The sequence below is a fragment of the Manis javanica genome, chromosome 5, assembly GCF_040802235.1.
Source record: "Manis javanica isolate MJ-LG chromosome 5, MJ_LKY, whole genome shotgun sequence".
Lineage (NCBI taxonomy): Eukaryota > Metazoa > Chordata > Mammalia > Pholidota > Manidae > Manis > Manis javanica.
The window spans coordinates 170,044,298-170,114,270 of NC_133160.1; the positions used below are offsets into that span (position 1 = coordinate 170,044,298).

General features: G+C 56.7%; 1 protein-coding gene and 1 long non-coding RNA gene across 8 annotated transcripts; both read right to left on the minus strand.

Annotated features, from left to right (window-relative positions):
- Positions 1–3,445: 3,445 nt before the first annotated feature.
- On the minus strand, positions 3,446–7,241 carry LOC140849676 (uncharacterized). 3 transcript variants are annotated; one of them, XR_012131858.1, is made up of 3 exons: positions 6,827–7,241; positions 5,731–6,444; positions 3,446–4,795 (listed from the first exon to the last, which is right to left on the minus strand). It is a non-coding gene; the product is annotated as an uncharacterized lncRNA (long non-coding RNA). The 3 variants fall into 3 exon arrangements; XR_012131860.1 differs by having other exon boundaries at positions 3,447–4,795; positions 5,731–6,132; positions 6,827–7,230; XR_012131859.1 differs by having other exon boundaries at positions 3,451–4,795; positions 5,731–5,881; positions 6,827–7,191.
- A 14,416-nt stretch (positions 7,242–21,657) lies between these two features.
- Positions 21,658–49,047, minus strand: CTBP1 (C-terminal binding protein 1). Of its 5 annotated transcripts, XM_073237925.1 has the most exons (11): positions 48,832–49,045; positions 38,860–39,053; positions 37,416–37,593; positions 37,114–37,268; positions 29,327–29,471; positions 27,517–27,723; positions 25,570–25,784; positions 24,016–24,146; positions 23,386–23,513; positions 22,799–22,916; positions 21,658–22,559 (listed from the first exon to the last, which is right to left on the minus strand). In XM_073237925.1, exons 4-11 carry the CDS (start codon positions 37,249–37,251, stop codon positions 22,373–22,375), a joined length of 1,269 nt encoding a protein of 422 aa, XP_073094026.1. In that variant the 5' UTR covers positions 37,252–37,268; positions 37,416–37,593; positions 38,860–39,053; positions 48,832–49,045; the 3' UTR covers positions 21,658–22,372. The 5 variants fall into 5 exon arrangements, with proteins under 5 accessions (XP_073094026.1, XP_073094025.1, XP_073094023.1 ...); XM_073237924.1 differs by lacking the exon at positions 37,416–37,593 and having other exon boundaries at positions 48,832–49,044; XM_073237922.1 differs by lacking the exons at positions 38,860–39,053; positions 48,832–49,045 and adding an exon at positions 37,707–37,772 and having other exon boundaries at positions 21,658–22,556.
- Positions 49,048–69,973: the final 20,926 nt, after the last annotated feature.

A 69,973-nucleotide genomic window follows, 5' to 3' on the forward strand; every position in this document is an offset into this window, starting at 1 on the left:
GCTTCAGCTGATGAGTGGGTGCTCGGTTAGTCGGCTGAGCCAGTAACAAGGCCCCTTCCTGGGGAGTCACTTCTGGTCCGTCACCCTTGAGGGGCTTTCAGGGGAACAAGGCTCAGGCTGTGGCTGCAGGCCAGGCCTCTGCACCCACTACACTCCTGTCTGCCCCCCCACTCTGCATCTGCACCCCCATGCTCCCTGTCTGCAGCCCACCCCTACTTGCCCCAGTTGCAGAGAAGTCCTGTCTGAATGCAGTTCACCAGGTCTGTCTGCCCCCTCCCCCAACTCTCAAAGGCTACAGGGGCACCCCTTGTGCCCTGACCCCCAACCTCATGGACTGCTGCAGCTCGGATGAGCAAAGTGCACAATGGACAATCGATGGGCACAACTTTCCAGGCTGTTTGCAGATTCACAGGGGTCTTCATTCCAGATGTGTCGCTAACGGTGGACCCTGGGCAGTAGTGAAATCTCTTTCCAGCTGGGTGCTCTGTGTCGCCTTACCTGTTCCCCACACTGTGGCCCTGCCTCCGGGGCAGAGCCCAGGATGCCCCCTGAGGGGTGCTGGGCTTCCAGCTGGACAGGGAAGGCTTCACAGCATTCCACTTAGAGTCTGGGGGAGGGGCCTGAGGCTGGCACAACAAGGGCTCTTTCAGGCCCCTCCCGGGCGTGGCACAGGCCCACACTGGCCCAGGCTGGGAGCCCCAGGGGGGCATGCTGTCTCCTCCAGAGCACCCAGACCCAGGCGCCATTGTGTGGTTCCCTAGGGGGGCCTGCCCACCACACAGGCACATCTGTCTGCTCGCTGGTCCTCTCACCAGACGTTGACCCAGGGCCTCGTTCCCGCCAGACACCACAGACTGCACACACACATTTTCCAACGGCAGCCTCTGTCCCTGAGGGCTGAATCTTGCTAGCAATGGGCAAACAGTCCACGGGCATGCCCCTTGCCTGCTCTCCTGCCCACTGTCCCAGGACACGGCCAGCTTGTTCCGCCCCAGGGCCTTTGCATTGGCAGCTACACCACCTAATGAACCCTTCCCACACACTTCTCCCTGCCCTACAGGTAAAAACGCCTCCTAACCACGGGCCAGGGGAGCCCTGGTCACACTTAGCCGTGCCCTGTCACGCCATGGCTTTATTTTCAGATGGGGCTCCTGCAGGGAGAGTCTGACCAGTGTTTGCAGACAGGGTCTACCACAGAGTGTAAAGCAGCTCAGAGTTGTCAGGAGGCTAGAGAAAGTCTCTGGGCTATTCCCAGAAATGATTTCCAAAGCTGCACACAGGGCTGGGCTGAGGAGCCGCTGGCCCCACGAGCTCAGAACCCTGTAGCTGCCCCGTGCCTGCCGCTCCTTCCCCCACTTAACTTCCTTCTGGATCCAGGTTTCTCTGAGTACTGCTTGGTGGAGACTGGTTCAGGCAGGGAATCCTGCGTCCTGGGTTTGGCCCCGCCCCACACCCCCAGCACCACCCCCTCTCCTCTCTGCGCCTGGAGCTAATGCCCTGGGGGGGGTCTTGTCGGCAGCCTCGCCCTCTGTCTGTGTGACCCCACTGTGCCTAGGAGGCCAGCCGGCTGCTGAGCCGCAGATCTGGGAGGAGATGTACCCTCTGGCTGTGAGCACAGGCTTCGCCGCCTCTGCTCGTGAACAGAGGGCTGACTGTCCGGTAGGACTTGCCATGTTGTCTTCATCCGGATTAAGATGCCAGGCAGCAAAATGGCAAAGGATGGACCTCTGAAAATGCTTTCCTTCATAAAATACTGAGAGAACAGGCATAAATGGTCAGAACTAACTTTTTAAGTCCTCTGGGAATGAGCCAAAGGCTTACAGCAGTCTTTGGAGAGTATTTTTTTTTCTGTTGTAGTTAAGAAAATGGGCTGAATCTTGGTTAAGTACAGCAAGATATGAAGTGTTTTCTTTGTTGATTTTTACCATCTTATCCACTCTAGGTGCACAGTTGAGTGGTGGTAAATACACTCACACCATGCAACCGTCACCACCATACATGCAAATAATTTGTTTCATCTTGTGAATCTGCACCTGTTAAACACTCACTCCCACCTCCACCCCCAGCTCCCGGCAAACACCACCTACTTTTTGTCTATGAATTCGACTCACCTAGGGACCTCATATAAGTGGAGTCACACAGTGTTTATCTTTTTGTGACTGGCTTACTTCACTGAGCATAATGTTCTCAAGGTTCATCCATATGGTAGCATATTGAAGAATTTATGTCCTTTTTAAGGCTGAATAATATTGCATTATGTATGTATCTATATCTATATCACATGTTGCTTATCAATTTATCCATCAGTGGACACTTGGGTCACTTCCACATTTTAGCTCTTGTGAATAATGCTGCTGTGAACATAAGTGTACAGATGTCTCTTTCAGACCCTGGTTCCAATTCTTCTGGGTGTGCACCCCGCAGCGGAATAGTTGGATCATGGGGTGATTCTTTTAACTTGTTGAGGAACACTGCTTTCCACAGTGGCTGCAGCATTTTACACTCCCACCAACAGTGCACAAGGGTTCCAGTTTCTCCACATCCTCACCAAGCTATGAGGTGTTTGACTTGCCAGAGACCCATCCTCACTCTCTAGCTTTGTAGTAGCCTTGAAAATTAACAGCCCACATTCATAGTGAAATCCAATAGCCTGTCAGTTGCTGGATAGAACAAAACAGGGTTGGTCCTCTTTCAAAGCAGCATTTCCAGAAAATTGTCATTATTTGGCTGACTTAGTGGTTTCCTGGAGGACCCCATTTTCAAGGTTGTCTGTATTTGAATTGATTCAGAGCTTATCCAGTATGAAAGTTTTATCCCCAGGGGTGATTGTTGAAAACAATTATAGGCAATTAGTGAATTTTGCAGTTGCCTGAGGTGCTGGATAATAGGCAAACAAGAGACTAACCAAAAAACTTAGGAAAATCTGAGATGAGATGTCTGCAGGGAGCTCTGAAAAACTCTAATACTCTTGGGAATCTAGAAGGCCACCCAAATTCCTAGGGCTAGGCACATGTTTAGGAAAGACCTGAAAAGGCCCTACACTTGTACCTTTGACTAGCACAGAGGCTCTGTACGAGCAGGAAGTGTGGGGTAAGGCAGCACGGTCAACTGCCTGGCTGGGTATTGAAAACGTGCCCCAAAACCCACAGAGAGTCCCACAGCAAAGCCTGGGAGATGGACTGGCCCAGGCATTTAGGGAAATCTCTGTCCAGTCATCAGCCACTAAGCTAACGAACTGGAGACTAAGTTGCCACACATGCAAAGGATGTAGATTTTACAGAATTACTTCAGGAAAGTCACTAAACAAACTGTAACAGCCAGCCACAGCAGCAAATTCTCAGGGGCTAGAATTTGATTTCCAGATTTGCCATATTACATTATTATTATTACTATTTCTTATTATCAAATGTACATCACAGTGGTTCAACAGTCCCTCTCCTTCGCCCCCTACCACCTCCCTTCTCCCTTGGTAACCACTAGTCCCTGCTCCATGTCTATGAGTCTAATGCTATTTGGGCCCTTCAGTTGTGCTTTGTTCTTATACTCCAAAAATGAGTGAAATAATTTGGTACTTGTCTTTCTCCACCTGGCTTATTTCACTGAGCATAATACCCTCCAGCTCCATCTATGTTGTTGCAAATGGTAGGATTTGTTTTCTTCTCATGGCTGAATAATATTCCATTGTATATATGTACCACATCTCCTTTATCCATTCATCTACTGATGGACACTTAGGTTGCTTTCATATCTTGGCTATTGTAAATAGTGCTGCAATAAACATAGGGGTGCATGTGTCTTTTTGAATCAGGAATCTTTTTTTCTTCAGGTAAATTCTTAGAAGTGGAATCACTGGGTCAAATGGTATTTCTATTTTTTGTTTTTTGAGGAGCCTCCTTACTGCATTCCATAGTGGTGGCACCAATTTGCAGTCCCACCAACAGTGTAGAAGCATTCCTATTTCTCTGCATCCTCACCAGCATTTGTTGTTTCTTGTGTTTTGCATAGTGGTCACCTATTGTATTATTTAAAATGTTCAGTTTTCAACAAAAATTATGAAATATGCAAAGACACACAAAGTATGGCCCATTCACGGGGAGAAAAAGCAATCAATAGAAACTGTAATTGAGGAAACTTAGATGTTGGATTTACCAGAAAACAAAAACTTTAAATTAACTGTCTTAAATATGTTCAAAGGACTAAAGGATGCCATGTTTCAAGAATCAAGGTATGAGGATGACGTTTCACCAAATAGAGAATATCAGTAAAGAATAGAAATTATAGAAGAGAACCAAATATAAATTTTGGTGTTGAAAAGTACAATCACTGAATTGAAAGATTTGCCAGAGGCGCTCAGCAGCAGACTCGAGGAAGTAGAATTAAAGGACGTAGCAAAAAGGGGAAAAGGTCGGTTGAGATTACTCAGTCTGAGAAACAGAAAAAAGAATGAAAAGAATGAAACTGGTGGGACCATCAAACATACCAACATGTGCATAACTGAAATCACAGGAGAAGAGGGGGATAAAGGGCAGAAAAATTTTTTGAAGAAATAATGGCTGAAACTTCCCCAAACTGATGAAAAACATATACAAGAAGCTCAGCTAATTCCAAGTAGGGAAAATGCAGAGACCCACACCAAGACATATCCTAATCAATCCTCGAAAGACAAGACAGAGAGAGTCTTGGAAGCAGCAGAGAGAAGCCATCGTCGCCTACACGTGATCCTCGGTTGGGTTGACAGCTGACTTCCTACCAGACGCCATGGGGATCAGAAGCAGTGGATGACATACTCCAAGTGCTGAAAGAAAACAATCAACCAAGAATTTGTATCTGGAAAGCCTATCCTTCCAAAGTGAAAGAAATCAAGACATTCCCAGGTAAACAAAACCATGATCCATCACTAGGAAACCTGCCCGAGACCTGCTAAAAATGGGGTGAGGGGCTGCTTCTCTGGCACGAGCTGGAAGCGATAAAGCCGAAAGGTTGGGTGAGGGCCCAGCAGGGGTCCCACGGATGTGCGGCCTTGGGCAGGGGGCACAGGAGGTGCGGTGATGTGCAGAAGGCAGCAAAGTGTCAGGGCCTGGTGGACGCTGCCCACACTGCAGGCCCTGCCTCCACAGTGACCGGACGGCAAGGCCTGCCTCTTCACCGGGAGCACCAGGGGCTGAAGGGCCAGCAGGCTACACGCAGTAAAGAAGCCTGTCGCCATGGGATTAGGAGATGCAAGGATGCTTCTCGTCAGCTCTGAGGAACACAGAGAATGCAGTCTGCTTGAGGAAGAGTTCAGCAGACAGACACAGGGCCGCGCTCCCGTCCTCTAGGGGGCCTTGCGAAGATACCAGCCCCACCTCTCCTGGCCGGCAGGATTCTGGTGTGCAGTGCTGGCCCTACCATCTGTGACACCATGGGACCCAGAGGCCATGACATGAGCAGGTCCCTTCTCCGTGCCACCTCCACAGGAGCGTCTGGCTGCCTCTGCCATGCCTCAGCAGCTGGCAGTGGCAAGGAGGGGGAAGGCTCCCATGCCAGGGTCCCAGGTGAGGAAGGAAGGGGGCAGCGGAGCCCCTGGCCGTGCAGCAGCTGTGGGGTGTGGGCAGAAGGAACCCTCTGCAGGTCGTCGGCACCTGCTCTTCACCCCCTCACCACCCAGCCTGTCCTGATGGGTGTTGTGTCAGAGCTTCCATTTGTCTGGTGCTAATCTAAGAGAGTCTCAGATCATTGGCTTTTACTTACCACAACTGCCCTGTAAACAGGTTTTGCTCCATTTTGTGGTGAGGAGGCCGAGGTGGAGACGACACTCAGGGCGCTGGTGGGCCCACGGGCTGGCCTCCCCTCGGGGCGGTGCTCAGCGGCAGCCCATGGCGGACGCTCCCCACTGGCAGGCCTGGGCGCAGATGGTAGGCAGAGAACTCATTCGTCCTGCAAAGGGGCTCAGCACCTACCATGTGCCAAGCACTGTTCTCGGTGTCCAGGCACACCAGAGAAAGAGCAGAGATGCCGGCCTGGCGGGAGCCCCCGGGTCTCTGAGGGTGGGAGGCAGCTGGCGGCAGAGCAGAGGCCAGAGGAGGGCAAAGCGCCCGAGTCCTCATGGACACAGAGAAGGAAAATGTTCCTTGAATGAAGGAAGTTTTGAATCTGCAGGTCAAAAGGGCACACTGAGTCCAGGAATGGCATAAATGGTGGCAAAGCCAGACTGTCTGGGGGAAACACGAAGTTTGCAGCTACAGAGAACTCAGCGCACCGGGGGGCAGGAATCCAGGGAAAGGCTGCGCTGCTCTGGCACCTCCCCCAGGTGTTCCAACAGACACGCGGCCCTGTGAGCTGGTTTTGGGGTAGGACACCTTCCTGGGCCCCCGCGAGCGCCTCAGACCCCGGGGCTGCAGAGCCCGCTCCACACCAGGGGGCCCACACACAGCACCAGGACCTTCTGGGGTCTGCTCCGGTTATCTGCGGGCACAAGACCAACCGCCCTGAGCCCAGTGCCTTAAAACCATGACATCTGTGTTGCCCGCAAAGCTGGTGGGTAGCTGGTCCTGGCCACTCCTGGTGCCCCTGGGTGGTCGGGAGGCCAGCTGAGGCCCGCATCATGTGGAGGGCCCTTCGCTCACCATCAGGGGTTCAGCTAGCTGGGCCGGGAGCCCTGCTGTGGCCTCTGTATGGCCCCGGCTTCCACCCAGTGTCTGGGGAACACGAGCCAGGAGGGGGCTGAGTGGCGGTTCCTAACCCACCCTCGTGAGTTGCAAGGGCCAGCCCTGGTCCATGGTGGGGACACGGTTCTGGGAGGTGTGGGCTGGGGGACTTACGGACATTTGGGGAACATACAGGCTACCTGTGGGTCTTTGTAGCAGCTGGGAAGGGTCCAGTGTGGAGGGTCCTTGCTCTCCCAGCGCAAGGCAAGGCCTCTCCCCAGGAGCACTGCCACCTCCGGCGCCCACTGGGACCCTCTCCGGGGAACGGCTCTGAGATCCAGTGTGTGCTGTGTGTGGAGAGGATGCAGAGACCGAGCAGCCTCCCCGCACCCATTCCGGGCTTGGAGAAGGGCTGACGGAGGGTGTGGGGCTGCAGTCGGCCAGAGTCTAGATGAGCAGCTGGGCCAGGCCCTCCCGCGGCTCCCTGCATCTGACCTGCGTGGGCCGCGACCTGTCAAGTCCTCAGCAGCTCCCTCTGCGGAGTGTGTGGGGGGGCACTGGGCTGGGCAGATGATCCTCTGCTCCCCACGTGCTTTAGCACCGAGATCATCCTTCTCCTCGTGACCTCACCGGCAGCCAAGCGGCTGTGCTGCGAGAACTGCGTCCAAGCTCTGAGTCAGCCGGCCCTGCCTTGGCCGGCCCTGCTCGCCAGCCAGGCAGGCTGTGGATCCCAGGAAGGGGTTTGGAATTTGGTGATTTAGGCTTTAATTGCATGCTTCCTTCTTTCCAGTGGTGTTCCTTGTTCCCCCCATGCTGGTGAAGTCTTTGTGGCAGCTGCCCCTGGATGTTGGGGGGCCCGGGGTGAAGGGCTGCTTCCTTGGGAAGTGTCTCTCTGAGGACACCAGGGTAGTTAGAAGGAGAAGCTTTGAAAGAGCCAGCAAAGAGGCTCAGAAAGGGGGTGCTTGGAAAAGGGGGTCTCATCAAAGGGGGTCTCAGCACAGCAGCAGGCTCCATGATGGCCCATGTCCCACAGCAGAGGACGATCGGGCTGGCCCTGTTCCCTGACCCTTTGGTCCCAGGGTCAGGGGTAAGCATTCCCCAGCTCCCAGCTGCCATTGCTTCCCCCACAGGCCCTCATGGCTGAGGCCCTGATTCTGCAGGGCAGGTGTGCCACGACCCTGCCAGGGGGCGTGGGGGCAGGGGACAGCTGGGCTCCGCCAAGATGGGGGACACACCACACTGCCTGGGCTTTGAGCCCTTGGGGAGGTCTGTGGGAGGACACACACTCCTGCCCCCCCCAAGTCCTGCCCCACTTCAGCACCCCCACCCCTCCCAGGACACACGGAGCAGCTCCCTCTGGGGCCTTGGGGTTGTGCACAGGCCTGCCCTGCCCACTCAGCAAGGAGGCCCGACCTTGCCTCCAAAGGGGTCCCCGTGGGCAGGCCACCTTCAGAGGGGTGGGGTTCATCGAGGAGCCAGCCTGTGGGGAGGGGCCGTCCACCCAGCAGGGGGAGCAGGGGGAGCAGGGGGCAGCAGCTGCTTGGGGCTCAGCCTTGGCCCACACTGACCCCCAAGCCTGGAGGCCCGAGTTGCGGGTCAGGCTCCTGGACACCCTGGGCAGCACACACCTTGCCTCCCAGCCCTCCTGGCAGGGCTCTGCCCATCCCCAGTCTCCTGAGCCAACACCACCTAGAACCGGGGAAGTTCTTCCTCCCCCTTCAGGACCTAGTTCCCAGGTTGGAAGTTCTGAGCAGGCGCTGGCGGCCCCACAGCCTTGCCGCAGGAGGCCCCAGATCGAGCCTGGCCTACTTTCTGTCTGGGCACAGTGGGAATGTGGGTCAGCGCTTGCTCACCTGGCCAGGGGCCAGGGCCAGTGGAAGGAAAAACACCAAGCCTGAGGCTGCCTGGAAGGCCCCGGCCCACCCCACGTCCCCTCACCCACTGCCAGCCGGTCAGCAGGCAAGGAGGGGCCCTGGCACTCAGCAGCCTGTTGCCCAGTTCACCCTCACTCACCCCTTCCTCCAGGCCGGCAGGCACTCAGTTGGCCTGGCCTGGCACTGAGGAGACCACTGCGCCCTCCTGGCCCCCTTCTCTCCTAGAGGCAGTTGGACCACTCCTGCTGCCCCAGCGGGCGCCCCTACTGACTGCACACAGCAGGCTGGCCCCTCCCTGCTCCAGGGGGTCAGCACTGTCTCCTGGAGGCTGCCTGAGGGTGCCCCAACCCTCTGCTGGCTCCAGGGGTTCTGCTTTTAAGGGGCCAGTGCCGAGTTCAGGAGGGCCCACTTCTGTGGCTCCTTCCTGGAGGTGGCCTGGGGAGCGTGGCTGTAGCACGGGGCAGTGCATGGACACAGAGGCCCAGACCCCACAGCTGCTTTGTGCCTGTCCAGTTCCCTTCTGCGAATCCCCAGGGACATCTTAACAGCACTGGGAGTGAGCCTTGTTGTTGACAATTCAAAGGAAGGGCCAGGCCCCTTCCCCACACACCGCAGGGGTGGGGGATGAGCAGGGAGCCGCAGCACCACCTCCCAGACCAGCAAAACCATGGGTTGAGCCACCCACATGGGGCCTGGCAGAGGGGGACAGGCCGCCCTCTGGTGAACCAGGGCTGGGGAGGTCCTTTAGGCAGAACCGGGGGCTGGCCTGGGGCAGGCGAGGGCACAGGGCTTCTACAGACAGGCCACAGTGCCTCACACCACACTAACTCTGTGACCAAGACACTCAAAAGCTTTGCTTCTGAGATAACTTTAGATTTACAGAGAAGTTGCAAAATAGTCACGGCTCCTGTACCTTCCATTAGAACTGGAAATTAGAACTGGAACAATAAAATGCATTTTTAAAAATTTAATCTAATTTAAAAAAAATGAAGTATCATTGACATACAATCTTATGAAGATTTCACATGAGCAACATTGTGGTTATTATATTCACCCATATTATCAAGACCGCCCACAAACACACCCCATTTCAGTCACTGTCCATCACTGTGGTAAGATACCACAGAGTCACTACTTGTCTCCTCTGTGCTTCCATCCAGCATCCTTTAACATTAACTCTTCAGCCCCAAACAGCCATCACAGCGGGACTCACCGCTGGTGCGTGCTGCTATCAAGCTCAGACGTTGGCCAAGCACCAGCGGTCTCCCTCCGCTGCAGGACCCCTCCAGGGCTCTCGCTGGGTGGCGACCACCACTCCTTAGACCTGCTGGCCAGCACGGTGTGAAGGGTGCAGGCAGGTGGTGTACGGGCTCCACATCTGGGTCCTTGAGCCTGGGGTGAGGCTTGGGCAGCATCCCCAGGGAGGCCTCTCCAGAGCGATGTGGGCCCTGCACCACATCTCACCTCTGCCTTACACTGTGAGCACAGCCATGGGCAGACATACCTGAGCGTGCAGGGGCCTGCCTGTGGTGCTGACAGCACTGTGGCCTCTGCCCACTCCCTCACCTCATCCTTACAAACCCACGGAACCCTGAAAAATTCTTGTGGGCAAGTGGCATGGCCAGGGCTAGGAAGGTTACATGCTTGCAGGAAGAAAGATCATGTTACTTCAAGAGAGGAAACATTCGTGCATCCAGGAGCTCTCGGCAGTGCCAGAAGCAGGGACTGAGATGTCCTCCATGGGTCTCGGAGGAAGGACTTCACCTCACACCCGCCTAGCCCAGAACTAATCCCTGTGAGAACAGAAGAATTAGTGGGACTGCCTCCCCTGTACACTGTGTATGACCACTCAAAAGGCCAGCAGACGACCGTGGGTCAGTGGAGGTCCAGGCTGGTGTCAGGACGAGGCAGCATTAGTAAGTGAGCAGATGGTGGGAGCAACAGGGAGGTAGGCCCCCAACCCCTACGTGCCAAACAACTCAGGGGCGAAACTCATAAAGCCACTGGAAGGCAACACGGGGACTGACTGGTACAGGCATGGGCTCTGCCAGATGGCTCCATGCCCAGGTCTCTTGGCAACAGACATGGAGAGGTGTGGTGTAGAGGGTGGTCTTCACGCTCCTCTGGAAACGTGGCACTTTCCAATAGGCGAGGCTGAGACATCCTTGTCTGCAAAGGAAACTTCCTACAAAATTTTCAATGAAGAACAAGAAATGTCACAGCCATTCCCTCAGTCTTACCCACTTGGAGACAAAGAAACACCTTCCTAGGTAACCAACCCTTAGATGAAATGGGAAATTGGATCTGAGCGTGTGGGCTCTCTGGAGAGCAATGAAGGTGCACCACGCCTCAGCAGAGCCCAGCAGCTCGACCCGCATGGCACTCAGATGCTCAGAGGAAAGAGTGCAGCAAGGGGTCTGTGACCATGCAGGAAATTAGAACTGGAACAATAAAATGCATTTTTAAAAATTTAATCTAATTAAAAAAAAATAAAGTATCATTGACATACAATCTTATGAAGATTTCACATGAGCAACATTGTGGTTATTATATTCATCCATATTATCAAGACTGCCCACAAACACACCCCATTTCAGTCACTGTCCATCACTGTGGTAAGATACCACAGAGTCACTACTTGTCTCCTCTGTGCTGTACTGCCTTCCCTGTGCCCCCCTACATTGTGCGCACCAATCATAATGCCCCTCAATCCCCTTCTCCCTCCCTCCCCACCCGCCCTCGCCCACCCTCCCCTTTGGTAATCGCTAGTCCCTTCTTGGAGTCTGTGAGTCTATTGCTGTTTTGTTCCTTCAGTTTTGCTTCATTGTTATACTCCACAAATGAGGAAAATCCTTTGGTTTTTGTCCTTCTCCGCCTGGCTTATTTCACTGACCATAATACACTCCAGCTCCATCCATGTCGTTGCAAATGGTAGGATTTGTTTTCTTTTCACAGCTGAATAATATTCCATTGTGTAAATGTACCACATCTTCTACAATAAAATGCATTTTTAAAAGTAGAAAGAGGGAATTACAAAGCTAAACCAGAAATTAAGTAGAAAACAAGTAAAAAGGAGAAATGATTAAAAAGTTTTTCTAAGAGAAGATAAAACAGAAGACCCTGGCCCTGCCCAGAGGTCTGGTTAAGGACTGATGGGCTCTGTCAGGGTCTGTGTGCACTGAAATCTAGAATCGCACACCCAGTTAGGGGCGAGGAAGGAGACCGGGAGGAAGGTGGGAGGAGGAGAGAGCGGCCCCCAGCCCGGGGCCTGGGGCAGGCGGGGAGTCGTCCGGGGACACTCACCGCCCAAAATCCAAAACTGGGGGGAGCACGGAGAGACGAGTCTAAGACACCAGCAGGGTGGTTAACCAGAAAGAATAAAGGGAAGCACCAGGAACAATGTGCGGGGCTGAGGACGATCCATCCCTGAGCCAGAAGGAAGGTCACTGCTGGGTCCACTTTCTCAGGACAGAAACTGGCAACGCACCCCACGAGCCCAGGACCAGCAAATGCAAAAGCCTGATGCTGATGAAAACAGGAAGCTGGGCAGGCATCACTCACGAGTGAAGATGAGCAGAACCCCGGATCAGGAGAAGCAGCCGGCACTCCGCAGCACGTCTGCAGAGTTGTGTGTTACAGCTTCCGTCCAGGCCGGGCCTCCGGGGCGACCTGACAGTCGACTCAAATAATTCCTAGAGAAATGCATAGAATCAAATCAATAAACACTGAAAAGAAACATGACATAACTGAGCAATCACTACTGATAACACTAAATAAAATAGAAAACAAAGACCTTGCATGCAGCAGTGGCCCCAGTCATTCTGCGTCGAAAACACACACACAAAACTGCTCCAGACACTGGAAAGTGGCAGGATACATGCCGCCGCCCGCCTTTGAACGTTTTTGGGGAGGTTCTGACAAACGCAGTAGGAAAAGACAAGCAAGTAAGTGACATGAACGTCAGAAAAACAGACACAATTATTTGGGTCGACGACATGACTACAAACCTATAGACTACCTGATGCCCCACTTAAAACCGAGCCTGTAAGAAAACGTGGTCGGAGGCGGGTGCACAGAGATGGGGCAGCTCCCACCGTGCTGTAAGGAGCACCAAGCAGAGGCCGAGCGGCGCCAGCACAGGCCCCGCGGCCCGGGTGCCGGAAAGGGCCCGCAGCCCCCCTGCACTCCAGCTCCAGGCGGCCGCCTCTGGCAAGCGGAGGCCTGTGGCCCAGCTGCAGGCCCCAGACATGGGGTCCCAGAGCAGAGGGCGTGCATGGCAGGGACCGGGTGACACAGGCAGCCTCGCCGCCTGCAGTGCAGGGAAGGCTTGAGCGTGGGCCCTGAGCTGAGCCCTCCATGTGCCCGCTGCGGGGCCGCTGGCTGCCCCCTCTGGCTCGGGGCCAGGTGAGTGGTGCGTGGTTTGCCGGCATTGGCACATGCCTGGGGCCTGGAGCCCCGCCGTGCCCCGACAAGAGAGCCCCCCCCTCCAGCACCCGGGAAGGAGGCCAGTCGGGATCCTGGACCATGTGAGAAGCTCCGGAGAACACAGCGGGGGATCAAAGTCAGTGGGGAAATGGGGGCCCAGTGCGCCCTGCAGTGAGGAGCAGGAAGGGGCAGAGGCAGGGCCAGCCCAGCTGGGGGACCCTGAGCAGGTGAACGGCCGCAGTCCCCAGAGGAGCAGATGGGCCTCGGAGCAAGCAGCCCAGGCCACCGCGCCGGCCGGTGAGGAGCAGGTCTGGGTGGTGGGCTGGCTGAGCAGGCAGACCCCACCTGCTTGCGGCAGCCATCAGACCAGTTTGTGTGCCCATGAGCCAACTGCCCATGGAATGCGGCTTCTGCCGGCTGCTCCCAGCAGACAGCTGTTCCCCATCAGGTGCCTGTACAGACACCACCCCAGGGCACCTCCAAGCGAGGCCCCCCTTGGCAGCTGGACCCCAGTCCACGTCTGCCTGGTCCTGCTTCTCTCACCTCTCTGTGAGAACTGCAGTTTGTGCTCGTGGAGCTCCAGGCACTACAGCTGGCATGGGGTGGGGGCACTCAGTGGGCATTAGGATTTAGGGTCACAAGTGGGAGGCCAAGTCTCCCTTGGGCCGGCCAGGCCAGAGTACCACTCCCCCAGCCCCAAGGACCCCTGGGTGCCTGGCTAGCTTCTCCCCGCCAGCCTGTCCCAATGTGTTTACCAGCAACTCCTGTGGGGAGGTAGCCTCAGAGGGTGGGGTGCCCACAGGACACCAGAGTCATGTGGTGTTGATCAGGATTCTGGCCTGTCCTCCGCTGCCTGGCTGCCCCACCCACCCAGGGCTGCCTACTGCCCAGGCCCCTGTATCCCCACCCATCTGCTGGGACAGCTCCTGCCTCTGAGCTGGGTAGGCTCTGATGGGGTGTAGAGGCTCAGGGCTCAGTGGGCCAGCAGGGATTGGGGTCCCCAAGGCCACAGTCCCTGAGGGTGGGCAGTGGGAAGCGACCTGTTCTCTTACCCCCAACCTTGAGCTCTCCTGTGGACACCCAGTGGATGTGGAGGCCGGCAGTGGCTGGTGTCTCCCTCCAAACCCCCCACTGCCAGCCAGGGAGGTGCTGGGAGAAGGAGTTGGGAGCAGGGCCGGAGCTGAGCAGCCGGGCCTGGGGAAGGGCCAGGCCCAGCGTGTGGCTCTCATTCTGGCGTGGTGGCTCCTCCTGCTGGATTCCTCCTCCCCCATCCCCGGGGGGCCACCAGGGCGAAACTGCCCTGCCTGGATGCCCCCACATGCCCTTGTCTCACCACAAGAGCCAGTGGCAGCGGCCCCGCTCTGGCAAGTGTCGTGGTGTGGGGGCCGGGGGCTGGTCCAGGCAGTCTCTGGAGCTGGAAAGGGTCGCACATGGGGGCCAGCACTGCCGCCTGCTCATCCTGGGGGCTCCGGGCGGCCTGGCTCCTGGGCTGACAGCCAGGCCCTACGAGCTGCCACAGCCCCACCAGGGCAGGGAGGCCAACCCACCACCAACTGGGGACACCGCCCGCTTCCATTTGCCATCAGCAGTGACCAGTGGCGACCACAGACACTGTGCCCTGTGCCCCGACCATGGGGCCCACATCCTGGCGGGAACCAACCACGTGGGGTGGGGGCTGCAGGGGCCCTGCCCACCCAGGCTCTATGCCCCCTCCCACCCCATGGAGGGTGGTGGGCCCAGCCAGGATGCAGGGACCTGCAGCACACCAGCAGGGGGAGGTGGTTTCTCCCTCCACAGCCTTGCTTCAGCCCCCCAAGCCTCTGTCCAGGGGCTCAGCCTGTCCCCCACCCAGCACCCTTGCCTGCCCCTTGCCCACCCAGCCTGGGCCTCCTCCCTGTGCCTGGAAGCTCCAGGTCTGGCTCCCACCAGCCTGTGGCACCCAGGGGACAGAGCAGCTCACACAGGATGCCGGGAGGCCATCCCTGGTCCAGAGGCAGCACAGAGAGGAGCAGCCACGTCCTGGAGCAGGGCAGCAGGGGACACACAGCCAGGGAGAGGCCAGCCCCTGCCACACAGGGCTTCCAGGAGCGGCTGGGGCTGCTGTGGGGCACCCTGGGACACCAGGAGGCACAAAGCAGGTAGAGGGGCCTGGCTGGAGCCCAGAGTTGGCTGGGCTGTTGTGCCTTGGAGATGAGAACTTAGCCAGGAGCAAGCAGCACATTTGACCCTCAAGGACGGAAAGGAGCAGGGCCTGCTCCACCCAGCTTTGCTGTACACCTGGCCTGACCCATCCCCACCTCCAGGGTAGAATGCAGGAGCATCACACACTAGGCTGGACCAGTCTCAGACCCTGTTGTGGATTTGGGATTGTTTTCCTCTATGGCTTCTGGGCCAATTTAGGAGTATCGGTCATTAGCTGCCTTGGACTGAAGTCCCGGGGTCCCTTACAGAGCAAGGAGGGAGTGTACCCTCCCACCTCAGGGACTCTTGGGGGTGCTCTCCCCTCCTGTTCCCGTGGGCCTTGTGGCCCCTCCATCTGGGCCCTGCCCTTGCCTCCACATCTGGCAGACTCCAGGGCACTCCTGGGCCCTGGATCTGTGTGCGACAGGCTCCAGGAGGCAGTATGCTTGGGGATGAGGGGGCTGAAGCAGGGGAAGGGTCCTGCATGAAGGGGATGTTGTGCTTGGGTAATCAGATTCCTGTGTTCCCAGGACTGGGCATCAGGTGACAGAGAAAGACAATGTGTCTATAAACAAATAAGCAATCAAGGAAACTGGTCACAACTCATACATAAATGTCTAATTTCCTTAATACATAAAGAGCTCTTACAAATCAATAAGAAAAAGACCAGCCATAATTTCCCAAATAGAAAATAAAGAGTTTGAGCAGATGACCCCTTGGACATGGAGACATGGGCAGTGCATGTCTCACTCACATGGGGAGAGGGGCGAACAGCATGGGGGGTGGGAGGGGTGCTGTTCCTTGCCTGCTCTGTGGGCTCCAATCAGCTGCCTGTGTGGTTGGGGGTTGTGGACTCAGGACCAGCTACCCAAACTGCACATGTGCATATCTGGGGTTGGCCATTCCACTCCCGGGATCCACCCTAGGATGGGTCTGGTCCCCTGGGAAGAGGACCCAAGGACAATCCCCAGGTGACAGCAAAGGCTGGGAGGGCCTGAGGAGGGCCCAGGAAATGTAGAGGTTCAGCTCTGCAGGGGAGCCACTCACCACCGTGCCAATTATCACCAAGATCTCTGCTTAGTTGGAAAAGATACCAGAGTCCAGGCCCTGGAGGGCTGTTTATAAACACATGGAGAGGGTGCAGGAAACCCCTGGCTGGATGTGGTGGCCAGCCCACATAGCTGTTTTCTTTGTGCCTTCTGAATATTGTTCCAGGAGTGGTGTGATGCCTGTCAGGGACATGCCCCTCTGGCTGCTGCTGGAGGGTGGACTCTAGGGGCAGCAAGTGGCCACAGCCATCCAGGCGAGGGTTCAGGAGCCCGGCCAGAGTGGCAGCCACTGGCTGGTCACTGGGGCTGCTGGGCAGGGTGGCTGGGGCTTGGTGCCCGTGACCCAGGCTGGCCTGATAGCCATGTGTCCAGGGGGAGGCCTGTGGGGTATCCTGGGTTGTGGTGCTGGCCGTGGGGGCCCCAGGGCCTCCTCCAGGTGCCAGGCACCAGCTCAGCAGGCCAGATGGTTTTCTTTACTTGGGGAGTGCTGGATGCTGGGGTCAGAAAGCCCGGAAGAGCCTGCAGCTGGCCCTCGTCTCAGCTCTCCCTTATGTCGTGTTTTGTTGGAAAATCCATTCTGCAGATCCAGCTGGGCCCTGGTTGACGCAGATCTGATGCCCCCTTCCTGCCTCTTCTGCTCCTCTTGGGCCTGAAGGGGGGGAGGCAGGACTGGAGCGGTCAGCCTGGCTGGGGCTTGTGCTGCAGGGAGAGAGCCCACCTCCCTGCTCTGTCCCCTGCTCAGCCCCCCACCCGACCCCTGCCTGGAGGATAACCGTCTCCAGCTCCTTGCCCAGGGTCCAACGACATCCGTGCCCCAGCTCTGGGCACCCACTCACTGTCCCTACCACGGCCCTGAAGCCCCAGAACAGCACCCAGGCATGCCCGTCCATCCCCCAGATCACGGGCAGAGGGCCAGGGCAGTTCCTGACGGGCTCATCAGAGGACCAGAGTCGGGGCAGCCTTGATGGCGGTGAGGTAGCTGGGCACCGGCCTGGGGTGGGGGCCTGGGGCCGGGCCTGCAGTCTGACCTTCTCCCACCCGGCTCAGCTCTGTTCCTGGGCCCAGGGAGCAGCCTCTTGGCGCCTGAGCCAAGGGTTCATTTTTTTCTCCCAGAGCAAGGACCACAAGTGGGGCGCACCCACGTGCGCGCCTCAGCCCTGCCCGTGGGGCTGGCACAGGAATCGATCCGTTTACTGCTTCACGGCCGTGATCACGCTCTAAAGGGTCCGTCCTCCACCGATCAGCGTCTCTGGCTCACGCCTCGGGCTTACACACGTGTGCACAAGCACACACAGGCGCGCGTGCTCCCTTTGGGCCCCACCTGCTTCCTGAAGGGTTATTCTGCGTCCGCAGACTGGTTTATTCCACATAAGTTTGTGGATAAGATTGTTGACTTTGCTAACATGAAGGGCTGGGACCTGGACGGGGATGGCCACGAGCTTCCGTGTTGACCTGGAGGGTGCGTTTTACGCATCAGACCTGTATAATTTCCTGTATGACGGACCCCACGAACACAGACCCGCGCTGCTCGCTGCCTGGGCCTGCCACGGGGGCTGTGCGGGGCCGCTCACGGAGCATGCGCGGTGGGTGCGCGGTCTGTTCAACAGGAAGCAGGGGAGCGGGTGCACCCGAGCTCAGAAAACGGGGGGGGGGGGGGGGGGAGAGGGCGGAGAGCACCGAATGGGGCCACCAGCCCCGCACAACACCCGTCAGACTGTTGTCTGGTGACCATTGGCTGTGTCTCTTCCAGCCAGTGGGTCACAGATGTTTGGGAGCTGTGGGCAAAGCCCTCGGTGGGAACCAGCTCTGACCTGGAGGCTGTGGGTCAAGGCCCCTGTGCCCACAGCCTCAGCAGTCACCTCTCACCCTGTGCTCTCAACTGTGGCTGTAGCCTTATTTTACAGTTGCTGAAACATGGTGGGGAGGGGAGGGAATTGCCCTCTCAGACTGCAGTGGAGGGTGAAGACACGCCCTCTGCCTCATGCCCTGATTCTGGGCCCTGCCAAGGGGCTGCTCTGCGCACGCCAGACCAGGTCAGGGCAGAGCTGCCTCCCCGCCGCCTTCTCTGCAGCCCCCGTCTACTTCTGGCTGTGCCCGAGACCCGAGGAGCCACACTGACCGCCCCTCCCCGCACACCCACACCCCATTGTCTGCAAAAGGGTGGCTCTCTTCTTCAGATGCACCCACAATCCACCCCTTCCCGTAAGTCCAGCCACCTTAGCTCTCACGGGGCCCCTCAGTGGCCAAGGGTGCAGGCAGGCAGCTGCTCTGGCTGTGGAGACAAGGGGCTCCTGCCCCCAGGGGCTGAATAGGCACTGGGCAGGCCTGTGGAGGGGGTCCACAGGACTTGGAGGGGGGCACAGGGGGCATGGGGTCTGACTTGGGCTCTGAGCCCATGGGGGCTGCTCCAGAAGGCAGTGGTGTGTCTCAGGGGCTGGAGTCTTCCAGGGGGGCACTGGGGTTTGCTGGCTCCCAAGGACCTGCCCTCCAGACAGATGGGCTGCGTGGCATTTGGTAGGGAAGCAGGCTCCACCTGCTGGGTGGGGCTAGGTCTTGGGCACATTGAGGCAGGGGCCCTTATGGAGTCGGCCTCCCAGCCAGCATCAGGTCAGGGGAGGCAGGACTGGAGGCAAGGGGATGGGGGAGGTTCCGCTCTAAAGACGTGAGGGTGATGGGAGGCTCCAGGGTGAACCCTAGGGAGGGGTCTCCAGGCCCAGAACCCTCACTGGACAGCAGGTGCAGTCGGGCAGGTAGCCATCCCACCATCCCCCTCATGAGATGGCCCGGGGCACTGCTGGCTTGGCGTCCTGCCCATGGGTTGGCTGGGGCCCAGGAGTCTGTCCATGTGCCCACAGAGTAGCCAGTCCATTGCCCCAGGCGGCTGCCCTCAGGCCCTCTATGGAGACAGGAGAGTCTCAGGAGAAGCCTGCCAGTAGGTGGGGAGGGAGCCCGCGGGGGGGAGCCCTGGGGCACCCAGGCCTCTGTTTGTGCTTCGGGGTGGAAGTGCAGCGGATGCTGGGCCTTGACCCCCAGGCTCACCACCAGTGTGCATGAGAGGACATTTCAGAGCCCATTCCCAGGAAGCTACGCAGGAGGTGCCTCAGCAAAATGAAGGTGTAAATCTAAAAAGAGGGAGACCTGGGGCCAGGAGATAGGGCAGCCAGCTCAGGTCGGTCCCTGCAAGGAGCTGTACCTCTGGCCTGAGCACGCACTGGCTCACTCGGTCAGCAAACGCCAGCAGAGAGCATTCAGCAGGGGTGGTGGGGGGTGCCGCCTTCCTGAAACTCACATTCTGAAAAGGGGCTTAGACCACAGGAGGTCTCCGAGTCAAAATGTAAAGTGTGGTCTCAGCTCTGACGTGCAAAGAGCTTAGAAGTCATTCCTATCCTTACACCAAGAAAACAGCCAAAACACTGAAAAATCAACTTTCCTTGGATCCTCACAGAACCAGGTCTCAGGGTGAACCACCACACTGACCACTCAGCCTGGCTGGGCAGCCCCCTGGAACAGAAGCCACTGGAGCAAGGCCGGACGTGCAGACAGCAGGCGCCCAAGGGACCGGCGCTGCAGGGAAGCACACGCCGCCGCCTGCCGCCAGTGGCTGACCCCATCCTGAGCAGGACCGCGAGCATCCCCCTCACGTGTCCGCCCTGCAGCAGCCTGCCCCTGCGTGCGGAGATCCACTGTGGGGTGGAAATGCACCAAAAATGGACAATTCTGGCCACTTTTCCTTTTAAGGGTTTGTAATCAGAATTACCGCAATCTTAGAAAATGGAAGTTTGTGTGAACCTAGAGTATTTATTTCTTGAATATCTGTTGACTAACCATTGAAGCCGCTGAGATTGGTAAATTCTTCAAGGGCAGACCAGGGTCAATTCTTCAAGGTCACGGAGCTCTTCAGACCTTTCACACCTGTCACTTTGGGCACATGGCTTCTTCAGTCACTCTGGACGTCCAGCATAAAGGTGGTCACTATAGCCTGCCATCTTAATGCCCTCAGGGGCTGGACTGGCAGCCTCCCTCCCTCACTCCTGGCATTTCTTTGATTTATCCCAACAGTTTTGTCTGATTTACTTATTTTTGCAAAGAAACAACTGTGAATTTGCCGATTCTGTCTGCTCTGTCTTCTGTTTAATGCCAGTCATGTTATTACTTCCGTCCACCTATGACTTTGTCATTCTTTTTCCACTTGCTTAAGATACACATCAATTTATCTCACTTTAGTCCTATCTTTTCTGCTATTCATACTTCAGTGTCCCAGTTTTCTTCTAAGTTAATTACTTTAGCTATTTCCCGGTTTTTACATGTTGTATTTTCACTGTCATTCAGGATATAGGGGGAAACAGTTGAAGACAGAACAGCTGAGAACTTTCCAGGATTGAGGAAAAATGTGAATTCACCAACTATGAAGCATAGAGTTCTGGAAATGACAGATACAGACACGACGTGGACACATGCCAGTGACTGAGGATCTGGAAGCAGCCACAGGGCAGAGAGCCCCCGGGACAGGGCCAGGAAGATGATAGAATGGAGAGGTACTTGGAGAGCTACTTGGAGAGGTAACCACTCACCTGGAGTTGCGTGCCCTGCAAAATGCAGCTCAGGTGTGTGGGCAAACCCAGGCACTTTCCCCAGAAGTTCCCCATGAGCCGGTGTTAGCAGACTGCTTGCTCCTAGCGGAACTGTGTTGGAGCCCGTGAAGGGTGGGCTTCAGGAGGTGCAGATAGGGGAGCAGAGCCAGGGAACCTGGGACATGCCCCCAGGCACCCAGTCGTGGACTGGGAGACCCGGGCTGGGGACAGTGTGAGCCTTCAGGGCAGAAGCCCTGGCTCTGCCCTCATTCAGGCCCCTGTCCAGCAGGACAGGTGGGTGAGCAAGCACGGCCATGAGTCAGGAACACACACCGGAGGGCAGAGGCCAGGAGCAGCTCACTACGTCTGGCCTGGCGGCCCTGTGCAGGGCAGGGGTGCAGGGCTGAGGGCTCCGTGTGGAATCTTGGCAGCATCCTGGGGGCCACAAGGGCCGGGGGTAGGGGCTCTAAATAGGGGAGCAAGGTGATCCTATGTGGTTGGGGCTGCTGGCAGGGCTCCCACGGAAGCCAGCAGCTGTGGTCTGACTAGGACAAGTCAGTTTGGCCCCAAGCTGTGACAGGTGGCAAGGGATGTGTGCTGGGTTGCATATGTAAGTCAAGGACCCATCTCGCACCTGCTTCCAGTTCCTGTGCGCAGAAGCTTTGGTGCCGGCTCCGCCCTGGGTCACAGGCTGCCTGAGGGAGCAGCACCAGGAAGGGGGGCCAGTGCTCCGACCCGTGCCGGTGCTCACGCGTCCCTCCTTCAGCAGCCTGAGCCAGGACCCTCGGCCCCACTTAGACGTAGGGTCCCAGGGACTACTGCCCCCCGGCTCTCCGCAGGGCTCGCTCCAGCCCCCCAGGCCACCGAGCCAGGACTGAGATCCGCCAGTTTCCCCGTGAGAGGAAACCAAATTAGACGCTGGGCATGCAGGCTCTTTCTGGGAATTTTATTTCTTTAAAATAATTCATACAAATGGTTACAGTCACAAACATGATTTTAACCAAAATGCTGCTAGCTACCACATCAGCAGGACGGCACCCGCGGGCCAGGTCGCCGTGCCCCGCGCCCCAGGACAGACGCCGACGGCCAAGGTACACCACGGGCTGTTTGCGCTCCCCTCTTCCAGCCGCTTTGCGGTGCCGTCTTCACTGGAACAAGGGGATCATGCCAAACTTAGGAAAAACAGCCGTTGTTTTGTTTTTCTAAATTATTCTAAAAATAAGCAGGTAGAAAAAACAATGCACTGTGTGGCGTACAAAGAAAAACGGGGAGGGGTCGTTGTCCTGAGAAGTTTGCCAACTGCCTCGTTCTGGGGCGCGTTCCAACACAGACGACTGGCTGAACGCTCCCTCGGGTTCTCTCTTTGTTGACAGATAAGCAAACAAATCCTCTGTGATGTTCTAAAGACGGTACACAGACAAGAATGTTCATGACGGATTAACTACTAATTCTTTTGCTTAACGAGGACGCAAAGGACCCGGCGGCAGCCAGCCCTCAGGACGGGACAACTAGTGGACGCGGGGGAGGCTCGGTCGCCTCTTGCCCGCCTCGCGCCTGGACAGTCTGCAGCCCGTGGCCACCAGCTCTGCACACGCCTGCCCGAGGGCGCTGCCCGCCTGCGCCGCGGCCGCAGAGCTCTGCCCCAGCTACAACTGGTCGCTTGCATGGTCTCTATCTGCCTCGGGCTTGACGGTTTGGCCAGGAGAAGGGGCATGGGGTGGGTGGGACACGGGGGGCAGGCCATGGGACAGGGACATGGCGCTGGGGACAATGCCTTCCACTGCAGCCGGGATGCCGCTGGGGGCCACGCCCACCACGCCTGGAGGGTACCTGCTGGGAGAGGAAGGAGGCACATGAGGCTGCTGGGAGGGAGCCCTGCTCCTGCAGGCTGCCTGCTTCGGGGGACCCCACAGGGCCCCGCTGCCCCACCCACACCCCATCCCTGGGCCCCAGAGTGGCCTCCACCCAGAGGGGTGTCCACAGGAGCCCACATGAGTGGGTGTGTCCAGGCCCAGAGCCTGCCCAGCCCTAAGGGAGGCGCCCCAACTCACAGCCCTGGCACACCCACTCACCTGTAGGAGGCCCCATTGAGTTCGGGGTGCACAACGGCTGGGTCCATGCTGGCCCAGTGGGTGGCGGCTGTCAGGTGGTCCTTGTTGACACAGTTTTTCAGGCTGTCGGGGATCCGGCCTGGAAGATGTGAGCAGAGCAAGGGAAGTGCCCATTAAACAGTTGCCACCGAGGACCCCAGGAGCGCGCCACCCGGCAGGCCCATCCTCTACGCACACTGAACCCCACCTGTCTGGGCACAGTCACCCTCACGGCTCGGAGACCCCCAACCCCGAGCAGGTGCACCACGTCTGCTAGGCCTGGGGATCTCAGAGCAGCTGACAGGGCCCAGCCTGAGCCTGCAGGGCACCCTGACCTCCCAAAGGAGTGGTAGGAGACAAAACTTGTGCTGAAGCCCCCATAGGGGGAGGGGACCAGGGGCTGACCTCCGTGTTTGGGGTTCTGCCCAAGGCAGGTGCCCCAGCTGCTGCTGCCCCCAACCCCCAGCAACATGCTGGTCTGACACACACTTGGCCGAATGAGCAGGAGACAGGTGCCACCTCCAGCCGCTGGGCCCCTGAGCATCTCAGGGGGACTCCTGTCGGCCCACCTGTGATGGCTCTCCGGATCTCCCGGGCTGCCTCCTCGCGCATCTCGATGGACGCCTGCTCACTGTACCAGGCTGCATGGGGGGTGCAGAGCAGGTTCGGTGCATCCTTCAGGGGTCCCTGGCTAAAACTGCGGACAGCACACAGGTCAGCCACCTGCCTCAGGCCAACGGCCCCATGACGTCAGACCTGCCCATGGACTCCTGACAGCAGTGGGGTGGCCCTGTGGAGGGGTGGGGGGGACACACGCTGCACAGCCCCTCCCCATAGGCTCTCAGACTGGAGACCCTCCCACCACCACCCATGGCTGGCCTACTGCTCTGGACGGGCTTCCTGCTTGGGGCCTTACACACGCAGCGGCCCATAGATGCAGTGTGTGGCAGGGTCAAGAGCCTCACCCTCCCCTCAGGGGCAGGGTGCTGGGAGCTGTCCTGGCTGTGGTGCTGGCTGCCGCCCACTGAGACCTGGCTGGCCCTGGGATGCTCTGCCCAGCGGGGGTTCACAGGCCAGGCATGTGCACTCCCGCCATGCCCTGGGCAGGGCCTAAGGCCATGCGTGGGCACCAACCAGGCTCCTGACCCGGCCAGTAAGGCACTGTCTTGAGGACTGCTCAGGGTGCCGCTGGAAGGCACCTGAAGGGCTCCGACTCGTGCACGTCCAGGGCTGCACCGCGTATCCGCCCCTCCTTCAGGGCCTGGGCCAGCGCTTTCTCATCCACCAGGCCGCCCCGGGCTGTGTTCACCAGGAAAGCCCCTTGTCTCATCTGTGAGACAGAAACACATGAGGAACAGGAGCCTCCTCACTGGCCCCCCACCCCGCTGTGCAGGGACACAGAGAAAGGGGCCGTGGCAGGACCTCTACTCCGGGACCCAGACCCCCAGGCTCTGCACGGCAGTGGCCCTGGCTCTCGCAGGCTGGCAGCAGACTCAGGGCACACGGCTGCCACCCCACCTACAGGCCCACCGGCCAGAGCAGACATGCCAACGCTCGGTCCCTCCCTTTATGGGAGTGAGGCATGGGCCGGGCCAGGAGGCTTCTAGTCTGGCCCCACTTTGTACATAGCGCCTGGCAAGGACCTGGGGTCTTGGGGACACAGCATCTGTTGTTGGGCTTGCACCACCTAGCCCTGGACCCCACGCACACCGGGATGGTGGGCCTCGAGATGTGTCCCAAACACCCTGGGGAGACAGAGGGGACCCCAGGGACTCTCCCGTGCAGTGTGGTTCAGTGTGGCCTGGCCAGAGAGCCCCTTCCTGCTGCTGGGCTGCAGCTGAGCCGCTCTGCTCCAGCACTGCCGTGTTTGTTCTCCCTGAAAGCCCTCAGACTCAGCCTGCAGACACCGCCCTGCTTTGTGGTGAAGGGCTCCCCCTGCCGTGGTGCTCAGGCACTGTCCCGTGGTCAGTTCTCAGGGACAACACAGTGTCCTGAGTGGACAGAGGGGCTGTGGGGGCAGAGTGGGGGCTCCCTGCACAAATGTGAATGTGCGCACATGCATACCTGCATACACACAAGTGCACGCCAACATGTGTATGTGTATGTAGAGGCATGCACACCATGTAAACATACATGCACATGCCAGGTAAGTAGGCACATGCCCACATGTAAGTGTACACGTGCAGCTGTAGTCATGCCAACACACACACAGGAAGCTGTGCACACACACATCCCCATGCAAACTCACTGGTACCAACATCTGGGTGCCTGTGGGTATCTACACACACACACACACACACACACAGGCACCAGAAAGGCCTAGAGCCAGTGGGGGGCAGCCCCAGGCCCAGCTTCTGCCCCACCCAGAAACAACAGCTCCAGAACACTGGTGAGTTGTGTGCCACGTCTGCCGCACTCGGCCCAGCCTGTCTGCATGATGCCAATGCCAGCATCCCCCTCACCCAGTATCACAGCAGCCCAAGACCCTAGGACTTCTGTGCCCATCCCACTAGTGGGGACGGCAGGACTCGATGAAAATCTGGTGTCAAAATGCTGGTGCTGTGGCCTCTGCGGCGGGTCCACAGCTCCCAGCACAGGGCTGGCCAAGCACAACAGGCAGGGAGGAGGGCATCCACCCCAGAGGCAGCTGGGGCACCGGGAGGAGCCCACTGTCCCAGACGGTCCCACCAGCCTCAGTGAGCGGCTGCCTGCTGGCCCCATGTGCCGCCCCCGGGCTCCGAGGCCCTGCCCACCTGCTTGACGGTGAAGTCGTTGATGAGGTGGTGGTTGTGCTCGTTGAGGCTGCAGTGCAGCGTAACGCAGTCGCTGTGGAAGAGCAGGTCCTGCAGGGTGCTCACCCGCTGCAGGCCCAGTGCCCGCTCCGTGCCGTCCGACAGGTAGGGGTCGTAGAACAGCACGCTGAAGCCGAAGGCCTTGGCCCGCAGCGCCACTGCCTGCCCCACGCGACCTGGCGGGACGACACTCATGTTACTACCATGGCTGCGCCCAGGCTCAGCCTCCTGTCCAGCTGGATGATGCTCCCGTGCAGCACGGCTCAGCCCAGGGTGACCGTGCCCGGAAGCTGAGCTATGCGGTGGTTGGGCTCCTGTGAGGACGGGTGGGATGGGATGACGGCCACAGGTGGCGTACAGAAGCCCTGTGGTTAATGGGAGGCGCCCAGGGTGGGGCCCCAGCACCTGGGGGGTGGCGTCCATGCCCCATGGCTCCCCCTGGGGGTGAGCTCTGACCTGTGGGCCAGCAGCTGTGGAGCAGCCCTGGGAGGTGACACGGCTGGCCCAGGACCCACAAGGGGCGGGATACATGGCCACCAAGGCCCTGAGGTCTCGGGCTGGTGCTACTGCCCACGGACACATCACGGCCCAACCCCTGGGGCCCCTCAGGCTTGCTTTGAACGGGGGATGTTAATAAGGAAAGCAGAGGCCAGAAACGCCTGTGGCCCAGAGGCCACCGCAGGAGGAGGTCAGCACCAGTCAAAGCCCCAGGGACCGCCGTGCCCAGGAGGGACCCCAGGTGAAGCCAGAGCAGAACAGTCCTGCTGGCTCCACACAAAACGCAGACCCGCAGCACTACGAACGAGTCACAACAGCTGTCTTGTGGTACACGGTTCTGGAGCTTGTTACACGGCAAGCGATAACTAGAACCTACACATTCTGCGAGCTGCATTCAGAGTCCCCAGGGGGCAGGGGGAGGGGCTGCGGCCCGTGGACCCAGAGCAGCCCGGGACCTCTGCCCAGTCCCATGGGGCTGGGATGCAGGCCGGCCCGTCCGGTGCAGCCTGGTCAGCCCCACTCAACCTGGCCCTGTTCAGTCTCTTGACCAACATGCCTTAAAGGGGCTGTGGGGCCCCAAAATCCTTAGCCAGGGAAACTCCGCTCCCCGTCTCCCTAGACATCCCCCTGCCTCCCGGCGTCCAACAACCACATGGGCCTGGGCCGGGGAGGCCTGCCTGGAGAAAGCTCAGGAAGCAGTGTGGAGGGGGCCCGCAGGGTGGATCCACGCTGGGGCTGCCCAGGCTGGGGGCATGCCAGGTGGGAGGCGGCTCACAGACGAGAGGTGTGGTGGCACAGGGTGGTCTCAGGACTCCCTGCGCTGCAGGCCCTTCCTTCCCCGCTTGCCCCTGTCCCACTTCCCTTCTAAGTCGGAACCTGCCGCCCTTGCCCCCCAGCCTCTTATGAGGCTGCTGCCGCACACGGGTCACATGGATTTGCAGAGCTTGGCAGGGCCCAGGCAGCTGCTGCCCTCCACCCAGGACCAGTGGGCAGCAGCAGGTCACCAGCCCCAGCCCACAGTGTGAGGAACAGACCTCAGGCCCACCTGGCCCTCACCTGAGGGCCACATCCACTTAGCTGTCACCAGGGTGGGGGGCAGGTGAGTGTGTCTGAATGGACATTGAGCATGTGCGAACACACGACCGGGCAAAGGCGCACAGCAGCACGGCCCCGCAGGCACATGGGACTCTGTGAGCATGTGCGTGGCCCCGTGGGCACATGTGACAGCATGTGCGTGGCCCTGTGTGGCTGTGACTATGCTCCTGGGCAGACATGGGCCAGTACAGCCTCTTCTCTGCCGTCCCCAGGCTCAGATATTATCCCTGGTGGGGGGCCATCCCACAGCACAGCCAAGCGCTGGCCTCACTGTCCACCGAGCCCATGCCAGGGGTGAGGTCAGAGCCGACGCACCAAGTCCAATGATGCCCAGGGTCTCCCCTCGGATCCTGGCGGCTCCAGAAGCCACTTCCCGGATCTGCTCGACGCTCTGGACCCGCGTGCCTTCCCGCAGTGCCTGGTGCAGCCAGGTGGTCCTGCGATACAGGCTGAGGATGTGGCACATGGTGGAGTCGGCCGTTTCCTCCACAGACGCCGCCGGCACGTTGCAGACAGCGATGCCTGGGGACACAAGACAGGTGTGGGCGGCCACCAGGACCATCCTGGCACTGCACCGGTGAAAGACTGGAGGCCCTAGGGAGGCCCCGAGACAAGTACAGGCTCCATGCGCTGTGCCAGCCACGTGGAAGAGCTGCCCGTGGGCCCAGTGGGTGGACGGGGCAGGGCACAGGACAAGAGGCCACTGGGGCAGATGCCAACGCCTGGTTCTGCCCTGCTTGGACCACCTACCACTTGACCATCCAGGAAGGGTCATGCCCAGGCTGGAATCCAGGGCCAGCCCTAGGTGGCAGCCACACCCACACAGGTACCACCCTCTGGCCTCCAGGGCCCCAGGCCCCCTGGGCAGCGGCCACAACAGCAGGCTGGCTCTGGAACACCATGCACTGGCTCCAACTTTGCTCCACACTGAGCCTCAGTGACCCGTTTCTCTCCAAGAGGCCAGGCCGTGCCCACACTGGCAGAAACCACTATGAGCCAGTCCATTCCTGGGCTTCGGCTCCTGTCCACCTGTCTGTCCCCCAAGCCCAGCTCATTTCACTCTCATCCCACCCGGCCGTCTCTGGGTTCCTACAGCCTGCATGAATGCACCCCTGCTTCCTACACACTGTCAGTCTCCCCGATGAGGAGGTGGTCCCAAAGGTCAGGATGGTGTCTGACACCAACAGGGCTGCACAGGAGGACACAGGACAGAGCCCACGCTGCCTTCCCAAAACAGCTCAGCCTGCCATGGAGGGTACGCCCAAGGGAGCCTGGGGGAGAGCCGGTACCCTGCTCTCTGGATCTGGGACAAAACTGCCAGCTGCAGGGCCTGGGGCTTCTGGGTCCTCACCTGCCACTTGGGACAACCATGTCTGAGGGACAGAGCCCCAGCCTGTGAGACCACGGCATGGTGAGGACCGGCTCAGAGCAGGGGACAGAGCCCTGGGAGCCTTCTTGGGGACACTGCTAGTTAAGTGACAGGTGGCAGCACAAGGGGAGAGGGCTCGGCCAGTGAATCGGTGATGGGTGCACAGGGCGCACAGGGGCAGAGGAACTTAAGGACGTGTGACGTCAAACACCGCCCTGCATCTGCAGCAGACACGATCACGAGAGCAGTTTAACGTCCTGGAGGAGAGGGGAAACCAGACCCTGGAAGCCCTGGTCAGGCATGACCTCCCCTCACTGACCAGGGCCAGCACAAGGAAGCCAAGTGCTGTCTTATTCAGCAAGCATGCCACATGTGCGTGTGGAGGGCCACATGTATGCATGCATATGTGTTCGTGTGCCCTAAGTTGCAGCATAAACTTCCCTACCCCCCCGTCGTGTGGAAGGGCATGCATGAAGCCCCCGACACAGATCCGTGGCTGCCTGCCTGTGCTGAAGCCACTGGAGCAGGGGGAGCCCAGAGCAGGGGAGCCCCGAGCGGACGCACGCCCAACAAGGCTTCCTGAGACCTCGTGGCTCAAGGGGGATGCACTGCACCCCAACAAGCCAGCCCAGCAGTGCCTTCAAACAGCCCAGAACATTGGCCCTCCCGCAGAGTGAACTCAAGAGACAAAGCAGCAGGTGAGGCCGCCCACGAAGGTCGCCCCCAAGCGGCAGAGAGGAGCCCCGAGGGCCCTACCTAGGTCCCCCGCAGACTTGATGTCGATGTTGTCAAAGCCGCTGCCGATCCGGACAATGATCCGCAGGGCCTTGAACTTCTCCAGGTCTTCCCTGGTCAGCGTGATGGTGTGGTACATGAGAGCACCCACGGCTTCGTTCAGCACCTGTGGGAGGGCGCACAGCTGCAGTTCGGCTGGCTCCAGCAGCCCTGCCCGCGAGCGTCCCACCGCCATGTCCCGCTCGCGACAGCCAGGCTCAGCCCTGGTTCAGACCTGTCAAGGTCAAGGAAACCAGGGCCCCACCCTGTCTCCACCCACTCAGGAGGAAAGATACTGCCGGTCAGCACTGGACCCCGGGTGGGCGGGACATGCTGAGCTGTGAGAGGATATGAAGCGCCCAGAACCCCCAGACCCTGCCTTGGGGTCACTGGCAAACTGCTGCCAGACCAGGAACTGCAGAGTGAGCCATGCACGTGGGCAGTCGTGGGGGGCTAGTTCCGTTCTCCTGGGGACGGAGGTCTGGACACCGAGCACTCCATGGGCAAAGGCCCCATGCCTGAGGGCGGAGCAGAGGCCACACCTACTGCCCCGGCCAGGGGCCCAGGGCACACTGCACACTGTACTTGCCCGGGAGGCCGCCCCAGCTCCCATGAGCACCCCTGGGGGCGTCAGGACAGGGTGGGACTAGGTCCATGAAGGTTCCACAGGTCGGACCCGGAGCACAGTGGTTTCGGCATGGCCCTGCACATGCTCAGGCTGGCCAGGCTGGCTGCAGCCTCCACAAGGGACCCCCAGGCCCACTGGGTGTCAGGGTGCTGTCTTTGTGCCTCCTGGGAGCATGGCTATGGGCCAAACCCCCACACTGGTGCAGAAGCCCACACAGACAGACGGTGCCAGCATCTCCAGATCATTTGGGTGACACTGAGGAACCCGCCACTCCTTTGGTAAAACCGTGCAAGGGGGCACAAACCTCCCCACTGACAGGCTTTACCCGCTGCTGCACCCAACACAGGGCCCTGCCCCATGGGGCCTGCCTGCAAGGGGGCTGCAGGGGGCTGCCCTGAAGAAAGCCCGCTGTGGCCTCGCCCCCACCCCCACCCAGGCACCTGCAGCGGAGCTGGCACCCAGCACTCCGACCAAGGCCCCAGGACCCTGCCAGAGCGGGCCGGCCACAGCAGCGGTGGCCCCGAGGGGCAAACCTAACTCTGTGGGGAGACATGTCGGTAGGGGGACCCATGAGGTCTGCGGGGATGGCACCTCCCGCCTGGCTCTGTCGGGGTGGTGCCCACACCTGACCAAGGGCCTCATGGGGCCCTGTGGGGTCTGGAGGAGGCAGAGGCTAAAACAGGCTCTGTGGATCCCAGGCCAGGGGGGTAGGGGTGGACAGCCCACCCACACAACCTGCGGGGCCACTGGGCATCACGCATGAGAAGTGAGAAGCCTACAGCCGCCGGCAGGACCTAACTTGAGGCGGTCAGGTGGGCACACTTGCCAGCTGTTCTGCATGTGGGACCCAGGGCTGGAGGGGGCGATGCACAGGGAGACGCCGGCCACCCTTTCTTCTGCCATGACCTAGCCTCCACATGGCACCTTGCAGAAAGGTGGCTGAGTAGCAGCGCAGAGGGGGCCTGGGGTCTGAGGGTGCCACCTACCCCTGCTCCTGTGCTGAAGGCATCTCAGCTCCCGGAAGCCAGAGCACTGCTGAGATGTATCAGCTACTGCCCACGTCTCTGCCCTCTGCAGCGGGTGTTGAGGCCACCCAGGAACACTGACCTCTGGGGTAGCTGGTGTGGAGAGCTGATTAGCAGCACCCATGAGAGGCAGAGGGGATTAACCAGGAGTTCGGAGGGTGGACAGGAGGTGTGCACACAAGGGGCAGTGGTTGTGGTGGGGGCCACAGCTGAGGAGTGAGGGGAGGGCTCAGCTGGTGAGACCCTGAGAAGACTCTTCTGGCTGCCCTGTTCTGTGTGACCCCAAGATGGAAGGGCCACAAGAGCCAATGAGGGATCCCTGGGGCAGGTGAGGCAAGGGACTGTCGGGGCGAGTTGCACGCAGATGTTTGTCAGTGCCCACTGTGGGCAGGCATGACCATGTGCTAGAAATGCAGAGAGGGACGCCCATCTGAGCATTAGGAGAACCCTGGACTCAGGACAGATGCATCGTGCAGAGGGAGGCACCACGGTGGGCCTGGGTCTCTGGCCCCCACTGAGACAAGCGTGCAGAGGGGGCTCGGCTGTGGACAGGCTGGACAGGCAGCCCCTCAAAGCACGGGCTCGTGTGTGAGGCTGTCAACAGATGGCTTTTCACTGTGCATTTACCTAGGGCAGAAAACAGTCCTCAGATGGTGCCTGTGGGTTGTCCCCTGCTACATCCTGACATGGGCAGTCCATGACTTGTCTGAATGTGCCCTGCTCTCGGGGCGTCCGGGCTGCTTCCAATACCAGCAGCACACTGACCAAACCCTGGGACTTGCTTATTCCCTCGAGGTGAGTTCTCAGAAACGGAAACTATGGGTGTGGGTCAGAGCCTAAGGCCCGGTGCTGCCGCGGCCCCACAGGCAGGCAGGGTCCGTGCACCCGACACGGGGCGCGCGGGGGTCTGAAGTGTTACGCTGGTGGGTGTGAGCCAGCACTGTGGTTGGAATGTTAATTTGTATTTGAGTGTGACTTGCCCACGTCTGTTTCTTGGAAAATTATTTTTTACACGTTTTAGTCCTTTTTCTACTGTGATCACATGGTACTAGAGCATTCCCAGAATAGGAACCTGATCCCTACTCAGAGACCCCCCCGGCCCTGTGCCAGATGGGCCTGCACTCAGCTGCAGGACGACGGCCAGCTGTCCAGGGTCTGCTGACCAGGGCCACTGGGCAGTCCCTGCCTCCAGGAACCCTCCCAGGCCTCCTCGTGGTCACAGAGGGGCTGTGACAGCCTGGGTGCTGCTCAGCCTCCCAGGGAGGAGGCCTGCAAGAGGCCCAGGGCCGAGCCTGGCTCCTCAGGTTGGGACCTGGCAGCTGCCCCAGCAGGTATCCTCTCCTGTCCCTCTGTACCAGCTGTGTGGCTGGTCCATAATTTAACCTGGCACCAACTCCAGAATAGGGGTAGTATGGGGCCAGTTTGTGGGCACCTCTGGTCACAGCCCCCGGGTGCTCCTGGTTCACAGTGGGGCCTGAGGGGTACTCCCAGGGCACCCCTGAAGGAAAGCCAGCCTGGTCCGTCAGGAAGGTGCCAGCTGGTGGCTGGCCAAGGCATACACCTGCTGTAACCTTGAGGGAGCCTCTGTTCCCTCCATCCTGTCCTGCCTCTGGGCACGCAGTCTTGAGCTTCCAGTGACTTCCACTTCGCACATGCAGGTGTGGCTGACTCTGTAGCCGTTGCTTAGACAAGGCCACCGACACACTCTCAAGTGGCTCAGGAGCTTCTCTAAGACAAACAGCTGCACGAGAGCCCAGGGGGGAACGCTGGGCTACAGACTGCGGGCCTGAGGTTTTCACAGGCCCGCTGAAGCGCCGTCAAAACCAGAAGTGACCGCATGTGCCCTGCAAGCACCTCGCTGTGGGCTGAGGGCCAGGGGACCCTGGTGTCTGGGAGCGCCTGGGGACAAGCCCCACCTGTTTCTGTCCAGACGCCCCTTTCCATGCCCGTTTCTGCAGGTCAGCCCTCCCTTGGTTGGTGGAGACTGAACACTGGTGTCCACACCTGTCGCTGACGCCCCCCCATCTCTGCTGCTTCCATGTTGTTATTTCCTGTGCAACACAATTCTCTGACTGCTTCCTTCTCAGATGGTGTTTTCCAGTACACGGCCCATTTCTGTGCGCCTTGCCGCCCTCTGTTCTACTCTGCCTTGAAGATAGTATTCACACCTGGGCCCTCCTGGAGCACAGCAGGTGTGCAGCCCTCCCGGGCATGCAAGGGTGGGCGCATGCACCATCTAGCCCCCAGGACTCACAGCTCATTAGCCCTGTGTCCACTGACTGAAAGCCGCCTTCCGTATACTCAGGTCCCCCAAGGTGGGAGCTGTTTCAGGGTCTCTGTCCCATCCACTTAGGAGGAACTGACACTACCTGGCTTTCTGCCTCACAGTGGATGCGGCCACTCTCCGCCACCCCACCACTTGCTACAAAGCCTGTCTGCATTCTCCTGGCTTTTAAAATTCATTTCTTACACAGCCCTAGCTCCTGCCTCCGTCTGGCAAGATGCCTGCCTTGAGCACATCCCCCTCACCCTCGCACCTCTGCAGGAGCCCCATCCCCTCTATGCCCCTCTGGGACTCCCTGTGACCACAGCGATGGAAGCCAGTCCTTTCTTCAAGGCTGTCCTCATTTCACAGATGCCCATCCAAGAGGGGACCTGAGAAAATGCCTCTGCCATCAGATTAGCAGTTGGATCGGATGTGCTCCAGGTTGAAATCGTTTTCCCCAGAAGCTTTAAAATGCCCAGTGCGGGTCTGGCCCGATTCCTGTCTTTGTGGAGGACATTCCCCACCCTGGCACTGGTGAAATCTGGACTCTTGGCAGGGAGTCTCGTGGGCCCCCTGACATCTGTCCTGGATCCACAGAAAGAGAATTGGAGTCTCTATTTAGCTCTGGAAGTTTTCTTCTTCACTGTGGTAATAACACCAGGCTGTCCTTCTGGAACTTAGATGACATCCAACTCTACCAGCTGAGAGGAGGCAGAAGCCCCTGGTCAACGGTGACACCCAACCCAGGCCGCTGCTTCCCCCACCCCACCCCCAGAGGCCCCACGTCAGCTCCAGGACCGCCACGGCACCAGGCTCCTGTCTTGCTGCTCCACCATTCCCAAACACGGCTTCCTCTCATGTGCCAGGAGGCTGCTGAGGCTTCGGCCATTGTATCTGGCTTCCAGCCAGCAGAAACAGGGAAGTTTACTGTGCACACGAAGCCTGCTCACCACCTCCTGGCTGGACCTCGTCACTTGGCTGCCCCCAGCAGCAAGGCCTGGGAACCGGCTTGTCCAGGACTCTGTGTCCACTGTGAGTGGGAGACTCCAAGGGCCCGGCCACACCGCATGCCGGGCAGGGTCCAAGCCTCCCTCCGTTTCCCTCACCATTTCCCTCTTTCTTCTGCGCGTCCCCTGACTGTGCCTTCCAAGCTTCCTAATAAAGTTTAAGTTTTTCACTCACGTCTTTAATGTCCAAGAGCCCCTCCCAGGTCTCTGGCGATCCCTCCCTTGCGGTGCGCTGCTGGCCCTACGACTGGGCGCACTGCAGATTCAAGGGGACCTAACACTCTCTTCTGTCCAGGCATAAATTCTGTCCTTTGGGGTGGACTTCCTCTGCGTTCACCTGTTCTGACAGGCGGTCCCCATACCAGCTCCGGCTTCTGCAGAGACGGCAATCTTCCCGTTGGGTCGGGGCAGTCTGCTCTCACGCTGGGGGCCTGGGGCCCTGTGCTTCCAGGGTATCTTTAACCTGTTCGTTTCAGTTGTAATTACAATTTTAGAAGAAAACATCTTTTTTTTTTTTTTTGAGAGGGCCTCTCTCATATTCATTGATCAAATGGTTGTTAACAACAATAAAATTCTGTATAGGGGACTCAATGCACAATCATTAATCAACCCCAAGCCTATTTCTCAAGTCTCCAATCTTCTGAAGCATAACGAACAAGTTCTTACATGGTGAACGGTGCAAGGGCAGTCATATCACAGAAACTTGAAGAAAACATCTTTGTCTTACTTTTCATATTCATTAGCTAATATTTTAATATTGTTTATGATTTTAAAAACATGTATCTGTATTGTCTTTCATTGTGTATTTAGTTTTTCCAAAAATTATCTGTTTAGTCTGAAATAGTTTAAGATTCATAGGAGGTTGCCAAGTATCACAGAGACATCCTGTGTGCCATGGCCTAGCTCAGCAATGCTGGGTACGTGACCAGGTGCCTTCATGTGCCTTCACAGATTTCTCCATCTTTTCCTTATACTTGTGTGTGCATGGGTGTGTGCATGTGGGGGTGTGCACAGCTCTTTGTAATTTCATCATGTGCTGATTTGAGCAGCTACCAGTACAACAGGACCAGGATCTCGCCACTGCAACCAGGACAGCCTCCCATTCACTCGCCGTTCTCTGCACCCTCCACCTGAACTCCCAGCAACTGTGTCCACCCTGTGGCCTTGCTGGAGGAAGAACAGGACACGGCACGCAGCCCTGGATGGTGGCTTTCTTCACATAGCATGACGTCTCCACATGCCTACTGATGCTGCACAGATCACTGCCCCTCCTGACATGCACTGGGACTCTGGCGTGTGCACACATCAGAGCTGAAGGCCATCTGGGCTTTGCCTGGTCCAGCTGTCGGAGTAAAGCTGCCGGGCACACTCACAGCTGATGTTCATATGCATGTGGGTGCCAGTTCTCCAGCTGAATCCATCAGGGTGGCCATAGGGCACACCATAGGCACGCCGCAGGAGAGAGCCCAGCTGGTAGGAATGCACTGGCGCTCTCCGCAGGGCCTGCCCTTGCCCCCATCCACTGTTGTCTCCCCCCGGTCTTGGGAAACTGTCAGCCTGACCTCTGCAAATGCTGCTTCTGGCTTCTCCCTCCTCCAAGACTTCAGCTAGAAGCCACATGGCCCCCTGGGGCCTCATCCATGCCCTCTGTCCTGTCCTGGGTCCCTGCCCCTGGCGCCTACTGGCAGGGGACCTATCCGGTAAATGGTCCCTTTCAGCGTTGCCACTTTTCAGCCCTAAGTCCTCTACATTCCCTGCAGCTCTGCTGCACCACCTTCAGAGCCATCAGGCCCTCGTCAGACGCTCAAGCTGGGCCTTCTCTCTCTGGCAATGTGGGCATCCTGGCCAGCGCCTCGCAGGCTCCCGACAGCTCCCAGGCCTGCCCCGGTCTGTGTCTGCTGGTTTTCACTCACAGTTCTCATCTCTGCACCCAGGATCCCTGGCTGTGTGATGGATGCTGTACTAGAGAGTTGTCTGTATAGAAGTCTACATTGAAGGTATCTTCCTCAAAAGAGGACCATCCATGGTTTCTGCCAGGTGTCCGGGGCATGGAGGTACAAGGCCACCAATAATCCAAGTTCAAGGCTCGATGTAGCTGCTCACAGGCTGGACGATGGACTGTGGGGGGCCTGTTTGGCTCTAGTTTGTCCTTTCTCGGGGGTCCCACCCCAGAGCCAGGGGTGGTCTGGCAGGGCCCAGCAAGCCCGTAGGGCTGCCAGCCACCTCTTGCTAAACAGCAGACACTTGAGAGCCACACCACCGGGCCTGCCCGGCCCTGTGGATTTCGCTTCCTCTGGTCCTGTCAGCTCCTGGAAGCTCTGAGGCTCCCGAAGGCCTCCTCCAGCTTCCTCAGCCACGTGCGGGAAGCTGCACAGTTGGCTGTGACCACAGAAACTGGGTGAATGCACTTCACACACAGGGACCCAGGTGATCTGAGAACACAAATCGTGAGAAATGCCCCAAAGCTCTAACCGCTAGGAAGCAAAAGCTCCGGGTGCCAGCACTGCCCCTGCGGCCCCCAGCACTGCCCCTGCGGCCACGCCGCTTGCGGCCCCCAGCACTGCCCCTGTGGCCACGCCGCTTGCGGCCCCCAGCACTGCCCCTGCGGCCACGCCGGGGCTCTGCCGTCTGGGAACACTGGCGGTGGCAGGGAGGATTCAGGATGCCAGAGCAAATCCTGCCCCCACCTGACGGCCAGCTGGGGGCGACCTGGGGCTCGTCCCACGGGGGCAGGCCGCTGAGGAGTGTGCCTCAGTGTCTCCTGCTTGGGCTGCGGCCCTAGCGACCAGCCCATGCCCGGCCTGCCACCCTCCTTGCCGCTGCACATGCCCCTGCACAGTTACCTTCTCGTGGATCTCCTGTGTGGACTGCGCGTCACAGAAGGCCACCGTGGCCACGTCCTTCAGGATGGGCATCTCCACTGTGCAGTCCCGGCCATCAAGCAGCGCCACTAGGGGCCGGGGGTGCATGGGCCCATTCATGATCGGAGGTCGGACGCCTGCAGAGACAGGAGGGGATGCTCAGCCCCCTGCGGTGTGCCCCGTGCCCCCACCTCCCACCACCAACTGCTGAGAACTTCATGCCCTGAATGTCCGGTCACCAGGTTCTGTGCCAAAAGTAAGTTAAAAACCAGTGGGAAAAGCACCTGGGGTTTGCTGCAGCTCACTGACGCCAGAATGGACATGGTGTTGGCCATCACCGTCCCCGACTGGGCACGAGGTCTCAGAGACCCGTGGAGACCCCGGGGCGGCCCACGGAGGCGGGGGGCAGGGGCCATGCAGCTCCAAGCTCTGTCCCAGAGCAGAGTCTTCACCACTTTGACGCTGGAATATGCAGACTGTGACATAACGGGCTTCGGGGAAGCACCCACGTTTTTTGCCCAACACAGCCCAGAAACCTGGCAGGGACCACCCCCAGTGTGCAGCGTCTTTCTTACTTGTAGATCTGAAAGGGCAGGGGCAGTGAGAGGCAGGGACGGGTAAAACATGGGTGAAGCCAGCACCCTTCCTTCTCAGGGCAGAAATGGCTCAGAATGACCAAACAGCAACTCCTGCAAGTAGGAGGCAACTGCCTCATTTTGGGCCACAGTGGAGACACGAGGGCTTCACGCGCAACACACAGAAGGCAGCTACCAGGACCTCCCTGGGCCCTGCGCTCGGCATGCCAGGCCACCCGGCCCCGGGGCCGCAGACTCGCCAGGGACCAGCCACGCAGCCTCAGGTGGGCCCCAGTCGGCACAAGGGGCAGCCCCAGGTGCGGGGGAGCCAGGGAGAGGGGCAGCCGAGCTGGACCCCACCGCCACAGCTGTCTGCACGCAGGGCAGAGAACCAGGGCAACCGCCCAGTCGGCGCACAGCGTGGGGCTCCCAGGCCAGGGCACCCCCCTCGCTCCCTCGGGCGCCGGAGGCCCCAGGCCCGCCCGCCCTGCCTGCAGCATGGCACAGTCACAGGCACCAGGTACAGTGCCATCACTGTCTCCACAGCTCTACTTGGAGAACAGCGACTCTTCACCGAACAAGCTTATTTCAGCAGGTGGAGGGTCCATTGTTGCCATGTTCGAGGGAGCTGATAAACCTACACTCAGCGTTCCTCGGGCCCCGAGGACAGCCGGGCGCCCACAGGAAATCTCTCGGTGGGGGTACGCTGTGGCCCAGTGGGGAGTGGCTGATGAAGCGCCATCCCAGGGGCTGCCACACACAGAGCTGGCCCTCCCAATCCACCGAGGCCCTGGCTGCCCAGGGAGGACTGGGCCTGCCCGCCGCACGCTGTGGCGGGTCCCCGCAGTAGCCTAACCCCGCGCTGAGCTCGCAGGCGCAACGACCCGGCCAGGCGGGGGAGCCGCACCTTCAGACCACCCTTGCCGGCCACCCCAAGGCCTCTCCCCAGACACACAGGTGGCACACGTGAGGCCTGAGGCCTGCACCCGCAGCCTCAGCCTGGGCCCGGAGTCTTTCCCAGAAACACAGGGAAGCACTCCAGGCCGGGCCCAGGCTGAGTGAGCGGACAGTAGGGCCACGCGCGCCCGCAGCACCCCCGTGCAGGCGTGGAGGCCCAGCTGCAGTGGCTCCATGCTCCTGAAGCCCTACCAACCTGACATTGCTTAATATGGGCTCGGCTTCTGCGACCATGAATTCGACTTTCAAAGCGTTTTATCTTCGGAATCCCAGGCAGAACCGCGTCCTGTCACTGGATCCTCATCCCACGTCTTTAACTGTCTCGAACCAAAGCTCTTAGGCTCCTGATCCACGGCGACCGCCGAAGCCTGTGCCGGGGTCAAAGTCTGACTAAAAATTAAACACAAGAGACATATTAAAATAGTGCTGAGAACTCACGTTCAAGCCCAGAGGCAGAGCTCTTTCTCGACCAGCTGTGGCTCTGGGCTGGGACCCACCTGGAAGCGGCGCCTTCCCTGTCGGGCACAGCATCCCCTCCACATGCCTGGGAGCCCCACAGGCTGGGAGGCAGGGGGACCGGGGGCAGGGCTGTGGCCAGTTCTGGAAGGTTCCAGCTCATGTTGCCAGGAGCTCCTGCACCTGTGACTGGGCAGGGGGCGGGGCCACAAGAGGCCAACCTGCCGGCGGGGGCCCCACATGGGGCTTCGCCCATGCCTACCATCCATGCCACCCTGCAGCCAGCACTGGGCGCAGCGTGGCCTCCCCAGAGCTGCACAGCTCTGCTGAGGGGCAGGCGACTGGAGACCATGGCCAGGGCCCAAGGGCACGCACGGCAACCCACCCATCAAGGACCCAGGATGAAGAGGCTTCAGGGGTTGTGAGCGAGCACCACCCAGGGACCAGCCAGGGCGCAGCCGGGCACCACGCAGACGAGGACCTGCAGCCCATGGGTGTGCACTGGGGTAGACTGCGCGAAGCAGGGGCTCCTGAGGAAAGAAAGCTCATGGGCATGGAGGGCAGACATGCTGACCCTGCCCACTGCCGGCCACAGGGAGATGGGTGGCCTGTGGAATGTGCACAGCCCGCATCCTTGCCTGCCCCTCGGGGAAAACACAGGCCTTCCTGGGACCCAGTGGCCAGAGCTGATACTCAGAGAGTGGTCACTTCACGCAGAGCTGGCGGGCAGGCGCCCTGCTGCCTGACCTGTGCACCTGGGCTGGGCTCAGACGGCTCTCACAAACAGCGCCTCCAGTCTCCCCAGGTGCGAGCGCCCAGAGCTGTTTCTGCCCCTGAGGACAGACATGCTTCATACCCCAGAGCCAGGGCATGCCTAAGGCCTCTGATGATGTGGCCCAGCTGCGCAGGGGCAGGAGGGCAGCCACACAAGGCTGGGAGTCCAAGATGCTGCTGGCCACCCACCCCCTGACGGCTGCAGTCAGGACGTCCTGCCAGCTTTCTCCGTGGGTTTCAAGCCCCCACGCCAACCCTGCCACCCAGGAGCTGGGGACGCCAGACCACAGGGGACATGGTGCACAGCTCCCTGCCAGTGAGAGCCCTATCCTCAAAGGTCTTCCTCCCTGCGGTGGGCTCCCATCAGGCTACCCCTGCAGAGGGCGTTGGGGCCACACTGCAGAAGAAAGGGGTCCCAGAGGCTGGGGCTGAGGGCCAGCCCGGGTCCACACTGGGCCTCAATTCCTCCTCAGTCCCAACACTGCCCGTTGCCGCCCAGTGACTGCAGGCCAGTTCCAGCCTGGCCAGGCGGGCACCCGGCTCTGCTGTCGGGCTGTGGCGCCCCCACCCCCCGGAGGCATGGCCTTCCTCAGTGGAGGCCAGAGGCCTTTTCTCACAGCTGCCCCTCAGCCACAGCTGAGGGCACTTCGCGGGTCGGGGGTGACACACTCCGTCCAGGTCTCACCCTCAGGGCCCTGCCCCACCCTCGCTGTGCGACCTGGGCCCTCTGGACTCGTGTGGGGCTTTCCCCACAAGCTCACGGCCACACTCGCCCCAGCCACATGACACGCATGGCTTGGGAAAACCCCAAACGGTAACCGAGTGTTTCACAGTTCAAACAACCTCCTGCCTTTAACATTGTCCCACAGAGAATGTACTTGAGTCATAAGACAGCAGACGTAGCTTCACACCCCAGAAACGAAGGCAAGGCCTCCTGGGGACACCCTGAGGAGCCCTCCGGGACCCTCTGTGCCTGTCCTCTGGGCGGGGGCAGCAAACTAGCCACTGAGCACACAGGCCACCACCACGACTCAGGCCCCACACGGGGCAGGTGCACAAAGCTCCCAGGTCCTGGCTAGCTCAGCAGGATGCCCTCTGGGCCTGCGAGCACCTGGCGCAGAAGCCCCGAGGGTAGGCCTGCAACTGAGCGCCAGCCCTCCTGCCGGCACAGGCTGAGCATCACTTTCCAGACCGCAAGGGAAGCCCTGCTCCCCAGCTCCTGCTGAGGCGAGGGAGGTGAGGCAGTGGGCCCCCACCCCGCGGCCACAACTGGCAGAGGCAGGAAGGAGTAACAGAGCCCAAAGCCTCATCAACTCCATTACCTCCCCATGCTTCCCACTTCCTGACGGTGGCCCCAAACTTACTCCAAACAGATCAGAGGCAACTGCACAGGTGGCCAGCGGCTCAGCCCGATGCCTGCCCTCCTCCTGGAAGGCACAGGGAACCCCACTTGCAGGCAGTGCATGCAGGGTGGCGGCAGGACAGGCCACAGCAGCTGTGGTGGCAGGGTGCTGTCTCTTCCCAAGGCCCAGAGACACAAGGCAGTGAGGGTGTCCTCACGAGGCCTTCGCACGTCCTTCACTCCAAGCCCTGACCAGTCAGCATGACCACACCCCTGCTACACACTCAGTGGCTAACTTGTGACCCTGCCTTCCATAGAGGCAAAGCTCACCGCCAAAAAGGTAGCCAGCACTTTCACAGCCGTGGTGAGGTCGGCCAGGCCCCTCGGGTGCTCCAGGCATCTCCTCTATGCTCTCCCGTGCCCGCCACTCATCTTTTTGTGAAAATGATTTCAAAATGAAATGCGTGACCTAGGTTTCTAAGCTCACAGGTGGATGGAGGAGCCAGAGGTGTGTTCCCACGCTCTGCTGCCAGGGACAGCAGGTGCCCTGCCCAGGGGCATGCGAGGCACTACAGGCAGACGGCTGAGCCTGGCTCTTACCTCCCTGGCCCGACACCCCTCACTGTGCCCTGGATGACGGCAACTACCAGCGTGAGCCACATCGAGCAGTTGTGTGGACACAGAAACATGACCATCCCATCATGCTTGAGAGAGCAACCTAGCCACATGGCTGCAGGAAGCTCCTATGCTGGCATGGGGGGGCGTTCCTGGGGCGAGAACACTGAAGCCCACCGATTAGCCAAACAGAAACCCCCATAAGAGATCTCACTGCTCAGACTCACAACAGAGCCGCCTGGACACAGAAAGGGAGGTGGGGCCAGGGCTGGGGTGCAAATACAGGGTCAGTGGGCAGCTCCAGGGACCATATGGCCACCACTGCCCCAGCCAGGTTCGCTGTCTGCCACCAGTGTCTTTGCTGGGAGCACTTTCACCATGTAATTGGCCTCAAGGCACTTTTACTGTAAAAAATAAAATCACAAATTTGAAAAGAGGGTATTTGTTAAGGACAAAATCAAATACGAGAAGTCAATAAAATTAAAAAGTCTTCATTGCAAAATACAAAATATTTGAACATACTACAAGTGTACAGTGTAGATTCATGCAATACTGCCCAAAACTGGCTGTAGTTAGCAGCTGAAACCAGGCGCCTGTCTTCGGTCTGGTTCAGGGTAGTTAGCGGCTGTAACCAGGCGCCTATCTTCAGTCTGGTTTACACCATCATGTTTTCTATGGTCATTGATCCACCTCCTCATTTGGCATAACATTTTTTCCTTTTTTAATTAAAATTCTTCCTTCATGAAGGGGATTTCTCTTTCCAATACTGGGGGCCCCTTGTGCCTGTGCCCTGCCTGGTGCTGGGAGAGCCATCCATGCTGTCTGCTCAGCACATTGTCACACGTCTGCTGGCAGATGTCCCAAAGTTCTACATGAAACTGGAGCTCAGACTCCGTGCTAGCTTGTGAAGCACTGTAAGGCTAAGACTCACATGGTATAAACATGGAACCCACATCCAGGCAGAGACGCAGCCACGTGTCTGGCAGCCAACGAAACCAACAAGCTCCCAGCCCGTTACCCTGACAGCCAAACAGCTAGCTAGCGAACACACCTGTGGCTTCCCAGAGGCTGCACTGCCAAGCCCCCAACCCACGGTGGCAGACATGAGCCCATCACGCAAAAGCTGGCAGGGTCTGCAGCTGGCATGGAGCCCCAGAGCCCCTCCCCAACCTCATCCCTTCCCACCAGCTGAGCCGGGGGGCAGTGCATGTGGCTGGTGTGGGCTTGTGTCCAGAAGACCCCCATTCCAATCACGCCTGCCCCACCCCTTCCCAGAAACTGGACTGAGTCCGGGAGTGTGGGTGGGTGGATGCAGGGCTGGTCCCTTGCAAAGGAACTGTAGTGACAAGGTAACAGGACCTGCCTAGCCTCCTTGGTGACCCTGGTGAGAGATCCATCCTGAGGAGCAGGCAGCCGGCACCACAGGGCAGTGACTCCATTCCCTCAAGCAACAGGGGCCACGGGGGAGCACGAGCAGGTCGTTTCATGTTCACATTCAGCTGCCCCCGGGTTTCTGGCCTGTAGGAATCCTCCCTCGGACTCAGGGCTCTGCACACACAGGACAGCCCACCCAGTCCTGACTGGGCCCCCGGCATGCCCCACAACCTTTCCACCATTCACAACACATCTGTACTCCTGTCCTCCCCCATCCCACTCCCCACACCTGGGTCACTGCACAGTGGGGCTGTCTGCTTGGTAACCTGGGGCTACAACTGACCTGAGCTGACCCTCCTAAGGGCTATACGTGCCAATGGTTATACCTGACCTGGACTGACGATCCCAGGGGTTACACCTGGCCGAGGGTTACACCTGACCTGGGCTGACCCTCCCAGGGGTTACACCTGCCCCAGGGTTACACCTGACCTGGGCTGACCCTCCCAGGGGCTACACCTGCCCCAGGGTTACACCTGACCTGGGCTGACCCTCCCAGGGGCTACACCTACCCCAGGGTTACATCTGACCTGGGCTGACCCTCCCAGGGGTTACACCTGGCCGAGGGTTACACCTGACCTGGGCTGACCCTCCCAGGGGCTACACCTGCCCCAGGGTTACACCTGACCTGGGCTGACCCTCCCAGGGGCTACACCTGCCCCAGGATTACACCTGACCTGGGCTGACCCTCCCAGGGGTTACACCTGCCCCGGGGTTATACCTGACCTGGGCTGACCCTCCTCCCAGGGGCTACACCTGACCTGGGCTGACCCCCCCCCCCCCCCCCGGGGGGGCTACACCTGACCTGGGCTGACCCTCCCCCCAGGGGCTACACCTGACCTGAGCTGACCCTCCCCCCAGGGGCTACACCTGACCTGGGCTGACCCTCCCCCCAGGGGCTACACCTGACCTGAGCTGACCCTCCTCCCAGGGGCTACACCTGACCTGGGCTGACCCTCCCCCCAGGGGCTACACCTGACCTGAGCTGACCCTCCTCCCAGGGGCTACACCTGACCTGGGCTGACCCTCTCCCCAGGGGCTACACCTGACCTGGGCTGACCCTCCCCCCAGGGGCTACACCTGACCTGGCCTTCGGCCCCTGTACTTCCCAGTACCCACCATTCTCATACCCCCTCCTCTTGCTCTCGAGCTCACCTCTTCCCAGCCTCTCCCCTGCTCCTCCAGGCCTCGCTGGTCACCTGCTGCCCTGCTCCCGTATTCCACTGGGGATGTGTGTGTTGCTTTACCGCTGGAGACCTCACACAGCACGCCAGCTCTGACAGGCCAGTAGCTTTGTGGGTGCCCACCGAAGGGGCACTGTGCCCTGCAGGCAGGCAGGGAGCGTGCAGGTTCTGACAACGCTTGTCTCTCACGTCACAGGGAGGAGTCCTGCTCTGAGAGGTGGTCACGGGAAGCCGGTACCTGACCGCCCAACATGCCTCACGACCGACCATGTGCACGCACCCGCACATCGCAGCTCAGCAGGGCAGTGGGGAAGCCGCAGCAGCCGGCCCAGCCAGTGAGCAGACGTCCTCGCCGAGAGCAGCAGGTACAGGATCCCCAAGGACCGCCTGCGCCTCACAGAAGCCCTGGCACTGGCCCCTGCCATGCGGGCTGCACGCAGGCTCTGCATCCTCACCATCCTGTTGAGTATCTCAAATGGCCTCAAATAATTTATCTTAAAGAACATGGAGGAGGGAAGGGCCACAGCCCCTGGGCAGACGGCTGCCCACCAGCCTCCAGGAGGTGCTGTCCCGGCCCTGGAGGTCCTGAGAACCCAACTCTGGACCACAGCACACTGAGCTCGGGAGCAGGTGCCCCGGCTGCCTCATGCCTCCGCTTGCATCTCATAACTTAGCATGCCCAAACTCACCCCTGAAATGCCTCTTGCTTCTTCTCCAGCCTCAGAATTGGCCCATCTGCCACCTGCTCAGGCCCCAAGCTAAGCAGCCACAGCCAGGGTCTCACCCCACAGGCAGCTCACCAGCCGGGTCCCCTGTCCTACATGTTCCCCTTCCCACCCCAGCCAAAGGCTTCAGAAACAAAACAGAAGCCCATCACACCCCAAGCTAAGACCCTCCACTACCCTGTCCTCAGGATGAAATGCAGACTGTTCAGTGCAGCCGGCAGGCCACCACCCCTGCCTGCTGGTCCTGCCCCTTGGTAGGTCACTCTGGTTAGTCAGCAGTACCTGAGAGGCCTTCTCTGGCTTCACCCCCAACACAGCCCCCTGGGGGGCATCACTCTGAAGGCTCTGGCCTGGCTGACAGGGTCTTCAGTGCCTAGGTCTGGCTGGGGTGCATGCTAGGGCAGAGGTGCCTACTGCCTGGTGGGAACGGAGCCCGTGCAGGTGAGGCTCCAGGGAGCAGTGGGGCCTCTAGGCACAGAGCACAGGACCTCATGAAGTCCCACCAGGCAGCTTCACGAGCGCTGCGCTCTCCTGTTTACCCCAGAGGCGTGATCACATTCGTGCTGAATAAAACTGTGTTCATGGGCGTGAACTTGTCGCCAAGTTTTCCCCCACACGGGTTCATTTAGTTCACATAGTTTTGTCTATGTGTGCATGCACACCTTCTGCTAGCTTGATGACACTTCAGAATCCTAGAAATGAATCCCGTCCTCACTGAGAGAACGCTGGTTCACCTGTCATGACGGTGGTGCAGGGACCATCACGTCACCTCCCTTCCTGACCCCCCAACGGTGACCTTTCAGTGAAGCTGGACGGAGACTCTGTGAGGACACCTTTGAGGCCTGGCCTCACTGCAGGACACACCAGTCACAGACTGCCAGCCTGCCCAATGGAGTCACAGCCCATGCTGGAGAGGGTGTAGAAAGCCCCCTTCAGGCTGCAGGGCCAGCAGCACACCCCACCCTACCCGCTGGGACTCCTGACCATCCCCAGGTTCTGGTGCCACCAAGGTGTCAGACCTCCACAGCTGCAAAGAGCTCCTGCCTGGCACCGACACGGTTGCCCTGCGGCCAGGCTCCAGGGCTGACAAGGGACACAAGGGACCAACCTCCCCGAAGGTAACATGGGCAGGAACAACAGCGGTGTGGTGTGGTGACAGGCCCACGAGACCTCTGGCCCCCCAGGAAAAAGGGTGCTGCCTCTCGGGAGGCCCTGGGGCTTGCCTGGGCCAGTGTGTGGCTCCTGGGCAGGTCCACAGATGGCCTTCTGAAGGAGACAGTCTGTGACGTGGGGTATGAAGTGCCTTCCAGGGAGGTGGAGGGCAGTGCAGTGTGAGTCACCATTGCTGACACAGATGGCGACACCAAGGGAGGACCCGGGGCTCTAAGCCTTCCTGCAGAGCCTGGTGTGGGCCCCTCAGTGCCACCAGCAGAGGGACAGCTGCCCTGGGCTACAAGCCTCAGGATGCACACGCCTTTGAGAGGGCCCTGCACACCCAGCAGCCTTGGACAGCTCAAGGGTCTACCAGGAAAGGGTTCTCAGCAATGGCTTGTACTGCTGGCAGAAGTGGCTCAGCCCTGCCTGTGCCCAGCCCTGTCCCTGTGTCCTTGACACTCAGCACATGCTCACTCAGGTGACCCCATGTGGCCTCATGCTGCCATCCCACCTCACAGACACGCAGGGAAGTCACGGGGGAACCTGAAGATATGCACTGGTCAGGGGCTTGGCAGGGATGCCCAGGTTTCCCCAGGGACAGGCTGGGTCTGTGAGCTCGCCACTGAGGTCACTCCTCCACACAGTGTGGGGATGCCACTGACACAAGGGCAGGTGGGCTGCACCAGCTCCAGGCCCCCGAGGGCCTGCCCTGCAAGCCAGCTTTCTGCTGAGTGCTTTCTGTGTATATTTTACACAATGAAGTTGCTTCTCTTGAAAAGAATGGGGGCGGGGGGAGTCAGGAAAGGATTCAGAGCGCCGCCTGCCCCGGCTCTGGGTCCCCATCTGCAACCTGACTCTCCGGCTCCCTGGAGAAGCAGCAGCTGGGTGAGGGTTCATCTGACTATTCAATAGAGAGTACCCGGAAGGAAACCAAACCTATACCACCTCGGGATGCGGGTGGTTCCCCGTCCCCCAGCCAGAAACCCATCACGGAGTCCATCACTATAAAGGGGCCTGCTCCTGGCCAGGTTCCAGGCTTCTCCAAGGCGCCACTGGCTTAAAGGAGTCCTCGCGGAGGGCATGCCCAGAGGTGGTGCCCTCATTTCTCAGCAGGCAGGCAAAGGGCAGGCCGGGCGCTCAGCCAAAGAAAGCTCTAGCCTCCATCCCCTGGCTCAGGCGCCCTGGCAGCTTCTCCTTCTGCACAGGCTCTGGGTCCCCGCCTCCAGCCCCCTGGCGCCTGGTCCCCGCGGCCGGGTAGGGGCGGGGAAGAGGAAGCTGGGGCGTCCACCCCGCCTGCCAAGGACGGCGCAGGGCCCTCCCAGGGGGGCGGCCCCAGCCCTGCCCGCCGGCTGGCAGTTGACCGGGAACTGAGGCCGCAACATGGCCTCCGACGTGTGCGCCCGAGGCGGCAAGCACTGCGCTAGCGATCACAGAGCGTCCGCCCGAGGGGCGACACCAACCTGGCCTGCACCCCGCGGCCTGGCCGGGGGACGACGGGGGGACCGGGCCAGGTGCCCCCAGGGCTGCCTAGAGCACCTGCAAAGGGCCTCGCTTCCGACGTTCTCAAACACGGCGGGGGAAACGCTGCCGCGTGACAACAGAGCACGTCCACACCTCTTGAATTATCGAGGTGGAAACAGCCCGGCTCAGCGACGCGCGGAGGCTGCGGGGCTGCTGTCTGGGCCATCCTCCACGGGCCGCCGGGCGCCGTAACTCTATGCACCGAGAACACAAACGGCAGGGCAAGGCCTGCTCCAGCACCGAGCGCCGCTAGCCCTCCTACTAAGGCGGGAGCCGGCAGCGCCCACCCGTGCCTGAGGGGTACCTGCCCGCAGCGCTGGCCCAGGCGCAGGGGCGCGCGGCGAGCGCAGGGCGGCCTGGCCCAGGCCTCCCTGGGCCAAACGCTGCTGACGCCCTAAGCTGACACGGGTCCTTCCCGCGCAGACAACTCAGTCCTCGCGTGCCTCTCAAGTAGGTGACAGGCCGGAGGCTGTAAGCCCCGGGCGGAGCACTTGCAACAGAAGGCTGACTTAAAGGCACCGAGCCCACCAAGTGGGACGCGACCAGCCCGGCCCCTGCAGGAGGGCGAGGCTCGAGCCAGGCAGTCCGCTGGGCCCAGGACCCGGGGTCATGGGGTTGTGGTTCGGCGGGACCACGACCAGGCGTCACGGGGCCGCGGGCGGCGGCCGGGATGGGAGTCACCGGGACCGCGTCCGCGGCCCGGCTCCTCTTTGTGTCACCTGCGCGGGCGGTGGCGGGAGGGGCGGGCGTGACGGTGGCGCCGGCGCAAGCGTAGTTGCTCGCAGCCGCTGGCGCACGCGCACGGCGCAAGCGGCCACGCCCCCAACCCTGCCAGGCCCGGCGGCGCGCAGATGCTGGCGCGCACGCGCACTCGCACACAAAGCGGCACCCGCGCGCCCGTCCCGCCCGCCGCCGCCCCGCCCCGCCCCGCCCCCGCGGCCGGAAATGCGCGCGCGCGGCCTTACCGAGCGGCAGGCCCTTGTTGAGCAAGTGCGAGCTGCCCATTGAAAGGTGCGGGCGGTCGCGGGCCCCGACGAGTCCGGCACGCTTCGCCGCGAGCTCGGCGCGTGGGGCGGCCTGTGTGCCGTCCGCTTCTCCGCCCGCTCGCCTGCGCCCGGGCGCCGCCGTGCCGAGCCGCGCCGCGCCGCGCCGCGCCAGCAGCCGCTCCACCGGGCGGGGACAGGGCGCGCGCGCGGGCGGGGCTTCCGGCCCAGCAGTCTCCTGTTTCCAGGCGCGGACGCCGCGCAGCACGACGCGGGCGGCTGCCGCCGCGCCCGCCCGCCCCTCCCGGCCGCGCGCCCTGCGCACCCTGCCCGCCCCGCCCCGCCGCACCCCGCCCCTACCCTGCAGTGGCGGCTGTCCCGCATTCCCCGTGCACCTGCCGGGCACACTCGCCCACCCGTGCACCCGCCGGTGTCCCTACCCCTCACCTGTCCGTGCACCTGCCCCGCGACCCACCCACTCATGCGCCCACCCCACACAGCACCCTCACAGGCATCTGGCCTAAACCCACCAGGCCCCAGCCTGCTACGCGCAAGCACACACGCCTGTCCCACACCCACTGGACCTTGACTGCTGGGCCGAATCTAAACCTTCATCGCATCTACGCTGCGCCTGCAGCCAAAGACCCCGCAGGCGGCTCCTTGTGTGCGCTCCTGGGCGCAAGTAGCTTAAATGTCCTTGGACCTATGTTTAGAGGGCCATAGGTGCCTAGCCCACCGCCTTAGGACTCTTAGGGCGGCCACAGGTTTGCAGGAGGCCGCCGCATAGACCCCACAGGGTTTCTCTGGGAAAGCCTGGCCTCTGCACTCGGCCTCTTCTCGGTTCCTGGGACTGAGGAAAGGGTGTTACCAGGCGGGGGAAGAGCTTCCTGAGCTGGTCCCGAGCTGCCCCAAACGCAGAGCCATAAGCCAGCACCAACAAGCAAGAGCAGGGACTTCTCCGGGCCTGGGTGGGGTCCCTGGGAGGGGATCAGCTGTGGCCAAAGCGGTGTTCATGCTTGGGACCATCTGGCCACCACCCCCGAGCCCAGGAGAGAGTGCCTGTGATTAGTTCCAGAAGTCCATAGGGGAGCTGGCCCCCAGGGTCATGGGGCCACCCCTAGAGTGGGAGCTAGGCAGGCCCCAAGGGCATGGCGATGGGGAAGGGCCCTAGGCCAGCCCCTGATCCGTGGAACTGGGACGCTGTCAGTTGGCCGTGAGGATGAGCAAGGCAATGTCCTCTTGGGTACAAAGGCATGGACACACACAGCAGCAGCTGACAGAACACCTGGTGGACAGTCCTGAAACCAATCCTGCTAAATGCTCTATGATTTTAACATTCATTAATCAATGAGAGAAGGTGTGATGGATAATAGGGAACTGAGTGTCTGCGAAATAAGGCTTTCAAACCCCTGCTTGGCACTCACCTATAAAAATACCCCCCAAAACTGATTAAACATATGGAGAAAATGAGAAAGAGGATGTAAGTGAGCATTTAGTAAACCCCTTTGAGGACTTCCCTAAATACAGGCACAAGAGTAGTCCCAAGGGAGAGATGGAAATTCCAGACGTGGGTGGTGGTTCCACTCCTAGGGTTGCTGGCGGCTCACGTAACATTGTCCAGGACTAGAAACCCTGCCGTACCCAGGACCAGCTCCCTGGCTCTCCTAGTGCTGAGCCCCCTTGATACCTGCTTCCTCTACCTCACCGCACCCCCCCAGACCAGGGTCGCCGACATTACTTGTCCCCAAGAATGGCCCTAGAACATAGATCACATTCTATCATCCCCTGCTCAATTCCCAAGGTTTCTCATTGTACTTCGCAGGCAATCCAAGCTTCCAATCACAGCTGGAGAGCCAGGCCTGGCCACCTCCGTCTTCCTCTAATGTCCCTACCATGCTCTAGCCACATGGCCCTTTCCCACCTGCCACAGAACCTTTGCATGTGCCGTTTCTGCTGCCTTCCCCTGCTCTTCGCATGGCCACGTCTCCTCCTTACAGGAGTTGGCTTTCTGTCAGCTTTCTTCCTGCTCTACTGTCAGCTCCCTCATCCCAGGGGCTTCTGCTTCCGCACCCCATGTACCTGAGGTGGGGACCTGCTCAGTGGTGATGTGTTCCAGGTGTCTCCTCTCTCCTCGGCACCAAGACCACAGGTTCCTGCCTCTGAGAGAGGGTCACCCTGATGCCTTCCACCCCCTCACCCCACACACTTTTGCACATGGCCCTGAAGACCCTGAGTCATCTTCAGAGAACTGGCCTGAGGCAGGCAGATAAGCAGGCTCAAGAGAAATACATTCCTGTCCTGGCCATGCCCACAGCTCCAGGGTGGACCATGACACCTAGGACAGTGCCCTTGTGCTGACTGGCCCCACTCGCTGTCACCTCCGGGGCAGGCCGCCCTCCCAAGGAAGCTCACCAGCTGGAAGGGCTCACCGGTGGAACCCCCACCTTGCTCTTCAGCCTCACTCGGGTTTGTGCCAAAGCTCATCCTAGCAGCACTACTTGGCCTCTTCTGAAGCAGACTCAAAGTTTGCTTACTGCAAAGACACCCCTGAGCCCAAGGTGGCCAGCAGGTGTTTCTCCTTCCAGGAAGAGTCCAGGCCCCCTTGCCAGGTCACCGGAGATGCTGCCCCTCAGCCCCATCTTCTTTCCTGAAGGAATGTGACAATTGTCTAATGCCGGAAGTCACTACTCTTCTCTCCATGGACAAAAGACCCTTTGTCTTCTGGTCACTTGGAGCGCCCTGAAGCACTGTGCAGATGCTTGCACAGTTCATGGGGTGTGGCCAGTGTGGACACACAGTGCAGTTTCAGCTCCCATCAGGCCTGCCCGGTGGCTCTGGAGGGCACGTGGTGGGCTGCCCTGAGGAAGCTCTGTCTCTCCTGTGGCATGAGAGGGCCCTAGGACCCAGCTTCTGTGTGAATAAAAGCAGCCCTGACGGAAGGCGCGCTTGGCGGCTACCCTGAGCCCAGCCTGCCTGTGGGCCTGCTGCCTGCTCTCTGCTGGGTGGGGCTGCACAGGGGGCCCCAGAGGCGTCACTCAGCACCAGGGCTGACAGAGCCTATGGAGTCATGGAGGAGGGGGCAGGCATGAAGCCCTGGTGTGGGGAGGGGGCAGCCTGCAGAGATCTGGGAAAAGAACAATCCAGAAAACAGCAGCAAATTCAAAGTCCTGATGTGTGCTCAGGGGACCAGCAGGCTGGCCGGGGCAGCAGAGTGGTGGGCAGTGGGGTTCTGTTCCTGGCTGCTAGAAGGGGCCACGTGGGTGGTGCGGTGGGCAGGATGGTGATCCCACTTGGTAACCCAGAGGGAGTCGGCAGCCATGGGAGAGGCCTGGAGGACCTACCACTGGGCGAAGGGGGCTGGGACATACGGGATCCCAGCCACCCCACCCTGAGGGCAGGCGGGTCTGCGGGACTGGGGGGGCCCACAGCTCTGGCCTGGACTGGTTGAGTGGGGGAGGGAGGGCTGCCGGATGGTGTGGGTCTGCCGACTCCAGGCTCCGACGGGTGGTCTTGTCTAGCTGCAGGCCATCCCCAGCCAGGACTGAAAGTCTCCTTCCAGGACCCACCTCTCCCAGTTTCAGTTGCAGCTGGAGCAGAGCACTGAGGGGCCTCACCGGCAAGCCAAGAACCGCAGTGAAAGGAACTGGGCTGGAGATGCAGCGCCTCCCTCCGTGCTCTCCGGGGCTGCACTTCAGCCACAGCCCTGCCCTGCCTTCTCGCACTGGGGCTGCAGCCACAGAGCTCTCTCTGCTCCCTGCCTTTGGGACTGGGCTGTGATCCTGAGGCCTGGAGAGGACACTGTGTGATGGAGGAGAGCGGGCTGCCAGCCAGCATGCCCATCAAGGGATGGTGGAATAGCAGAGGCACAGTGGGTGTGCTGCAAACAGAGGTGGGCAAGCACCTACCCTAGTTGTTATCCAAAGAAGCCTCCAGCTTCTACAACCTGTGCAAGACTCGGGTTTGCAGCTGTAAGATAGGGAGGTAAGAACACCTCTCCTGCAGGGTAACTGCAAACTGTGAAGGGCTCTGAAGCCCAGGGGATTAAGGAGGGCTGCTGTGGCCAGGTAGGTGCTGGCCAGGGACCAGTCTACCTTGTCACTCCCTCCACTCCAAGTCTCCATTTCCTTGACCACAAACTGGGAATAAAAAGTCACTTGCCTGGCAGGCTTGCCAGGCCTCAGTGAAATGAGGCTACATCCTCTTTCCTGGGGCACTGGCTGGAGGAAGGTGTGGAGGGCCTGCTCTCCATCCTGAGAAGAGTCTCCTACTTAGCATAGGGAAGCTTCCTCGGATATTCAGGGAGAAAATGTCCCGGCTGGTCCAGATCTCCTGAGACAGGTCACATTTGGTGAATTTTGTGAAGTTTCCATGGAACTTGTGAGTCATTCATTGAGCTTTAGGTGATGGAGGGCATTAGGGGCTGATTTGTATCCCCCTGCCTGATTCCTTTGTTGGAGTCCTAGCCCCCAGTACCTCGGAATGCGACCTCATTTGGTGAGAGGGTCTTTGCAGACGATCAAGTTAAGATGAGTCACTAGGTGGGCCCTAATTCATCGACTGGTGTCCTTATGAGAAGACAGACAGGTGGATGCACAGAGAAGGCCGTGTGAAGATGGAGACAGAGTTGAGGGGGCATGTGTACAAGCCCAGCTCCAAGGACTGCCAGCAAACTCCTGGGAGCAAGGACACGACCTGGAGCAGAGAGCTCTTAGGAGTACCCGCTCACACCCGGGTCCTGGGCTTCTGGCCTCAGGCTGATTTATCTGAGCCACTGCTTGTACTGTGAATGGCAGACAGAAGGGAATGGTAAACATTCGGAAAACAAGACTAGGAACAGCCCTAGAAATCAAGCAAAAGTAGGCCCCGCCTCTGGCTTCACCTGGGAAAGCACATGCTAGGCCCTCCTGCTGTGGAACGTGCAAACGCAGGGTGGACCAGCAGCCCTCTCCACACAGTGAGCTCACAGAGGAGCTGGCAATGTTACAAGCACCAGAATCAAATGGAGGGAGAGCCCCGTGCTGGGAGAGAGGCCCCCTCAGAGCATGATGTTGATGCCCACGTCGGGGAGGGAGGCCTCCTGAGCCGCGCGAGGTGGGGCCGGCCAGGGCACACCCCCAGAGGAGCGTGAGCAGGAAGACTGTGCCCATGGGAGTGCACGGCTGCAGTGCACAGTGCTGTCGACGCTCTGCAGCCAGAGCTCGGAGCCCCACAGCTGGTGATGGGCTCCCACAGGCCTTGTAGTCCAGCCCTCAGCCCACGCAGCAGGTGAACTAATGTGAATCTGGGCCCAGGACAGAAGCAAACATATAGTCTCTGTGGGGAAAACTGTGGACGCACTCCATCTGGTCTCTACCAGCAAAGATGAGGTCACAGTCCCAGAGTGCAGAACATGCCATGGAAGAGCCACAGTGAGGGGCAGCAGACCCATTTGCAGCAGAGCAGATTCCCTCACTGAAGACACCTGAGTCAGAAACGGGACACTCACAGGGCTCCGGGGGTCAAGAAGACAGAGTAAGAGGAGGTCTACATGAATGGGGACAAGATTCCAAAGGGGGAAGAGCAGGCGAGTTTGAGGACGAACTAGGTGGACCATCAGAAAGGAAAATGAAACTCCCTGAAATGAACTCAGTGGATGGTCAAAATGCAGTGTAGACCTAGCTGAAAAGTGAGTTTGCCAGATATACATGCATCACCCAAGATGCGGAGCTTGGAGGATGGGGGGGCAGGTCCAAGTATCTATAGGGGTCCCAGTCAGAAAGATTAGAGAACAAGAGGCATCGTTCAAATGGGTGATGACTGAGAACTTTCCATACTCAGTGGAAGATGTGAATCCTCAGAGTCAAGAATACCATGAGTTTTAAGCTGGAAAAAAAAAAAATGAATCTACACCTTTTGAGAATGAAAACACAGAATACGAAAGGCAAAAACTTTAAAAGAGAAAAAATAACACTGCAGATTGCCTTAAAAGTAGTTAAGATGACAGCAGACTTAGCATGATTATAAAAGGCAAACAATAATCATTTATCTATTTTTCACTATCTAAAAATATGAAGATAAAATAAATATTAACTTAGGTTTTTATACATAGGATTGTTATCTATTGTGGTGTCAAAAATCAACCCCAAATGTAGCAGCTTAAAAGAAAACACACTTAGTACCCCTCACTTCCTGCGGGTTGGGACCTCAGACATGGCTCAGCCTTGCGCCCTCCTTAATGGTTTCTCACATGGCTGCAGACAAGGTGCAAGCCCAGGGTCTGTGGTCTGGTCTGGAGGCAAGACTTGGAAAGGGCGTGCCTCCAGGATCCTTCAGTGGTCCATTCTCTCCCGGCCACAGGGCCGAGGCACCTCCCTTCCTACTCCTGGGCACCTGCCCCTGGTGGCAGCTTGCCTCATTGAAGCACACAAGCCAAGAAGGCCCTAGAGAGCATTCCGGAAGAATGGCATCACATCGTCTGGGATGTGACCATGGAGGTGAGGCCCCTTCGCGGGGCTCCATCGGTTACAAGGCGGGCAGTAGGCCCGACTCACATTCAGGGCAGGATCACACAGGGAGACAGGGGTCAGGAAAGCCTTCTCAGAAGTCTGCCCAACTCAGTAACAAAGTTATTTTCAGACACCTATGACTAGAAGAGTTTATCAATAATAGGTCTTTTCTGAGAACTCTGCTAGAGGAAGAACTCCAGGAAGAAAGGAGTGATGGGGCTGAGGAGGGGTGCAAACAAGACACAGCTGTGGTATTACTTGCATAAAATAACAACAATTTAATGCAAGGAGCCAAGATGGCAGCATGAGTAGGGCAGCAGAAATCTCCTCCAAAAACCACATATATTTTTGAAAATACAACAAACATAACTATTCCTAAGAGAGAGACCAGTAGATACAGTACAACAGCCAGGCTACATCTACGTCTGCGAGAACTCCGCATCACATGAAGGGGGTTAGATACAAGCCCCGGCCCAGTGGGACCTGAGAGCCCTGCCCCAGCTTCCAGGGGGAGGAGAAGAGTCAGAGCAGGGAGGGAGTGAAAGCCCAGGACTGCTAAACAACCAGCTCTAGTCATCCGCACCGGGAGCGCAGACACACACTGCATGGTGTGCTGGATACTAGGGAAACGGAAAAGCAAAATCTGCAAGCGGATCTGAACAACCAGCTCCCCTGGGACAAAATAAAAGTGAGTGCTTTTTGAAAATCTTAAAGGGACAGGGACCCCACAGCTGAATGGAATTGTCCCAGCACACTCAGCCCAGCAGCTGGGAATCCCGGGGAACTCCAGGCACCTTAACCCCCTGGGCAGCAGCACAGCTCTGAAGCCCCTCACAGCAATAAGCAGCCTGACAGTCGTACCCTGGCCAGCGCGGCCCCTGACACAGTAGCCCAGAAGCCTGAGAGCAGCAGCAGCGGAGTGGCCCAGGAGCAGGCGTGTGAGCTGGAGGCAGTGGCAGCCAAGCAGCCAGGAGCAGGCATTCAAGCCCCTGGCGGTGGCAGCAGTTGAGTGGCCGGGGAGCAGCCATGCCCCCAGCAGCCACCCAGAATCTCCTCCAGCACACAGCCGCCCAGACCAGACCCAAAGGCTGCCGCCAGCGCAGAACTTCCTAGTGCAGGCAGAAGAAACTGGGGCAAGGTGCGAAGGGGTGCCACTCTTGCAGGAGAGCACACCTGGCTTGCCTGCCACTCCCTGCAGGGCTCTGCGCCACCCTGGCAGTGACCCCACACGGCAGCTTAGGGGATTAATCCGGAGGCTGCTCCAGGAGTGTGGACAACCGACACAGGCAGCGGAGAAGGGCAAGGCGACCAGCAAACAGGAAAGGACTTTGTTCTCCCAGCTGACACGTGTGCTACCTGCCTACAGCCACTGCAATCACCATGAAAAGGCAGAAGAATTTGGTCCAGTCCAGAATAACCCAGACAAACCCTGAGAGAGGGCCTGGGGAGATAGATTTAACCAATCTCCCTGAAAAAGAATCCAAAACAAAGGTCATAACCATGCTTATGGACCTGCATAGAAATATTCAAGAGCTAAAGAAGCAAGTAGGGAAGTAGAATACAGAAATAAAACAATCTCTGGAAGGACTTACGAGCAGACTGGATGAGGTGCAACAGGTCATTAATGGAACAGAAATCAGAGAACATGAATACAGAGAAGCTGAGGCACAGAGAGATAAAAGGATCTCCAGGAATGAAAGAATATTAAGAGAACTGTGTGACCAATCCATATGGAACAATATTCACATTATAGGGGTACCAGAAGAAGAAGAAGAGAGAAAAAGGGATAGAAAGTGTATTTGAAGAAATAATTGCTGAGAACTTCCCTAAACTGGGGGAGTAAATAGTCCCTCAGACCATGGAGGCCCACAGAACTCCCAACACAAGGGACCCAAGGAGGACAACACCAAGACATATAATAATTAAAATGGCAGAGATCAAAGACAAGGACAGAGTATTAAAGGCAGCCAGAGAGAGAAAAAAGGGCACCTACAAAGGAAAACCCATCAGGCTATCATCAGACTTCTCAACAGAAGCCTTACAGGCCAGAAGAGAATGGCATGATATATTTAATGCAATGAAACAGAAGGGCCTTGAACCAAGAATACTGTACCCAGCACAATTATCATTTAAATGTGAAGGAGGGATTAAACAATTCCCAGACAAACAAAAGATATTTTAAAGGGACTGCTCTAGATGGAAGCACTCCTAAGGCCAAATAGATGCCAACAGAGAAAATAAAATCACACCAAAGAAGGCAGACCAACTAAATACTAACTAAAGGCAAAAAATAAAATCAACTACTCACAAAAACAGTCAAAGGAAACACAAAAGAGCACAGAATAAAACACCTAACATATGAAGAATGGAGGAGGAGGAATAAGAAGGGAGAGAAATAAAGAATCATCAGACTGTGTTTATAATAGCTTAATAAGAGAGCTAAGTTAGATGGTTAGATAGTAAAGAAGCTACCCTTGAACCTTTGGTAGCCATGAATCTAAAGCCTGCAATGGCAATAAGTACATATCTTTCAGTAATCACCCTACATGTAAATGGACTGAATGCACTAATCAAAAGACACAGAGTAACATAATGGACAAAAAATCAAGACCCATCTATATGCTACTTACAAGAGACTCACCTCAAACCCAAAGACATACACAGACTAAAAGTCAAGGGATGGAAAAAGATATTTCATGCAAACAATAGGGAGAAAAAAGCAGGTGTCACAGTACATATATCAGACAAAATAGACTTCAAAACAAAAAAGTAACAAAAGATAAAGAAGGATATTACATAATGATAAAGGGCTCAGTCCAACAAGAGGATATAACCATTATAAATATATATGCACCCAACACAGGAGCACCGACATATGTGAAACAAATACTGACAGAATTAAAGGAGGAAATAGAATTATTCTAGGAGACTTCAACACACCACTCACTCAAAAGGACAGATCCACCAGACAGAAAATAAGTAAGGACACAGAGGCACTGAACAACACAGTAGAACAGATGGACTTAACAGACATCTGTAAAACTCTACACCCAAAAGCAGCAGGATACACATTCTTCTCAAGTGCACATGGAACATTTTCCAGAATAGACCACATACTAGGCCACAAAATGAGGCTCAGTAAATTCAAAAAGATTGAAATTCTACCAACCAACTTCTCAGACCACAAAGGCATAAAACTAGAAATAAATTGTGCAAAGAAAACAAAAAGGCTCACAAACACATGGAGGCTTCACAACATGCTTCTAAGTAATCAATAGGTCAATGACCAAATTAAAACAGAGATCAAGCAATATATGGAGACAAATGACAATGACAGCATAAAGTCCCAACTTTTGTGGGATGCAGCGAAAGCAGTTCTAAGAGGAAACTAAACAGCAATCCAAGCCTACTTAAAGAAGGAAGAACAATCCCAAATTAACAGTCTAAAATCACAATTATTGAAATTGGAAAAAGAAGAACAAATGAGGCCCAAAGTCAGCAGAAGAAGAGACATAATAAAGATCAGAGAATAAATAAATAAAATTGAGAATAATGAAACAATAGAAAAAAATTAATGAAACCAAGAGCTGGTTCATTGAGAAAATAAACAAAATAGGTAAGACCCTAGCCAGACTTATTAAAAGAAAAAGAGAATCTACACACATCAACAGAATCAGAAATGAGAATGGAAAAATCATGATGGACCCCACAGAAATACAAAGAATTATTGGAGAATACTATGAAAATCTATATGCTAACAAGCTGGAAAACCTAGAAGAAATGGACAACTTCCTAGAAAAATACAACCTTCCAAGACCGACCAAGGAAAAAACAGAAAATGTAAACAGACCAATTACCAGCAAAGAAATGGAATCGGTAATCAAAAAACTAACCAAGAACAAAATCCCTGGTCCAGATGGATTCACTGCTGAATTTTATCAGACATATAAAGAAGACATAATACCCATTCTCCTTAAAGTTTTCCAAAAAATAGAAGAGGAGGGAATATGTACAAACTCATTCTATGAGGCCAGCATCACTCTAATACCAAAACCAGGCAAGGACATCACAAAAAAAGAAAATTACAGACCAATATCCTGGATGAACATAGATGCAAAAATACTCAACAAAATATTAGCAAGCTGATTTCAGAAATACATCAAAAAGATCAGCCATCATAATCAAGTAGGATTTATTCCAGGGATGCAAGGATGGTTCAACATTAGAAAATCCATCAACATCATCCACCACATGAACAAAAGAAGGACACAAACCACATGATCATTTCCATAGACGCTGAAAAAGCATTTGACAAAATTCAACATCCATTCATGATAAAAACTCTCAATAAAATGGGTATACAGGGCAAGTACCTCAATGTAATAAAGGCCATAAATGATAAACCCACAGCCAACATCATACTGAACAGTGAGAGGCTGAAAGCTTTTCATCTAAGATTGGGAACAAGACAGGGATGCCCACTCTCCCCACTGTTATTCAACACAGTACTGGAGGTCCTAGCCATGGCCATCAGACAAAACAAAGAAATACAAGGAATCCAGATTGGTAAAGAAAAAGTCAAACTGTCACTATTTGCAGATGACATGATATTGTACATAAAAAACCCTAAAGACTCCATTCCAAAACTACTACAACTAATATTTGAATTCAGCAAAGTTGCAGGATACAAAATTAACACACAGAAATCGTGGCATTCCTATACACTAATGATGAACTAACAGAAAGAGAAATCAGGAAAACAATTCCATTCACAATTGCATCAAAAAGAATAAAATACCTAGGAATAAACCTAACCAAGGAAGTGAAAGACCTATACCTTGAAAACTACAAGACACTCTTAAGAGAAATTAAAGAGGACACTAACAAATGGAAACTCATCCCATGCTCCTGGCTAGGAAGAATTAATATTGTCAAAATGGCCATCCTGCCTAAAGCAATCCACAGATTCATTGCAATGCCATCAAAATACCAACATTCTTCAATGAACTGGAACGAATAGTTTTAAAATTCACATGGAACCACAAAAGACCCCAAATAGCCAAAGCAATCCTGAGAAGGAAGAATAAAGCAGGGGACATCTTGCTTCCCAACTTCAAGCTCTACTATAAAACCATAGTAATCAAGAAATTTGGTACTGGCACAAGAACAGAGCCACAGATCAGTGGAACAGAATAGAGAGTCCAGATATTAACCCAAACATATATGGTCAATTAATAGATGATAAAGGAGCCATGGACATACAATGGGGAAATGACAGCCTCTTCAACAGATGGTGCTGGCAAAACTGGACAGCTACATGTAAGAGAATGAAAGTGGATCACTGTCTAACCCCATACACAAAAGTAAATTTGAAATGGATCAAAGACCTGAATTTAAGTCATGAAACCATAAAACTCTTAGAAAAGCACATAGGCAAAAATCTCTTGGACATAAACATGAGTGACTTTTCATGAACATATCTCCCCAGGCAAGGGAAACAAAAGCAAATATGAACAAGTGGGACTATATCAAGCTGAAAAGCTTCTGTACAGCAAAGGACACCATCAATAAAATAAAAAGGTACCTTACAGTATGGGAGAATATATTCATAAATGACAGATCCGATAAAGGGTTGACATCCAAAATATATAAAGAGCTCACACACCTCAACAAACAAAAAACAAATAATCCAATTAAAAAATGGGCAGAGGAGCTGAACAGACAGTTCTCCAAAGAAGAAATTCAGATGGCCCACAGACACATGTAAGGATGCTCCACATCACTTGTCATCAGAGAAATGCAAATTAAAACCACAGTGAGATATCACCTCATACCAGTTAGAATGGCCACCATTCAAAAGACAAACAACAACAAATGTTGGCAAGGTTGTGGAGAAAGGGGAACCCTCCTACACTGCTGGTGGGAATGCAAATTAGTTCAACCATTGTGGAAAGCAGTATGGAGGTTCTTCAAAAAGCTCAAAATAGAAATACCATTTGACCCAGGAATTCCACTTCTAGGAATTTACCCTAAGAATGCAGTAGCCCAGTTTGAAAAAGACATATGCATGCCTATGTTTATCGCAGCACTGTTTACAACAGCCAAGAAATGCAAGCAACCTAAGTGTCCATCAATAGATGAATGGATAAAGAAGAAGTGGTACATGTACACAATGGAATATTATTCAGCCATAAGAAGAAAACAAATCCTACCATTTGCAACAACCTGGATGGAGCTAGAGGGTATTATGCTCAGGAAATAAGCTAGGCGGAGAAAGACAAGTACCAAATGATTTTACTCATCTGTGGAGTATAAGAAGAAAGAAAAAACTGAAGGAACAAAACAGCAGCAGAATCACAGAACCCAAGAATGGACTAACAGTTACCAAATGGAAAGGGAGAATGGGTGGGAAGGTCGGGATAAGGGGGGGGGGAAGAAAGGGAGCATTACAATTAGCATGTATAATGTTGGGGGGTTACGGGGAGGGCTGTGCAACACAGAGGAGACAAGTACTGATTTTACAGCATCTTACTATGCTGATGGACAGTGACTGTAATGGGGTTTGTGGGGGGACTTGGTGATGGGGGGAGTCTAGTAAAAATAATGTTCCTAATGTAATTGTAAATTAATGGTACCAAAAAATAAATAACAACAATTTGGGAGTATGAATGCAAAGTGGAATTGAGATATTGAAGAACCAAAATCCTAAGGTACTGAGGAGCTGAACTAAGAGGAGCTATTCAGAATTAAAGCAATGCAAGATCCTCAAGTTGTTCAGGGGGATGGGGGTACTGAGTGACTTTATACTCAAGTCAAATCATTTGTTCAGGGTTTAAAGGTGACCACTAAAATAATACAAATAGCTTCCAAATCTGTGGTGGTGGAGATAAGGAAAATTTTGATAAATCTAGTAAGAGTCAAGAAAAGAGATTAGGATACCCAGATAAGGCATGGTAAAGAGAAAAAATAAAATGAGAAAAAACTCAAACATAACCACAGTCATAAGGACTTACTAGATGTTTCATATATATTGAATCATATAATCTGTAACTTTCTGTGTCTGCTTTCTTTCACTTAGCATAACGTTTTCAACATTGTAGTGTGGGTCAGCATATGATTCCCTTTAAGGCTGAATAATATTCCACTGGATAGGTATGCATACTGTTAGTTCATTCATCAGTCGATAGACATTTGGGGTATTTCCAATTTGGTCTGCCTCTCATTGGAGAATTCAATCCACTTCTGTTTAATGTAATTATTAATAAAGTATGACTTACTTCTCAATTTTGCTGTTTTCTATTTTGTCTTACAGCTTTTTTGTCCCTGTTTTCTTGCATTACTGCTTCTTTTGCTCAGGCACATACTTTCTAGTGTAAATCAATTGATTTTGTGTAACTCTGTGATCTAGTGTAAATCAAAGGGAATTCTGATTCCCTTCTTGTTTCTCTAACTGTGTATATTTTTGATATTTTCTTAGTCATTCCCCTGTGGATGACAAGTAACACCTTAGTTTATAATAATTTAGTCTGAATTAATACAAAACTTAGTTTTGGTAGTGTGCATAACTTTGCTCCCATATATCTCCATCCCCCTTTGTGTTGTTTTATTGTTATAAATCACATTTTTATACATTGCATACCCATCAACATGGCTTAAAATTATTGTTCTGTGTAACCATCTTTTGAATCGATAGGAAATAAAACAGCACTTAGAAACCAAAATAACAACAACATTGGTTTTTACATTTATCATTGTCTTTATTTCTTGTATGGATCTGAGTTACTGTCTAGCATCCTTCCGTTGTGGACCTGAAGGAGTCTCTTTAGCATTCTTGCAGGGCAGGTCTAATATTGAATTCTATCCATTTTTGTTTATCTGGAAATATTTATTTTTTCTTAAATTTTGAAGGATAGCTTAGCCAGTTGATGAATTCTTGGTTGACAGCCTTTTGTTCAGCATTTCGGATGTATCATTCCATTGCTATCTGGCTGCCATGATTTCAGATGAGAAATCAGCTGTTATTCTTATAGAGGCAACTTTATATGGGTCAGGACGCACATTGTGTTTGGTTTTCTGCAGTTTGATTATTATGTCTTGGTGTGGATTTTTAAATTTTCCTACTTGGAGTTTGTTAAGCTTCTTGGATGGGTACATTCATAATTTTCTTTAAATTTAGAAGGTTTTTGGCCTTTATTTCTTCAAATATTCTCTTTGCCCCTTCCCTCACTCTTCTCTTTTGCAACTCCCATTGTGCATATGTTGGTTCATTTCCCTTTTTCTTTCTACTCCTCATAATGCCTACTGACCTATCTTCAAGTATCCTGAGTCTTTCTTTTGTCTGCTCAAATCTGCTCTTAAAACTCCTCTAGTGAATTTTCATTTCAGTTAGTGTGTTTTTCAACTACAGAATTCCTATTTGGTTCCTCTTTTTTAATTTCCTCTTTTAATTACTGATGTCTCTCTAACAAACATTTTTGGCAAAACCCTTCGAGAAACCTATGAGTAGAAGGGAAACTCCTTAACTTGATGAGGAGCATCAGCTCAGCCACGTGTCATCAGGAAGCACCATAAATAACAGTGTGGTGATGGTTACATGACGTGAATGTTCTTCCCGCTACAGAACTGTACACTAAGAGTGTTTAAAATGACAAGATTTATGTTGTGTATCTTACCACACCATGAAAACCTGAATCCAGTAACCAGTGGGGAAAACAAGTGAAGGATTACAAACATTTAATGCCAGAAACAACAAAAATATGTCATTTGTACTCTTATTATGCTGGAGATCCTGGCCAAAGTGGTGGAACTTATACAGCTTGAAAGAAAGCAGCAAAACTATAATTAATTATAAGTTACATGGAAATGTCCACAAAAACATCAAGACAGTCTGTAGACTAAATATTGGCCTAATAAAACATCTTTTAAAAGCAAAATCTAAAACGATCAGAAATGTAATCTTTTGAAAAAAGATACAGCACCTGAACTTCTATAATTACCTATGTCTAGTTCTCTTTCTGGCACAGGAAGGATTTTGCATTCTCAACACCCTGCACTTGGGCAGGGCCAGGAGACAAGTCATAGTCAGGGAGTGCTGGGTGGGGATGTGGTGCTTCAAAGCCACACACAGAATTGCTGGTGCAAACCTTCCATGCACTCACTCTTGCCAAGTAGTCATGGGGCCATCTGACGTGGTGGTGCGCCCTGGGGCCCACAGACTCTAAGATGCCTCCATGTCCCCACCTTCTGATGTCCATGCCCTTGTTGGGTCCCCTCTCCCTGAGCATAAGTGGGACTTGCAATGTGTTTTAGTCAGCAGAAAATGACAAGCCTGATGAGGTATCACTTCCACAATCAGGAAACCTGGACTTTTAGTGCCCACCTTGAGTGTGGCTCTGCTGGCTTTGGGAAGGTCCACATGGCAAATCATGAGGGTGGCCCTCAGCTGACAGCCAACAAGAAGCTGAGGCCCTCAAGAAGTTTGAGTTCTGCAGGAAGCAAAATGCTACCCATGGCCCCTGAGTGAGCCTGGAGACGGCCCTTGCCTGGTGAGCCTCTGAGGAGGCTGCCACGGGCCCCTTGTCCACAGTGCCCTGGGGTGCCTGGAGCCCCCACCCCTAGAGGCCGTGAGAACCGTGTGTCATGCTGAGTCCCTGCACGCGTGGCAGTGCTGTCATGGTCACAGCCAGTGGTCACCCACACAGTGACAGGCTGGGTGCCAACAGGTGTGGGAGGGCAGCGTGGACAGTGCTATGGGTCCTGCAGACTGTGAGTGAGATGGGGGCCCTCTCCGCTTTCAGCCTTGGTGTTTGGGCTGTTGGCTACGGTGTAACGGGCCTCATCCTTGCTGTTTGTCACTTTCCAGTGATAAATGACACTGGACACATGAACAAAGCACGGAGCTAGAGACGCAGGAACTGAGGTGGGATTGGGGGAGCAGTCCCCACCGCTGGAAGGAGAGCTGCCCAGCAGGTCCCTCGTGGCAGGACCTCTGGCCTCCTCTGTGGGTGCAGCTGGTTGGCCAAGGTGGGCCAGCAGGACCCCACAGGGAGGGCCAGGGTGGATGCCTCACCCCACCTGATGCTGCCAGGACCCTGCGGGTCCTGCTCAGCCACAGGGCACAGGCAGGGTGGGGATGGGAAACAGCCCACATCTGGTGAGTCTCTTCAGTTAGCTGATACCAAGTCGGCCCCATGAAGGGTCACACAAGCCAGGTCAAAGGCCCAGGGCCACAAAAGAAGCAGAGGGCAGCCCGAGCTCCCCAAGGGCTGGAAACCTCCTCTATTCTCCTCCTTTCCCCTCCTCTCCTCAGGGGCAGGAACTTGGGGTGCAAGAGCACCCCAGCATCACGCCAGGAGGGGCTCCACCCGCAGGCTCAGAGGCCGGAGTGCGGCCAGTCTCTGGGGCGGGGGTGGGGGATAGCCAGGAACAGGGAAGGGAGCCATCACCGCAGCAACGACCAACGCCTCCTCCAGCAGGCTGCATCGGAACAGCTCAGCAGAGATATTTTGGGCAATCTAATGAAAGAGACAACTGCGGTTCATGCTTTAAATTGTGTTTGCAGGAAACCAGGCCACGGCAGCCTGCAGTAGGAAGAGTCCGCCTCTCAGAGACTGGCAGGTGTTGACACTGAAGGTGCAATATTTCAGAGCACCTTTCCCCCTCACGACCACCCAGCAGCCCCGGGAGCCCACCGACAGCAGAGCCTGCAGGGCGGGTCACATGGCCGGGAGTCATGGAGGATGGACAGTGGCACAGCCAAGTCCTCAAACACAGAACCAAGGCCAAAGAGCTGCAACGTCACGACTGCCATGCGGTCCACAGATGTGCCATGAGGCCCACAACGTGGAGGCGGGAAGGGGGTGCAGGCAGCATGAAAGGGCCAGCCACACAGGGCACAGGACATGCACACACACGACCATCCGCTGTGGAATCTTGTCTCGGGAGGCCCAGAGCGGCTCCCAGGTCCAGCGGGAGCTACCGTGCGGGGACAGGGCCGGAAGGACACAGCCAGGCCGTAACGGGTCGGTAAGATGGTCCTGGCCCGACATGACAGCTGGCCTCAGAAGAGGGAAATGTGGACACATGCTGAGAAGGCCATGGGATGAGGCAGGCAGAGATGGCAGTGGTGGGACACAGGGTTGGGGGAACCGCAGAAGCTACAGGACGCAGGAAGGACCCCCCCTCAAGAACCTCACAGGTAGCCTGCCCACCCCTGGGACCCGACTTCCGGCCTCAGAGCCAAGAATACATTTTGCTTTTTTTAAGCCCCCCCGTCTATGGTCCTTTGCCCTGGCCCTGGGAGGCAAGGAGACTTAGTTTTTTATTAGCTTTCATAATCTTTTTTCTTAACTTAGGGGTAGTTTTTAGGAATAAATACTCTCGTAGTGCAAAGCACGCATCCAAGTTCATGAGAGCTCTCACTTTGCTTGTCTCTTGCCTGTTTTTCCAGTCACGGCTGCATTTGGGGGGTTTGTGCTTCATAGTGAGCTTCCCTCGACACCACTGTCCCATTCAACGCGCGCTTCGAGTGACGCCCAAAATGGGAGTCACCAGATGGAGGGGAGTGAATGATTTGTGGCTTTTACCATTTGGTGCACTTTCCTTTCTTGAGTTATTCCATAAGACTGCATCATTTTTATAAAAACAATATTATGTAGGCAGGTTTAGAGCCCAGGACAGGGAGCATGGTGCTGGCAGAGGGCGTCAGTCACTCGGCAGTGAGCCGCTGGCCTCCACCTCCTGTAAGTGCTACTTTGTGACATCTCCTCGATTCAGGAACGTCTGGAGAAGACCGCCTTTCTCTGAGCATTGGTTGTTTTAATTTCCTGGGGCTGCCACGCAAAGACCACAAACAGAAACGTCCCATGGCTCTGGAGGCCAGAAGCCTGAGGTCTGGAGGAGGTGTGGCCACACTTGCCCCACAGCCCCCAGGATCCAGGGGAGGCTCCTTCCGGCCTCCTGCAGATTCTGGGCCCCAAGTGTCCCTGGGCTTGATGCTCAGCACCCCAGTCCCTGCCTCTGTGCTCTGACCGTCTCTCCAGTGCCTCCCCTCTTCTTATGAGGGCATCAGTCACAGTGGATTAAGAGCCCACCCTGCTTCAGTTGGCCGCATCTTAAGTAACTACATCCGCAATGACCATATCTCCAGTTAAGGTCACCTTCTGAGATAGTAGAGGTCACAACATCAGCATAGCATTGTTGGACACAGTTCAATCCCAACACCTGGTTTTGGGGTGGATATGCCAGAAACCCATGTTCCTTAGCTAACTCATCTTCTTTACAGCTCCTGTAAGAGCTGATGAAGGCGACCACAGGCCCCCAGTCTGTGTGCAGACATCTGATGGGTGATGTGATGCTAGTTAGCCTTATCACTGCAGGGAACGTGAAAGGGGGCATGCTGCCTTTAGGCTTGACCTTTGCTCACGTGCCCCTCTTGTGTTGATGTCACTTAAAATCATCATTATTAAAATAAAAATCATTATCATTATAGTTTCAGATCATTGTTTAAAAACCTCACTCAGAAAAAATCACTCAGCTCACTGCCGTTCCCTTCACCTTAACTGCAAGCTTCAGTGATCTCTTTGCTCACCCAGATTCAGTTTTCCTTGAACAATTCTTTCAAAGAATATGAGTATAAACTTTTGGAATCCTTGTATGTCAGGAAAGATGTTTATCTCCCAGTCACTCCTGATTGTTCACCTGGGTACAGAATTCTAGTTACACGATCTTTTCCCTCAGCAGTTGAAAACATTGCTCCCTTGCTGTATTCAATGTTGCTAAGGAGAAGTCTGCTGTCAATGGGATTACTTCTCCTTTGTCGGCAATGTAGCATTGATCTCTAATGGCTTTTTAGATAGAATATATAGCCTTAATTCACTCATGGAAAAATACTTATTGGGGATCTACTCTATGCCAGGACTGTTTCAGGTGCTGGGCAGAAAGCCATGAACAGGGAAGACAGAGCGTTACTTGTAGAACTGACTAACCATGGGGCATAAACAAGTAAGCCAAACCATAACCCATATAATGCCAGTCAGTGACAACTACCATAAAGAAGAGACAGTAGGGAGGGAGCCAGAAAGAGACCAGGAAGATGCAGGACGAGGGGAGCCCTGGATGAACTGGGTGAAGGGGGCAGTAGAGCCTTGCCGAGCTGGCAAAGCCCCTTGAGGGAGCTCATGGCACCATACTGGGTGGTTGCTCATCCCTGTTCTCTTAGGTCTGTTTGGTTTGTCCTGCATAGTCCAAGGGCCCCTTCGACCTGCTGACCTGGGCTGGGACTCTCAGAGGATCTCGGCCTTGTGCAGCAGGCCTGGTGTGTGCACGCTGGAGCCACTTCACTTTGTCTCTCTTACTTTCTGCCTCCTTATCCTCACGTACTGGGTTCTAATCTCAGCATGACTGTCCAGCTCACTACTCTCCCATTCAGCCCAGCTCACTTAAAAAATAATATCCATAGACAATGGATTCCTCACCGCCGACCTGCCCTTGTCTTGCAGACATAAATCCTCCGGCTTACGAAGCACGGGTGTGTGGGGTAAGGTGGCATGTAGGGCAGCCACCTGAACACTGGCCCTCATGGCATGGATGCTCCCGGGACCCTGACAGTCCCTCACTGCTGCCTTCTCGCCATCTCTCTGGCCCCAGCTTCCGCCAGCCCACTTGAAGGAAGACCCCTTCATTGCCAGTCTTGGCTGGGGAAGGGAGCACAGGGGCCAGCTGGCCTGGCTCCTGGTTGACAGCCCTGCCACTCCTTGGGCCCCTCCTACTCCAGGTCCCACCTGCACCCCCTGTCGCGGAGGCCCGCTCATGCATGTGGCCTTGTGTTCCTCAGCTGTCCCCCTCTGCAGCCCTTGCTGGTGTCCTCAGATTCTTCGGAGCTGGTGCTACCCAGAAGCGGCCCACCTTTTTTCTACTACAGTCCATTCACAGGGGGCCCAGACAGGCCCAGGAGCACGGGGTTCAGGACACAGTGGCACTGACCAGGGGAGGACCAACTTTCAGATCTTGGCAGATGGCAGGTCAGGTCTTGGCCAAAATGCAAGAGAGTGGAGGGGGCCTCCCAAACCTCTGCGTGCCGCTGAGGTTGCGCTGGTGGGAAGGGAAGGGGGTAGGCAGAAGCCCTGTTCAAACAAAATGGCCTCTCATCCTCAAACAAGAACTGTGGGGAAGCAAAGCATGTAAATGGCCTGCGATAGTGACCCCTGAGTCTGAGCAGGGGGCAGAGAGCCCTGGGTCCTCTGATGCCTGGCAGAGAAGTGAGCCCACAGACTCAGGAGGGGCATGCCCCCAGCCCATCCGTTAAATCCTCATTTTCCTGTTTCAATCTCCAGCTATTAAGTGAGGTAATGTCAGCCTTCTCTGCCATGGTCAGCGCCAGTCTGACTGAGAAGGGTGCTCACAGCATGGGGGCTGCTGAGCCAAGGTCTGAGGAAAGGCCCTGGAGGAGTGTGGCCACTGGCGAGAAACACGGCTCCCATGGAAGGTGTCGTCCCGGGGCGGACCTCAGGGGCGCTGGGGACATGACCAGCTCTGGGGGCCACCTCCCACAGAGAAGCCAGTGCCGTGAGCCTCTCCCACAGCAGCCCACAGCCAAGGGAGACCCCGGTGTGCTCTCTCATCTGCATGCCCCGCTGCAC

Excerpts from the sequence above, each read along its gene's own strand:
- CTBP1 (XM_073237921.1), bottom strand. The coding sequence starts at position 37,757 with ATGTTTTACCCGTCCCTGCCTCTCACTGCCCCTGCCCTTTCAGATCTA. Across the intron at positions 29,472-37,113 it reads CACAGGAGATCCACGAGAAG|GTGCTGAACGAAGCCGTGGG; the intron begins GTAACTGTGCAG and ends GCCCTCCCACAG. Across the intron at positions 22,917-23,385 it reads GATCCGGAGAGCCATCACAG|GCCGGATCCCCGACAGCCTG; the intron begins GTGGGCCGACAG and ends CACATCTTCCAG.